This window comes from Gouania willdenowi, chromosome 9 (assembly GCF_900634775.1).
Source record: "Gouania willdenowi chromosome 9, fGouWil2.1, whole genome shotgun sequence".
In the NCBI taxonomy this organism is placed as follows: Eukaryota; Metazoa; Chordata; class Actinopteri; order Blenniiformes; family Gobiesocidae; genus Gouania; species Gouania willdenowi.
In genome coordinates, this window is record NC_041052.1 from 466173 (window position 1) to 527120 (window position 60948).

The window sequence follows — 60948 nt, forward strand, 5'->3', positions numbered from 1 at the left end:
CGGATATAAGGCTATAAGGCATAAAAACGGGTAAAAAAATTTTAAACGCCAAAAAAGGGAGGTAAGGCTATAGAAAGGCATAAAAACAGGTGAAATTTTTTCAAACAACAAAAACCGCAGGTAAGGCTATAGTAAGGCATAAAAACAGGTGAAAAAATATCAAATACTTGAAAATGGAGATAAGGCTATTGTGAGGAATAAAGACAGATGAAAAACTTTCAAATACCAAAAAATGGAGGTAAGGCTATAATAAGGCATAAAAACAGGCGAAAAAAATTGCAAACACTTCGAAATGGAGGTAAGGCAATAGTAAGGCATAAAAACGGGCAACAAAATTTCAATTGCCAAAAAAGGGAGGTAAGGCTATAGTAAGGCATTAAAACAGGCGAAATTTTTTCAAACACCAAAAAACGCAGGTAAGGCTATAGTAAGGCATAAAACCACGTGAAAAAAATTCAAACACTTAGAAATGGAGATAAGGCTATAGTAAGGCATAAAAATACGCGAAAAAATTTCAAACACCAAAAATCGGAGATAATGCTATAGTAAGGCATAAAAACGGGCAAAGAAATTTCATACGCCAAAAAAACATAAAGGCATAAAAACACGTGAAAAAAATTCAAACACTTCGAAATGGAGGTAAGGCTATAGTAAGGCATAAAAACGGGTGAAAAATTTTTAAACGCCAAAAAATGGAGGTAAGGCTATAGTAAGGCATAAAAACGGGTGAAAAAATTGCAAAAAATGGAGGAAAGGCTATAGTGAGGCAAAAAAACGGAAGAAAAAATTTCAAACACAAAAAAACAGATATCGGGCTATAGAAAGGCATAAAAACGGGTGAAAAATTTTTAAACGCCAAAAAATGGAGGTAAGGCATAAAAACGGGCAAAAAAATTTCAAACGCCAAAAAAGGGAGGTAAGGCTATAGTAAGGCATAAAACCACGTGAAAAAAATTCAAACACTTAGAAATGGAGATAAGGCTATAGTAAGGCATAAAAATACGCGAAAAAATTTCAAACACCAAAAATCGGAGATAATGCTATAGTAAGGCATAAAAACGGGTGAAAAATTTTTAGATGCCAAAAAATGGAGGTAAGGCTATAATAAAGCATAAAAACGGGCAAAAAAATTTCATACGCCAAAAAAGGGAGGTAAGGCTATAGTAAGGCATAAAAACACGTGAAAAAATTTCAAACGCCAAAAATCGGAGATAAGGCATAAAAACGGGTGAAAAATTTTTAAACGCCAAAAAATGGAGGTAAGGCTATAATAAGGCATAAAAACAGGCGAAAAAATTGCAAACACTTCGAAATGGAGGTAAGGCCATAGAAAGGCATAAAAACGGGTGAAAAAATTGCAAAAAATGGAGGAAAGGCTATAGTGAGGCAAAAAAACGGAAGAAAAAATTTCAAACACAAAAAAACGGATATCGGGCTATAGAAAGGCATAAAAACGGGTGAAAAATTTTTAAACGCCAAAAAATGGAGGTAAGGCTATAATAAGGCATAAAAACGGGCAAAAAAATTTCAAACGCCAAAAAAGGGAGGTAAGGCTATAGTAAGGCATTAAAACAGGCGAAATTTTTTCAAACACCAAAAAACGCAGGTAAGGCTATAGTAAGGCATAAAACCACGTGAAAAAATTTCAAATACTTCGAAATGGAGGTAAGGCTATAGTAAGGCATAAAAACGGGTGAAAAATTTTTAAACGCCAAAAAATGGAGGTAAGGCTATAGTAAGGCATAAAACCACGTGAAAAAAATTCAAACACTTCGAAATGGAGGTAAGGCTATAGTAAGGCATCAAAACGGGTGAAAAAATTGCAAAAAATGAAGGAAAGGCTATAGTGAGGCAAAAAAACGGAAGAAAAAATTTCAAACACAAAAAAACGGATATCGGGCTATAGAAAGGCATAAAAACGGGTGAAAAATTTTTAAACGCCAAAAAATGGAGGTAAGGCTATAATAAGGCATAAAAACGGGCAAAAAAATTTCAAACGCCAAAAAAGGGAGGTAAGGCTATAGTAAGGCATAAAAATACGTGAAAAAATTTCAAACACCAAAAATCGGAGATAATGCTATAGTAAGGCATAAAAACGGGTGAAAAATTTTTAGACGCCAAAAAATGGAGGTAAGGCTATAATAAAGCATAAAAACGGGCAAAAAAATTTCATACGCCAAAAAAGGGAGGTAAGGCTATAGTAAGGCATAAAAACACGTGAAAAAATTTCAAACGCCAAAAATCGGAGATAAGGCATAAAAACGGGTGAAAAATTTTTAAACGCCAAAAATGGAGGGTAAGGCTATAATAAGGCATAAAAACAGGCGAAAAAATTGCAAACACTTCGAAATGGAGGTAAGGCCATAGAAAGGCATAAAAACGGGTGAAAAAATTGCAAAAAATGGAGGAAAGGCTATAGTGAGGCAAAAAAAACGGAAGAAAAAATTTCAAACACAAAAAAAACGGATATCGGGCTATAGAAAGGCATAAAAACGGGTGAAAATTTTTAAACGCCAAAAAATGGAGGTAAGGCTATAATAAGGCATAAAAACGGGCAAAAAAATTTCAAACGCCAAAAAAGGGAGGTAAGGCTATAGTAAGGCATTAAAACAGGCGAAATTTTTTCAAACACCAAAAAAACCCAGGTAAGGCTATAGTAAGGCATAAAAACACGTGAAAAAATTTCAAACACTTCAAAATGGAGGTAAGGCTATAGTAAGGCATAAAAACGTGCAAAAATTTTTCAAACACCAAAAAACGCAGGTAAGGCTATAGTAAGGCATAAAAACGGGTGAAAAATTTTTAAACGCCAAAAAATAGAGGTAAGGCTATAGTAAGGCATACGAACACGTGAAAAAATTTCAAACGCCAAAAAAAAAGCCTGCAGTGTGGAAAAGCCTGCATGAAGTTACCAACTACAGGAAACCCTCCCCCCACCCTACTGGTAACAAAAGACTAGCTAGAGACCTGAACAGCTTCTACTGCAGGTTTTCACACCCCCCCCCCCAGCTCATTAGCATCAGCCCATCACCTGGACTCTGCCCTTCCTGCTCCCCCTACTCCCCCCCCACCTCACCCTCTGACCCCCCACCTGCCCTGAAGATCAATGACAGAGATGTGTGCCAGCTATTCAAAAAACAAAAGATCAAAAAGGCTCCAGGACCAGACGGAGTGTCTCCCTCCTGCCTGAAAGCCTGTGCTGAGCAGCTGGCCCCCATCTTCACACGGATCTTCAATACATCACTGGAGCTGTGTGAAGTACCTTCCTGCTTCAAAAGTTCCAGCATCATCCCAGTCCCCAAGAAACCTGCCATCACAGGACTCAATGACTATCGACCCATTGCTCTGACGTCTGTAGTCATGAAGTCCTTTGAGAGGCTGGTTCTGAGCCACCTGAAAAAGATCACAGGACCCCTGCTGGACCCCCTGCAGTTTGCCTATCGGGCAAACAGGTCTGTCGAGGATGCAGTCAACATTGGACTGAACTACATCCTGCACCACCTCGACTCCCCAGGGACCTACGCTAGGATCCTGTTTGTGGATTTCAGCTCTGCGTTCAACATCATCATCCCGGACATCCTTCACCAGAAACTCACCCAGCTCACAGTGCCGGCCTCCACCTGTCAGTGGATCACCAACTTCCTGACTGACAGGAAGCAGCAAGTAAGGCTGGGAAGCATCACATCCAGCACCCGGTCACTCAGCACTGGCGCCCCCCAGGGCTGTGTTCTCTCCCCACTTCTATTCTCCCTCTACACCAATGACTGCACCTCAGGGGACCCCTCTGTGAAACTCCTGAAGTTTGCAGATGACACCACCGTCATCGGTCTCATCAGGGACGGGGACGAGTCTGTCTTCAGACGGAGGTGGAACAGCTGGATCTCTGGTGCAGTCAGAACCATCTGGAACTGAACCCGTTCAAGACTGTGGAGATGACAGTGGACTTCAGGAGAAATCCCCCCCACTCCCCCCCCCTTACCATTTTAAATAGCAAAGTGGCTACCGTGGACTCCTTCAGGTTCTTGGGATCCACAATCTCACAGGACCTGAAGTGGACCTCCCACATAGACTCAACCAGGAAAAAGGCACAGCAGAGGATGTACTTCCTGCGTCATCTGAGGAAGTTCAACCTGCTCCAGGAGCTGCTGATCATGTTCTACACCTCCATCATTCAGTCTGTTCTGTGCACCTCCATCACTGTCTGGTTTAGATCTACAACCAAACTAGACAAACACAGACTACAAAGGATAGTCAGGACTGTAGAAAAGATCATTGGTGTTGATCTGCCCTCCATCCAAGACTTATACCTGTCCAGGGTCAGGAAACGGGCAGGTAACATCACTGCAGACTCCTCTCACCCTGCACACAATCTGTTTAAACTCCTCCCCTCTGGCAGACGCTACAGATCACTGTACGCCATAAAAACAGTTTCTTCCCCCAGGCTGTCACTGTGATCAACACTAAACAGTCATAGAGAGTCAGACCTGGTTCTGTGAAAAAACCCTGGAGCCAAACATAACAACCCTGGATCAATCTGACACTGAGAATGTTCATGTACATACCTTTAATTTAAATGTTCTCCTGCACTACTTATCAATGCTCTACTGCACCATTTTCCTTTTATTATTATTATATTTTATAATTATCTTTCTTTTCTATTATTTTCCTTCTTTTTATCTTATTTTTTTATTTTTATTTTTTATTTTTTTATTTTTTTATTTATTTATCTTTTTTTTATACTATTATTATTATTAGTAGTAGTATTATTATCTTGTTATTTTATCGAGTTTGCACATTCTAGTCTAACTACTGTTTATATTTCTACTTATTATCATCTTTTCTAGTTGACTGTTTATTATTGAATGTTTTCACTATTGGAGAGAACACAATTGACCGAGTCAAATTCCTCGTGTGTACAACATACACTTGGTGAATAAAGATGATTCTGATTCTGATTCTGATTCTGATTCTGATTCTGAAATCGGAGATAAGGCTATTGTAAGGCATAAAAAAGGTTGAAAAATTTTTAAACGCCAAAAAATGGAGGTAAGGCTATAATAAGGCATAAAAACAGGCGAAATTTTTTCAAACACCAAAAAACGCATGTAAGTCTATAGTAAGGCATAAAAACGGGTGAAAAATTTTTAAATGCCAAAAAATGGAGGCAAGGCTATAGTAAGGCATAAGAACACGTGACAAAATTTTAAACACTTCGAAATGGAGGTAAGGCTATAGTAAGGCATAAAAACACGTGAAAAAATTTCAAACGCCAAAAATCGGAGATAAGCCTATAGTAAGGCTTAAAAACGGGTGAAAAATTTTTAAACGCCAAAAAATGGAGGTAAGGCTATAAGGCATAAAAACGGGCAAAAAAATTTCAAATGCCAAAAAAGGGAGGTAAGGCTATAGTAAGGCATTAAAACAGGCGAAATTTTTTCAAACACCAAAAAACGCAGGTAAGGCTATAGTAAGGCATAAAACCACGTGAAAAAATTTCAAACACTTCGAAATGGAGGTAAGGCTATAGTAAGGCATAAAAAAAAGTGAAAAAATTTCAAACACCAAAAATCGGAGATAAGGCTATCGTAAGGCATTAAAACAGGCGAAAAAATTTTAAACGCCAAAAAATGGAGGTAAGGCTATAGTAAGGCATAAAAACAGGTGTAAAAATATCAAATGCTTGAAAATGGAGATAAGGCTATAGTAAGGAATAAAAACAGGTGAAAAACTTTCAAATACCAAAAAATGGAGGTAAGGCAATAGTGAGGCAAAAAATACGAAGAAAAAATTTCAAACACAAAAAAACGGATATAAGGCTATAGTAAGGCATAAAAACGGGTGAAAAATTTTTAAACGCCAAAAAATGGAGGTAAGGCTATAGTAAGGCATAAAAACAGCCGAAAAAATTGCAAACACTTCGAAACGGAGGTAAGGCTATAGTAAGGCATAAAAACGGGTGAAAACATTGCAAACATTTCAAAATGGAGGTAAGGCTATAGTAAGGCATAAAAACACGTGAAAAAATTTCAAACACTTCGAAATGGAGTTAAGGCTATAGTAAGGCATTAAAAATGGGCAAAAAAATTTCAAATGCCAAAAAAGGCAGGTAAGGCTATAGTAAGGCATTAAAACAGGCGAAATTTTTTCAAACACCAAAAAACGCAGGTAAGGCTATAGTAAGGCATAAAACCACGTGAAAAAATTTCAAACACTTCGAAATGGAGGTAAGGCTATAGTAAGGCATAAAAAAAAGTGAAAAAATTTCAAACACCAAAAATCGGAGATAAGGCTATCGTAAGGCATTAAAACAGGCGAAATTTTTTCAAACACCAAAAAATGCAGGTAAGTCTATAGTAAGGCATAAAAAAACAGGTGAAAAACTTTCAAATACCAAAAAATGGAGGTAAGGCTATAGTGAGGCAAAAAAAACGGAAGAAAAAATTTCAAACACAAAAAAACGGATATAGGGCTATAGTAAGGCATAAAAACGGGTGAAAAATTTTTAAATGCCAAAAAATGGAGGTAAGGCTATAGTAAGGCATAAGAACACGTGACAAAATTTTAAAAAACTTCGAAATGGATGTAAGGCTATAGTAAGGCATAAAAACACGTGAAAAAATTTCAAACGCCAAAAATCGGAGATAAGGCTATAGTAAGGCATAAAAACGGGTGAAAAATTTTTAAACGCCAAAAAATGGAGGTAAGGCTATAATAAGGCATAAAAACAGGCGAAAAAAGTGCAAACACTTCGAAATGGAGGTAAGGCTATAGTAAGGCATTAAAACAGGCGAAATTTTTTCAAACACCAAAAAACGCAGGTAAGGCTATAGTAAGGCATAAAACCACGTGAAAAAATTTCAAACACTTCGAAATGGAGGTAAAGCTATAGTAAGGCATAAAAACAGGCGAAATTTTTTCAAACACCAAAAAAACGCAGGTAAGTCTATAGTAAGGCATAAAAACGGGTGAAAAATTTTTAAATGCCAAAAAACGCAGGTAAGGCTATAGTAAGGCATAAGAACACGTGACAAAATTTTAAACACTTCGAAATGGAGGTAAGGCTATAGTAAGGCATAAAAACACGTGAAAAAATTTCAAACGCCAAAAATCGGAGATAAGCCTATAGTAAGGCATAAAAACGGGTGAAAAATTTTTAAACGCCAAAAAATGGAGGTAAGGCTATAAGGCATAAAAACGGGCAAAAAAATTTCAAATGCCAAAAAAGGGAGGTAAGGCTATAGTAAGGCATTAAAACAGGCGAAATTTTTTCAAACACCAAAAAACGCGGGTAAGGCTATAGTAAGGCATAAAACCACGTGAAAAAATTTCAAACACTTCGAAATGGAGGTAAGGCTATAGTAAGGCATAAAAAAAAGTGAAAAAATTTCAAACACCAAAAATCGGAGATAAGGCTATCGTAAGGCATTAAAACATGTGAAAAAATTTCAAACACTTCGAAATGGAGGTAAGGCTATAGTAAGGCATAAAAACGCGCAAAATTTTTTCAAACACCAAAAAACGCAGGTAAGGCTATAGTAAGGCATAAAAACAGGTGAAAAACTTTCAAATACCAAAAAATGGAGGTAAGGTAATAGTGAGGCAAACAATCAGAAGAAAAAATTTCAAACACAAAAAACAGAGATAAGGCTATAGTAAGGCATAAAAACGGGTGAAAAAATTTTAAACGCCAAAAAATGGAGGTAAGGCTATAGTAAGGCATAAAAACAGGTGTAAAAATATCAAATGCTTGAAAATGGAGATAAGGCTATAGTAAGGAATAAAAACAGGTGAAAACTTTCAAATACCAAAAAATGGAGGTAAGGCAATAGTGAGGCAAAAAATCAGAAGAAAAAATTTCAAACACAAAAAAAACGGATATAAGGCTATTGTAAGGCATAAAAACGGGTGAAAAATTTTTAAACGCCAAAAAATGGAGGTAAGGCTATAGTAAGGCATAAAAACAGCCGAAAAAATTGCAAACACTTCGAAACGGAGGTAAGGCTATAGTAAGGCATAAAAACAGGTGAAAACATTGCAAACATTTCAAAATGGAGGTAAGGCTATAGTAAGGCATAAAAACACGTGAAAAAATTTCAAACACCTCGAAATGGAGGGAAGGCTATAGTAAGGCATTAAAACAGGCGAAATTTTTTCAAACACCAAAAAACGCAGGTACGGCTATAGTAAGGCATAAAACCACGTGAAAAAATTTCAAACACTTCGAAATGGAGGTAAAGCTATAGTAAGGCATAAAAACAGGCGAAATTTTTTCAAACACCAAAAAACGCATGTAAGTCTATAGTAAGGCATAAAAACGGGTGAAAAATTTTTAAATGCCAAAAAATGGAGGCAAGGCTATAGTAAGGCATAAGAACACGTGACAAAATTTTAAACACTTCGAAATGGAGGTAAGGCTATAGTAAGGCATAAAAACACGTGAAAAAATTTCAAACGCCAAAAATCGGAGATAAGCCTATAGTAAGGCTTAAAAACGGGTGAAAAATTTTTAAACGCCAAAAAATGGAGGTAAGGCTATAAGGCATAAAAACGGGCAAAAAAATTTCAAATGCCAAAAAAGGGAGGTAAGGCTATAGTAAGGCATTAAAACAGGCGAAATTTTTTCAAACACCAAAAAACGCAGGTAAGGCTATAGTAAGGCATAAAACCACGTGAAAAAATTTCAAACACTTCGAAATGGAGGTAAGGCTATAGTAAGGCATAAAAAAAAGTGAAAAAATTTCAAACACCAAAAATCGGAGATAAGGCTATCGTAAGGCATTAAAACAGGCGAAAAAATTTTAAACGCCAAAAAATGGAGGTAAGGCTATAGTAAGGCATAAAAACAGGTGTAAAAATATCAAATGCTTGAAAATGGAGATAAGGCTATAGTAAGGAATAAAAACAGGTGAAAAACTTTCAAATACCAAAAAATGGAGGTAAGGCAATAGTGAGGCAAAAAATACGAAGAAAAAATTTCAAACACAAAAAAAACGGATATAAGGCTATAGTAAGGCATAAAAACGGGTGAAAAATTTTTAAACGCCAAAAAATGGAGGTAAGGCTATAGTAAGGCATAAAAACAGCCGAAAAAATTGCAAACACTTCGAAACGGAGGTAAGGCTATAGTAAGGCATAAAAACGGGTGAAAACATTGCAAACATTTCAAAATGGAGGTAAGGCTATAGTAAGGCATAAAAACACGTGAAAAAATTTCAAACACCTCGAAATGGAGGGAAGGCCATAGTAAGGCATTAAAAACGGGCAAAAAAATTTCAAATGCCAAAAAAGGGAGGTAAGGTTATAATAAGACATTAAAACAGGCGAAATTTTTTCAAACACCAAAAAACGCAGGTAAGGCCATAGTAAGGCATAAAAACAGGTGAAAAACTTTCAAATACCGAAAAATGGAGGAAAGGCTATAGTGAGGCAAAAAAAGGGAAGAAAAAATTTCAAACACAAAAAAAACGGATATCGGGCTATAGAAAGGCATAAAAACGGGTGAAAAATTTTTAAACGCCAAAAAATGGAGGTAAGGTTATAATAGGGCATAAAAACAGGCGAAAAAGTTGGAAACACTTCGAAATGAAGGTAAGGCTATAGTAAGGCATTAAAAACGGGCAAAAAATTTTCAAATGCCAAGAAAGGGAGGTAAGGATATAGTAAGGCATTAAAACAGGCGAAATTTTTTCAAACACCAAAAAACGCAGGTAAGGCTATAGTAAGGTATAAAACCACGTGAAAAAATTTCAAACACTTCGAAATGGAGGTAAGGCTATAGTAAGAAATAAAAACACGTGAAAAAATTTCAAACGCCAAAAATCGGAGATAAGGCAATCGTAAGGCATAAAAACGGGTGAAAAATTTTTAAACACCAAAAAATGGAGGTAAGGCTATAATAAGGCATAAAAACGGGCAAAAAAATTTCAAACGCCAAAAAAGGGAGGTAAGGCTATAGTAAGGCATTAAAACAGGCGAAATTTTTTCAAACACCAAAAAACGCAAGTAAGGCTATAGTAAGGCATAAAAACAGGTGAAAAACATTCAAATACCAAAAAATGGAGGTAAGGCAATAGTGAGGCTGAAAAATTTTTATACGCCAAAAAATGGAGGTAAGGCTATAGTAAGACAAAAAAACGGGCGAAAAAAATGCAAACACTTCGAAATGGAGGTAAGGCTATAGTAAGGCATAAAAAAAGGCGAAATTTTTTTAAACACCAAAAAACGCAGGTGAGGCTACAGTAAGGCATAAAAACAGGTGAAAAAATTTCAAATGCTTGAAAATGGAGATAAGGCTATAGTGAGGCAAAAAAACGGAAGAAAAAATTTCAAACACAAAAAAACGGATATCGGGCTATAGTAAGGCATTAAAAACGGCCAAAATATTTTCAAATGCCAAAAAAGGGAGGTAAGGCTATAGTAAGGCATTAAAACAGGCGAAATTTTTTCAAACACCAAAAAACGCAGGTAAGGCTATAGTAAGGTATAAAACCACGTGAAAAAATTTCAAACACTTCGAAATGGAGGTAAGGCTATAGTAAGGCATAAAAACACGTGAAAAAATTTCAAACACCAAAAATCGGAGATAAAGCTATCGTAAGGCATAAAAACGGGTAAAAAAATTTCAAACACCAAAAAATGGAAGTATGGCTATAATAAGGCATAAAAACGGGCAAAAAAATTTAAAACGCCAAAAAAGGGAGGTAAGGCTACAGTAAGGCATAAAAACAGGTGAAATACTTTCAAATACCAAAAAATGGAGGTAAGGCAATAATGAGGCAAAAAAACGGAAGAAAAAATTTCAAACACAAAAAAACAGATATAAGCCTATAGTAAGGCATTAAAACTGGTGAAAAAATTTCAAACGCCAAAAATCGGAGATAAGGCTATAGTAAGGCATAAAAACGGGTGAAAAAATTTCAAACGCCAAAAATCGGAGATAAGGCTATAGTAAGGCATAAAAACGGGTGAAAAATTTTTAAAAACCAAAAAACGCAGGTAAGGCTATAGTAAGGCATAAAACCACGTGAAAAAATTTCAAACACTTCGAAATGGAGGTAAAGCTATAGTAAGGCATAAAAACAGGCGAAATTTTTTCAAACACCAAAAAACGCAGGTAAGTCTATAGTAAGGCATAAAAAAAAAGGGGAAAAACTTTTAAATACCAAAAAACGCAGGTAAGTCTATAGTAAGGCATAAAAACGGGTGAAAAATTTTTAAATGCCAAAAAATGGAGGTAAGGCTATAGTAAGGCATAAGAACACGTGACAAAATTTTAAACACTTCGAAATGGAGGTAAGGCTATAGTAAGGCATAAAAACACGTGAAAAAATTTCAAACGCCAAAAATCGGAGATAAGCCTATAGTAAGGCATAAAAACGGGTGAAAAATTTTTAAACGCCAAAAAATGGAGGTAAGGCTATAAGGCATAAAAACGGGCAAAAAAATTTCAAATGCCAAAAAAGGGAGGTAAGGCTATAGTAAGGCATTAAAACAGGCGAAATTTTTTCAAACACCAAAAAACGCAGGTAAGGCTATAGTAAGGCATAAAACCACGTGAAAAAATTTCAAACACTTCGAAATGGAGGTAAGGCTATAGTAAGGCATAAAAACGCGCAAAATTTTTTCAAACACCAAAAAACGCAGGTAAGGCTATAGTAAGGCATAAAAATAGGTGAAAAACTTTCAAATACCAAAAAATGGAGGTAAGGTAATAGTGAGGCAAAAAATCAGAAGAAAAAATTTCAAACACAAAAAACGGATATAAGGCTATAGTAAGGCATAAAAACGGGTGAAAAAATTTTAAACGGCAAAAAATGGAGGTAAGGCTATAGTAAGGCATAAAAACAGGTGTAAAAATATCAAATGCTTGAAAATGGAGATAAGGCTATAGTAAGGAATAAAAACAGGTGAAAAACTTTCAAATACCAAAAAATGGAGGTAAGGCAATAGTGAGGCAAAAAATCAGAAGAAAAAATTTCAAACACAAAAAAACGGATATAAGGCTATAGTAAGGCATGAAAACGGGTGAAAAATTTTTAAACGCCAAAAAATGGAGGTAAGGCTATAGTAAGGCATAAAAACAGCCGAAAAAATTGCAAACACTTCGAAACGGAGGTAAGGCTATAGTAAGGCATAAAAACGGGTGAAAACATTGCAAACATTTCAAAATGGAGGTAAGGCTATAGTAAGGCATAAAAACACGTGAAAAAATTTCAAACACCTCGAAATGGAGGGAAGGCCATAGTAAGGCATTAAAAACGGGCAAAAAAATTTCAAATGCCAAAAAAGGGAGGTAAGGTTATAATAAGACATTAAAACAGGTGAAATTTTTTCAAACACCAAAAAACGCAGGTAAGGCTATAGTAAGGTATAAAACCACGTGAAAAAATTTCAAACACCAAAAATCGGAGATAAAGCTATCGTAAGGCATAAAAACGGGTAAAAAAATTTCAAACACCAAAAAATGGAAGTATGGCTATAGTCAGGCATAAAAACAGGTGAAAAACTTTCAAATACCAAAAAATGGAGGTAAGGCAATAGTGAGGAAAAAAATCAGAAGAAAAAATTTCAAACACAAAAAAACGGATATAAGGCTATAGTAAGGCATAAAAACGGGTGAAATAAAATCAAATGCTTGAAAATGGAGATAAGGCTATAGTACGGCATAAAAACAGGTGAAAAACTTTCAAATACCAAAAAATGGAGGTAAGGCTATAGTGAGGCAAAAAAACGGAAGAAAAAATTTCAAACACAAAAAAACGGATATCGGGCTATAGTAAGGCATTAAAAACGGGCAAAATATTTTCAAATGCCAAAAAAGGGAGGTAAGGCTATAGTAAGGCATTAAAACAGGCGAAATTTTTTCAAACACCAAAAAACGCAGGTAAAGCTATAGTAAGGTATAAAACCAAGTGAAAAAAATTCAAACACTTCGAAATGGAGGTAAGGCTATAGTAAGGCATAAAAACACGTGAAAAAATTTCAAACACCAAAAATCGGAGATAAAGCTATCGTAAGGCATAAAAACGGGTGAAAAATTTTTAAACGCCAAAAAATGGAGGTAAGGCTATAATAAGGCATAAAAACGGGCAAAAAAATTTAAAACGCCAAAAAAGGGAGGTAAGGCTACAGTAAGGCATAAAAACAGGTGAAATACTTTCAAATACCAAAAAATGGAGGTAAGGCAATAATGAGGCAAAAAAACGGAAGAAAAAATTTCAAACACAAAAAAACAGATATAAGCCTATAGTAAGGCATAAAAACTGGTGAAAAATTTTCAAACGCCAAAAAATGGAGGTAAGGCTATAGTAAGGCAAAAAAACACGTGAAAAAAATTCAAACGCCAAAAAACGGAGATAAGGCTATAGTAAGACAAAAAAACGGGCGAAAAAATTGCTAACACTTCGAAATGGAGGTAAGGGTATAGTAAGGCATAAAAAAAGGCGAAATTTTTTTAAACACCAAAAAACGCAGGTGAGGCTACAGTAAGGCATAAAAACAGGTGAAAAAATTTCAAATGCTTGAAAATGGAGATAAGGCTATAGTAAGGCATAAAAACATGTGAAAAAATTTCAAACGCCAAAAAATGGAGGTAAGGCTATAATAGGGCATAAAAACAGGCGAAAAAATTGCAAACACTTCGAAATGAAGGTAAGGCTATATAGTAAGGCATTAAAAACGGGCAAGAAATTTTCAAATGCCAAAAAAGGGAGGTAAGGCTATAGTAAGGCATTAAAACAGGCGAAATTTTTTCAAACACCAAAAAACGCAGGTAAGGCTATAATAAGGCATAAAAACGGGCAAAAAAATTTCAAACGCCAAAAAAGGGAGGTAAGGCTACAGTAAGGCATTAAAACAGGCGAAATTTTTTCAAACACCAAAAAACGCAGGTAAGGCTATAGTAAGGCATAAAAACAGGTGAAATACTTTCAAATACCAAAAAATGGAGGTAAGGCAATAATGAGGCAAAAAAACGGAAGAAAAAATTTCAAACACAAAAAAACAGATATAAGCCTATAGTAAGGCATAAAAACTGGTGAAAAATTTTTAAACGCCAAAAAATGGAGGTATGGCTATAGTAAGACAAAAAAACGGGTGAAAAAATTGCTAACACTTCGAAATGGAGGTAAGGGTATAGTAAGGCATAAAAAAAGGCGAAATTTTTTTAAACACCAAAAAACGCAGGTGAGGCTACAGTAAGGCATAAAAACAGGTGAAAAAATTTCAAATGCTTGAAAATGGAGGTAAGGCAATAGTGAGGAAAAAAATCAGAAGAAAAAATTTCAAATACAAAAAAACAGATATAAGGCTATAGTAAGGCCTAAAAACGGGTGAAAAATTTTTAAACGCCAAAAAATGGAGGTAAGGCTACAATAAGGCATAAAAACAGGTGTAAAAATGTCAAATGCTTGAAAATGGAGATCAGGCTATAGTAAGGAATAAAAACAGGTGAAAAACTTTCAAATACCAAAAAATGGAGGTAAGGCTATAGTGAGGCAAAAAAACGGAAGAAAAAATTTCAAACACAAAAAAACGAAAATAGGGCTATATTGAGGCATAAAAACGGGTGAAAAATTTTCAAACGCAAAAAATCGGAGATAAGGCTATAGTAAAGCATAAAAACGGGTGAAAAATTTTCAAACGCAAAAAAACGGAGATAAGGCTCTCGTAAGGCATAAAAACAGATGAAAAAATTTAAAACTCCTGATATAAGAGGTAAGGCTATAGTAAGGCTTAAAATCAGGCAAATTTTTTTCAAACACCAAGAAATGGAGATAAGGCTATAGAAAGGCACAAAAACGGGTGAAAAAATTTCAAACACCAAAAAACGGAGGTAAGGCTTTATTAAGGCATAAAATAGGGTGAAAGAATGTAAAACGTCCAAAAATGGAGGTAAGGCATAAAAACGGCATAAAAGGCATAAAAACGGGCAAAAAATTTACAAACGCCTTGAAACGGAGTAAAGCATGAAAACGGGCGAAAATTTTTAAAACACCAAAAAACGGTAGTAATAAATGCATCAATTTTATATAGCGCTTTATCATAGACACTCAAAGTCACTTTACAGAATTAAGGCATTATTCTTTCACTCCACACTTAGTGGTGGTAAACTACTATTGTAGCCACAGCTGCAACCTGGGGCAGACTGACAGAAGCGAGGCTGCCATAGTGCGCCATCGGCCAATCCGACCACCACCAACACTCACTCACACACTACATTTATACTAGGTAATGTAGGTGAAGTGCCTTGCCCTAGGACACAATGACTGCCAACCCACTGTGGCACCTGGAATTCTTAGTGGTCTCCCATCCAACTACTAACCAGGCCCAGACCTGCTTAGCTTCCGAGATCTAACGGGATCGGGCAATGACAGGCTGGTGTGGCCACACAGTAAGTAAGACTATTGTAAGGTATAAAAAAGGGCATAAAAAATTTAAACATCTTGAAACGGAGATAAGGCATAAAAACATAAGGTAAGACATAAAAAACGGCAAAAAAAAATGTAAACACTTTGAAACAGAGGTTAGGCTTTTGTTTGGCAAAAAACAGGCCCAACGCCCAAAGACGGAGGTAAGGCATAAAAACGGGCAAAAAATTTTTAAATGTCCAAAAACTGTGGTCAGGCTTTAGTAAGGCATAAAAAAGATTGAAAGTTTTTCAAACGCCTCAAAATGGAAGTAAGGCATAAAATATGACGAAAAAATTTCAACTTCCCAAAATGAACGCAGGCGAGATTTTTACATTTTAATATTAATAATTCTATTGTGATAAACCTTCAGAATACTACACTTGTGTTTCTAAGAGTTCATGTGTTGCAGTGACATCTGTACTGACTCAGCATAAATTAATTAAAACAGTTTTCTGCAGAATAATATTATTACACAATAATAAAACAGCAGAAAGAAGTAAAAGCAATAAAATCACAACACAGACCTCTTTGTACGGACACTTGAGCTAAATATAACTTAACAAGAACTAGCTTATGTTTGACGTTTGATTAATTTCCCAGAATCAGAAGTAATAATACTGATGGAGCTTTGAGTTCAGATATATTAACTTGGTGTGAAAGGAACACATGACCGGATCATCTGCTAGTTACTGAGAATCAGTGTTTGTTCTCACTGTTGCTTCATTCAATAATAAAGATTATTGATCACTGAAAACATTGGTATCAGGTTACTGTGATATGTTGCTGCTGCTCTTACATTAAAGTAAATTGTGAATTCTTTGTTTTCTACTGCTTTGTTTGTTTTTTAAAAAATTAAACAAAGCTTGACCTTATTTTAAAGCTCAATGAAAACTTTGTCTCCCTCTCGTGGTCACATTACTGCAGTTTGTGTTGCCATGGTGATTGTGTGCAAACAACTAAATTGATTGATTGATTGATTGATTGATTGATTGATTGATTGATTGATTGATTCAGTTTCAGTTACGTCCCAACCAAGAAACATGAAAAGACGTTCACATATAACATGGGGGGACAGGAAATGTGGAGCAGGCACAGCAGGGCGTTGCTCAGTTTCTTAGATGAGAAATATGAAACAATGGGAAAGAAGAAGAGACAAAACCAAACTAGGCCCTTGTAAAAAAAACTCCTCAGCAAACATTGTGACAAAAACCAACAAACACAATTTTGTGAATTTTGTATTCAACTCGATACAACAGCATGTTAGCACCAGAGGGAGGGGTCTTTAGGATGATTAGTTCACAGGTCAGCCACAGGGTGGCGCTGCACTTACGGAATCGTCTCCTGCTGCCATCTTCAGGGAAGGAGGAGGGGTTGAAGCCAGATGGGACAGTGAAAAAAAACAGGATGTGTGTGAAAAAGGGGGAGTGGTTGTGTGAGCGTGAGCCTGTTTCCTGAGACTCTGCTGCAGTCTCTCACAATTCGTCTCCAATGCCAATGACGTGGGACGGCGTTGCCGTAGAGATGACCTCAAGAGTTTGTTAGCTGAGAAGTAGATCCCTAACCTTGCCTGCAAGATGGATTATCCTGGTGTTCATAAACACCAGAATCCATCTTGTGCTGTTCCCGCCTTTGCATTTCGAATCCGAACCGAAACAGTCCGAACCAATCATCAGGCAGTGTTGTGGTTTAGGACGGGATAGCTGGGTGTGAGATTTGGAGCTATGCTAATAGCTAAGACGTTGACGCAGGAGGATGAACGCGTGCAGACGTTGACGCAGCAGGATGAACGTGTGGAAGCTGCTATAAACTCAGTCTTAGAAGAATCCAGCATTTCATTTTTGAAAAAGCAACAGCAAGAGGCGTTTTGTGCATTCTTTAACGTTAAAGACGGCAAAGCGGAGCCTTGTTGTTATAGCAGCGTCTCTGCGGTGCATACTGATGACGACATCATCATTTGTTACCGTGTGATTGGCTAAAACAAATCATGCTGGTCAGGCACTTTGCCCAATCAACTTCAAGCATTCTGTTCAAGCCCCTCCCTGGTTCCGAAAGGATTTGCCAGACACAGACCCAGATCGATGTGAATAACTCAAGATAGAGAGGGCTACACATCAATCTGGTTCTCGCCAGGTTAGAAGATTCCAGGTGTTCATGAGAAAGTGAGGAAAAGGTCATAGCGTCTAATCAACATACCATCCATGAAAGAGTGCGGAGAAAAAAAACAGACCTTGACAACAGGCTGTTCATCTCAGGGGGCCGAATGAAGATAAGTTGTTTTCAGACGGGCTAGTCACAACATTGACAACCAGCCCTATTGTTCCTGGTCATTTGTATTGAACAATTCAATAATGTGGTCATTTCCCTTGACACAAACTCTCCATTCCTTAAAGTTCACCAAGGTTGATTCCATCTGAGAGTTCTGAGAGTTCGGCCCCTTCGGTCGATGACTCGTGGCTTTTCATTAATGCTGCCAACGTAATCCAAATTTTGCAATAAATCAGGAAAAGGCCAGTTCCAATCAGCAGAAGGCCTGTCATCATAATTCCAATTCCAATGTAGCCTAGTGGAAGTCTTCCCTATCCTCAGGACATACAGGTTCTGCCTTTGCCCGACATCCTTGTTGAGAAAATTGACCAATAGCGTTGAGAGACCAGCTGATCAATTCCATGATTTCGATCTAGGATCAGGAAGCAGAGAGAGGCTCCTATGAGATTAAGACAAGACAAAAACAAGACAAAGAGCAGTAAGCAGGAGAAAAAGGAGGGAGCAAAGGAAAAAGCGTCCGTCTCCTCTGAGAGCAAGGAAGAAAAAAAAAGGAAACTGAAAAAAATACTTTAACATGAAGTAAGATGGTGTCTATTATTTATTAGATTATCTAAGATTACAATCAGTTTGTATTGAGTCATGACTTGGTTTACGGTGTTAAACTTGTTCCTGTTAGTTGTTGTTATGGTAACAGCTGATCATCATAGTTACAGCTGGTTGAGGGTTAGTTACAGTTGGTTAAGGGTTGGTTACAGTTGGTTAAGGGCTAGCTACAGCTGGTTAAGGGTTAGTACAGGTGGTTAGGGGTTAGTTACAGTTGGATAAGGGTTAGTTACAGTTGGTTAAGGGTTAGTTACAGTTGGTTAAGGGTTAGTTACAGTTGGGTAAGGGTTAGTTACAGTTGGTTAAGGGTTAATTACAGCTGGTTAAGGGTTAGTTACAGTTGGTTAAGGGTTAGTTACAGTTGGGTAAGGATTAGTTACAGCTGGTTCCGGGTTAGTTACAGCTGGTTAAGGGTTAGTTACAGTTGGTTAAGGGTTAGTTACAGTTGGTTAAGGGCTAGCTACAGTTGGTTAAGGGTTAGTTACAGCTGGTTAAGGGTTAGTACAGATGGTTAGGGGTTAGTTACAGTTGGATAAGGGTTAGTTACAGCTGGTTAGGGGTTAGTTAAAGCTGGTTAAGGGTTAGTTACAGCTGGTTAGGGGTTAGTTAAAGCTGGTTAAGGGTTAGTTACAGTTGGTTAAGGGTTAGTTACAGTTGGTTAAAGGTTAGTTACAGCTGGTTAAGGGTTAGTACAGATGGTTAGGGGTTAGTTACAGTTGGTTAAGGGCTAGCTACAGTTGGTTAAGGGTTAGTTACAGCTGGTTAAGGGTTAGTAAAGATGGTTAGGGGTTAGTTACAGTTGGTTAAGGGTTAGTTATAGCTGGTTAAGGGTTAATTACAGCTGGTTAAAGACCTGTCTCGGTGGTAGTGAGTTAGTTTAATGTCAGTGAGCAGCATAAGGCTTGTTCTCATGATGTAACACTTGTTCTACTCCCTGAACAAACAACTACAGCTGATAACTGAGTAGTAGGACCTGCAGCATGTTGTTAATAAAGTCTGTGTTTAAAGACTTCACCATCTGCTTTCTGTTCACAAACACTTTACATATACAGTATATCTGCAGGTAAATAATCAATGTGTTTATCTTATCTGCTACAAAAAACAAGAAATATCTATTGATTTTAAATAATGTATCTGTTCATTCTCTCCTTAGTGTTTTTGGATCAGATCAATGAGTTTATAAGATTTGATCTTTAGTGAACACTCACCCTGTCAACAGGGTTGGAGTCAATTATAATTGAAATCACGAAATTGATAATTAATTTAAATTATGGCGTTATTATAATTGCAATTGGAAAAAATCAGTTGCCTTTGTAATCGTAATTGAATTGTAATTAGTATGAAAATTCTGTAAAAAAGTGTCAATTACAATTGAATTCTGCAATGTTTGTACAAAGTCTCTTGTCCCTCATTGAGCTTTTGCATAAGAATATATTATTATTATGTATTATTATATATGCACTAAAATGTATATTCTAAAACGACATCAATAAAAAAGAGTAAAGTTATAGTTAGTAATTGAGAACATAATATAAATACATTTCAGGAAGAAAAAAACAATAGTAATTGAGTTGTAATTGAACATGGATAATTTGAAATGTAGATGTAATTGAAAAATCTAATTGATTACAACCCTTCACATGTGTATATCAAACTGATTTCTCCATCATCCAAACCATGTGTGTGTGCTGAAAGCTTTACTGTAACATCTAAAAGCTCAGGATGTTAAATGTCACATTTATATTTTAATTGATCAGTTCACAACCAGTGTGATGCATTGTGGGTATTTTAGTTCTCATCCATGTGTTAGTGCATCACAGTGAGCAGCAGTGAGTGATGATGTTTGTAACGATTTCAGCAGAAACATGAGAACCAACAACTCTGCATAACATCACACTCATCCTTTCATAGTTTTTCACTGAAATAAAACCTTTTACTTTCTCACGTGGACTGAGAAGTAATGTGGTTTCCCTTTAGAGCTCAGATAGTTTCAACTTCATGTTCTTCTCACAGTTCCCCAGCTATTATGTCTCCATCATCTTCACAGATAATCCACTGGATTTGACATTTACAGCAAAACCAGAAGATCTTCAAAGAACCACAGACCCCAAAGACTTGCAAAGTTCCACAGTTTTATTACTTTTTATGAATTTAGTTTAAAATAGTTTTTCTACATAACAGTTCATTATTTGAGTCAGACGATGCTATCTGTAGCAGCACTTCTAGCCCCGCCCACATCCTCTACCACAGAGTGGTCGACTGTCACTACAATCATTTATCACTGACTTTGTTCATTTGTCACTCATGGATTTATTATTGGTTCTGAACCCTGTCTGAGTGTCAGTGTGGATTGGAGACACTGTCTGCTCCACTAGGACCATTGTTCCTGCTAGCTGCTACATGTTAGCATTGAGGTGCTAGCTGCTACATGTTAGCATTGAAGTGCTAGCTGCTACATGTTAGTATTGAGGTGCTAGCTGCTACATGTTAGCATTGAAGTGCTAGCTGCTACATGTTAGCATTGAAATACTGGCTGCTACATGTTAGCATTGAAGTGCTAGCTGCTATATGTTAGCATTGAGGTGTTAGCTGCTATATGTTAGCATTGAGGTGTTCCACAAACTCTTTCTCTAACAGTTTTCACACAATGTGGCTTTATTCTTCCATCCACTGTTTTTATTTAAACTACAATTAACGTCCACGAAGCAAAGCAACGACTTCTCTAGTTCTCCTGTTTCTTGTGTTGTGGTCGGTGCATCCGTATTATGGGTCTGATATAACAGAAACTAGTGAAATCAGAAAGGTTCCATGCTGTTTGTAGTGCAAGAAAAAGAAAATAAAAATGATTAACTGTGTTAATTTTTTCAGTGCATTTTTCTGTAATTAATGAATCGTAATTAACGCTATAAAGTCCCAGCCCTAGTTTAAACATTGTTTAGGCTCAGCTCTTCTAAATCTGACAGCTGATCCATTAAAGGGGACATATCATGTTAAATCCACTTTTTTAGCCTTTAAATGCATTTTGTTGTATATTTAGAGTGTTTAGAAGTACAGAAAAGTTCAAATTAATCTCTTCAGATGCTCCGTAGATATCTTTATATTCTGTTTTGGTCATATTTTTCAATCTGTTTAGATTTTTCTATTCTCTATTACGTTTTTTGAACAATAACGTCACAGTATTTGCAGCAGAACTGCCAAATTAGTTCATCAACTCCAGGCCCAACACTTCGAGCAATCCACCATTTTTATTTCTCACATTTTGTAGTCCAAGCTCCAGGATGCAGAAGTTACGAGAGGATAAGTCAAAATGTTGGGTTGTTGGATGTAGTAACCCACACGCTTCATTACACCGTCTCCCAGCATCAGAACCTTTTCAAAGTGTTATTTTTTTATAGAAATGTACCACATCTGTGGGTAAGGTCATTTTTGTGTGCGCGAAGCACTTCAAGGATGATGCTAGCGCCAAGCTAACGTCACAAAATGCATTTTAATACAGTCTTTTCGAAGACAAAAACGGCAAAATGAAATGACTAATGAAAACTTTAGACTTAAATTAAATCACGTAGGCCATATCATCAAGGATCTAAAACGAGCACACAGCGCTAACATATGAAGACGGTGCAACTGCTAATGCTAACAAAACAATGACAGGGACGTCTTATCATCACACTTTTTAGCGTTATTTACAGCTTACCGAAGTGCTCTGTTCGCCTTTCTGTAAATCCTTCTTTATACTGGTGGAGGTTGATGAAGCAGCATTAGCTTGGTGCTTGTGTTAGCTCACTTGTTAACATCCATATGAAGACGTTGTTCTGCAGGTTCATCATCTTCATTTTCATCTCACTCCACTGGGTCAGACTCTGGCTGGAACATGTAAGGCTGGATGGACAAGTCTAACGTTGTTGACATTGTGTAAATAACGTGTGAATAAACTTTTTATGCGCCGCTACATAATCATATCTCTTCTATCAAACTACAAAAATGGCCGAACAGGGTGGAGTTGAGCCGAGTGTCACCTCTGTAACCTGGAGAGGGGGCGGGGTATGAAGTGTCTCATTTGCATTTAAAGAGACAGCACCAAAACGAGTTGCTCTTAGAAGCACATCAGAAAAGGGGTAGAAAAGGGGTGGAGCTATAATAATGAGGAATTCAGACCCAAGCATTGCAGTTCTGCTTTATATAGACCATAACTGTATGATTTATATGTAAAAAGGAAGGATTTAAAAGCATGATATGTCCCCTTTAAGGCCTGTGATGATATATTATTGATCAGGTTTAAAAGTAACATACAAGTCAGAGGAGCTTATTCATTCCCTTACGTTCTCCTTGTTGGAGCTCCATTCAAAACCTGCCAGTGTTCTTCTTCTGCTGCTGCTGGCGGTGCTGACAGTGATTACTCAACCATTCACTGAGAACTATTTATGTTCACATTAGACACAGAGTAGGTTTGAAAACAGATCTGTGTGTGAGAGATACAGTATATCTAAAACCCTTTCCTTCCCTCGTCCTCCTGCAGGCTTTTCTGTACCGTTAATGTTAATTTGTAACGCTACAGATGTGAGAGCTGTTTGTTAGGATCATATAGAGAGGACGTAAACACATAAACCAATGTTCACACCGAGGAGTGAGATCATTTCATTCCTGGATTGCTGAACATGGAGGAGAGAGTTTTGACTTTTCTCCAGCTGGATTCAAACCATTGCTGATTTTACACTAAAATATTGTCACTTTTACAATATTGAATACTGCTATTCATTTGGACAATTCAACTTTAATTTTCCTGTTTTTGAAGAACATATATCGCCACTGAACATTTTTCCAAAACAGGAAATTATTTCTTTTTGTTTTCATATTTTTTTCTGTTGGAAACTTTGATTCTTTCTATAGTAAACTGTGATTATATAATCACTGAGCCATGGCTTCATCCCAGGACGACCAGGACCAGCTGCGTGCTCTGTTCCATGCCTATGATGTGGACCACTCTGGGAGCATAGAGAAACAGGAGTTCTCCATCATCTGCAAAGAGCTGCGTGTCTCGCCTCAGGAAGCAGAGAAAATATTCAACCGACTGGACGTAGATAGAGACGGAACAGTTACCTTAGAGGAGTTCATCAAAGGGTTCAGAGGTCAGAACTCTGAGGAGATAGAGGACCAGGACCAGGACCAGCTGAGAGCTCTGTTTCACGCCTACGACATGGATCATTCTGGAACCATAGAGAGGAACGAGTTCTTCATCATCTGCAAAGAGCTGCGAGTTCCATCCAGAGAGGCCGAGAAAATATTCAACCAACTGGACGTAGACAACGATGGAACGGTTACCTTAGAGGAGTTCATCAGAGGGTTCAGAGCTCAGAACTCTGAGAAGAAAGATGAAGATGATGGAGATAGAGCCATCTGCAGGTGAGGAAGGAATCATCAAAAAATGAATTAATAAGAAACAAACAAAACATTCAAAGAGGATCGTTTAACAAACTCAAATAAACTTAATGAATGCAAACATGTACCTAATAAATTAATAAATACATGATATGTTATAGAATTATGGTATTATTATATCATTAAGTAATTAATACCAAGTTATGTGTTTTTTTTTAAAAGAAATGTGCAGGACATTCAAAGAGGATCGTTTCACAAACTAAACATAACTTAATGAACACAAACATTTATCTATTAATAAATTAAATTAATAGATTAAATGAATTAATAATTCAGTAATTAATTAATTAATGAACGTGGTCCTTGTGTGTTAAATTGTAATGAAGGGTTATTCTGATGTGTGTTGGTTTGAATTAATCACTGACAGAGACTTTAGCCTTAAATCAGTGTTTTTCAATCTTGGGGTTGTGACCTCATGTGGGGTCACCTGAAATGTCTAGTAATTGACGATAAAAAATATTAACATTATACTATACTTAAAATATTTGTTATTATTATTCTTTCTCAAATTATGACACAACACACAATCTTAAACAACTAACTTCTATAATTTCATTTTCTCAAATATTAAATCTAGTCAAATAAAATGCAGTGTAAAAATATCAGAGCTGACACATCTCGTCACTTTGTCACTACAGCAAATGATCAAATGCTAATCATAGATAAAAAATATCTGGGGTCGGCAAAAATGTGTGATTCAAAATGGGTCACGACCCAAAAAAGGTTGTGAACCACTGGAAAAAAATGTTCCACTCAACCACACAGAAGAATATGAACCTAAACCAGAGCAAAAAGAATGTGAAGTTTTCCTTTACAAGCATTTGTTAAAAAACGAATTTAATTTAATGGATTATTGTTACTGAACAATCACACACTGCCTTTCACTGACATGAACTGATTTTAACTTCCACAGAGAACACACACACATATATATACATATATATACATATATATACATATATATATATATATATGTATGTATAATGTATGTGTAATTAGTTCATTTACAGGAAACTTTGAGCTGCTTGTTCAACCTCTAAAACATCTCCTTTTTCTTCCACATTTCTTCCTAAATCATCTTGTGGATGTTAAAACCTACTGAAGGTTCTAATGGAGCTCATCTGAAACTGTATTTATAACCATGCTTTCATGGACCACCCTAGTGAATATGATGTATAATACTGTATCAGTAAAGCATTGATAAAGACTGGTTTGATTCTAAAGCCTGAGCATTTGCAATCAGAGAGAATTATATTCAAAATGTTTCAATAAATTGCTTGTTTTGAGGAAGAAAAAAAAAAAAACAGCAGGAAGTAATGAGTTCATGCTGAATAAGAATAATCTATAGTAAACAAAGGTTACGCATGAAGCTCTGTGGCTCCCCCTGGTGGTATATAGACTCATCTATCTAAAAAATCAAGGACTGTCTGTGAGTGTGTGTGTGCGTGCGTGTGCGTGTGTATGCGTGCGTGTGCGTGTGTGTGTGTGTGTGTGTCTGCGGAGACGCAGTGTCTGTTCGACCTGAAACATGCAGAGTGTGTGCATTTCAAAATGTTTATTTAGTTTTATTTTGCTGGACGGAAACATTCATGTTTATCCAAGAAGTGAAACCTATTCAGCTTTTGACCTGAGTGTGAGGGGGCGCTAGCGCACCATCTATATCTATTTCACTGCACAGCTCCGCTCCGCTCCGGTGCATGTCAAAGCCAATCACAGTGGCGAGCTATAGTCACATGTACACCCAGAGCCAATCACTGAAGACCTACGCGCAGACAAAGGAGTGAGAGAGAGGAAGATAGTTTAGTTTGAGCTCCTGCACAGTTCTACATGGAGCTGTCAATCAATGCTCCTCCCATCTGTTACTGGAGGGGGCGGTGCCAACAGTGACTGATCTAATCTCAGCCAATAGAAATGTTCTATTGTAATAGCAGCGTTCAACCCATAGAGGGCAGTCACTCTGATATTTATAACTAAATATGCTACATTTAAATACTTAGAGTGGGACTATGATCAATAAAATAGATTAGTTCAGAACTGATCAGATATGGATTCAGTAGAAATAACTATCACAGCCACAAACATGTGATTGTATCTGATCTAAGGGTCACATGACTAAGGGTCACATGATTAACGCAAAAAAATAAAATAATAATTAGACTGAGGGCCACATATGGCCCCCGGACCGCCAGTTGACCATCTTTGATTTAAATGAACCAAACTGTTCATAAACTCCAAAAAAGTCTAAAAATAATAAGAATCCTGCGAATTACACACACACACACACACACACACACACACACACACACACACACACACACACACACACACACACACACACACACACTGTATCTAATAGTGAATAATGTCTATGCTGTGTAGTCCGTCCCATCCCAACATCCGGGGTATGAGCTCAGAGGAGCAGGACCGTCTACGGAGCCTCTTTCTCACCTATGACGTGGACGGTTCCGGTGTGGTGGAGCGAACCGAGTTCCTGATCATCTGTACCGAGCTGCAGGTGTCTGAGGTCGAGGCCCAGCGCATCTTTGACCGTCTGGACGTGGACCGGGACGGAACCGTCACCCTGCAGGAGTTCATCAGCGGGTTCCACCTCCGCTACGGAGAGGACGTGATGGAGGACGGGAACGTTTCTGTGGCCTGGGAACAGTTCAAGGAGAGGATGGGAGAACAGGCCCGGTTCATACCCCGGTAAGAACAACATATTTATTCTATATAACTATAGGAACAGAAGATCTACTAATATATCATATGTAACTTATAATATATAACTATAGGAACAGGAGAACAGATCAGGTTCATACCCAGGTAAGAGAATAAAGAGCCTGTATACTAATCTATAATCAATAATCTATAGGAACAGGAGAGGTTTGTTTTAAGAATAACAGGTAGAGCAGCGATTCGCAACTAATGGGTCGCTACCCAAAAGTGGGTCGCGGACAGCTGGTCTCTCAAATTGAACTTGTCTTTTATTTTGAAAGGCATGTTGTGAAATGCATGTTGCACAGGAATATATATGTATTTGTGTTTAAAAAGATAATATTGGTGTGTTTTCAATTGATATTTATGAAAAACTAAATTTGGTTGAATTCTAAAAAAAAAGTGGGTTGTGAATCAATGACCGTGTGGCCTAATGCGGGTCCCAGACCCCAGGGTGAGATCACGAGAACCCCTGGGGTAGAGCGTGGGTTCATATCCCCTCACTGACAACACAGTGCACTTTACTTGATGTTTCTTTGTCTAACTTTACATTCTACTTTGTTACTTTTTATTACTTATGTTACTTTCTATTATTTTTGTTACAAACTTCCCAGTGAAACTAATGAATTGATCTGATCTCAGATTAACAGTTTCTAATTTGTCTGTTTATTAAAACAAACCCACAGTAATCTGATGATTTCACAATAAATATTTATTTATTTATTTTATCACATTTAACAGTTTCACTCAAATAAATACCTGCTTTATTATTGAATTTTAATGAATATAACTTAACTAATATATAAAGTAATAATAATAATAATAATGACGTAAAATTCACTTTTAAAAGAACCTTTAGCCTCTGACTGCTGTGTGTGTTTATTATTTTTTTTTTGAACATATTGACTGATTTTGATCATTTTTTAGTTTGTTCCATAGTCACTGAACCCTTAAATACACTTTTAGCTTTTTTCTGTTCTTAATTTGGGTTTTTCTAATAGTTCTGTTCCTCTCTTTCTGATTTTTTTTTTTTTTTTTTTTTTTTTTGCAAAGAGCAAGAGTTTTAAATTTGCTTTTTGCATTGTTTTTAAAATATTGTTTTCTATGAAATTATTATTAATGTTTGCTGTATTAACGTAAGGTGTCTATCATAGAATCAGTTTAAACACAAATTATTACACATTGTGGTGCTTATTACCAAATTTAGGATTTGCTTTTGTGTTTCTGTAAATGTTTGTGTGTTTTACAAAATGTAAAAGTATTAAGAATATCTATAATACATAAACCAACAGTGTGGATGAAATGAAATGATTAAAGGACTGAAGAACTGCCTAGATAATGTTATCATGTTAAAATGGTTTTTATGTATATAATATATACACATTCTCCACAATGGGTAGAAACGTATGTTATAATTACACTATGAAAAGAACATTTCTTACATTTTGTTGATCTTAAACCATCTGTTTGATTAATCTGAATGATTCTGTGGTGAAACTCAACGTTTACTGAAGGAATAAAATGTCAGACACTTCTTTAAGTGTCATGTTGTGTTCAGGGCCTCGTTTAACTCAAACACTGGAGGATTCATTGATTATTAAACCCTGATCACTGCTAATTTGTCACTAAACTGTAGTTTTACAGAGGTCTGTGTTTTAATACAATCTGTTCCTTGTTGTTAACTTTGATCCATTTGTGATGCTTTTTCTTTCTGCCTTAAATATCAACATGAAGAAGAACTGAATGTTCCTGCACTTCATTCCATTCATTGTTGGTCCAAAAACAAGAAGATGTTTTTATTTAATGTAGAAATGTGAAGGATTGTCTTCACCTGAAGAATCTACACAAACTCTCATTTTAAATCATAAAAATAAAGAGATTCATTTAAAGGAAACATCAAAATCCAATGAGAGGATGTAGGAAATGCCGATCAATATAGACACTTTAAAGTTAATCAGGAAGTGCTTCATTCATTGGCTGAAACTTCTGAAATGGCCACGCCTACAACTGAAGGGATAGTACATGTTCTATTTAATCCCTACTGACGCCAGAGGGCGGTACTGAAGCACTAAATGTTCCCTTCGCGCATGCGAAGATTGAGTAGTAATGCAAACAAAGTCACACCTGTGACCCGGGATGACGCCCCGGAAGTAATATATCCCCACGTCACCCGTGACTATGTTCCTCATTTCTTCTCGCGTGTGGTTTGTATTGCATGGCGGATAAGCTATGCTAACTTGGGCTGTGTTTTTTCGTCGCTGGATGCCCTTTCACCGTATCAGTTGGAGCAGCGGACTTCGCCCTCCAAGGGCTGCAACGGGACAGTCTCTGAGGATTTTCTGACGCAGGTATTGAACCAGACTTAGTGATTGCAGCATACACGCCCCCTCTCCGGACGCTTGGCTTTTAGCTGAATCTGTGCGTTTATTGTTACAGCTGCTTTCTTTGTTTTGCTAAACTTGTTGGTGAGGCGGCATACGCGCCCCCACTCCCATCTATTTTGTTGTCTCTCCAGTATTGCTACCATCACGAGAAGTTTGCTAAGTCTTGTGCTAACGGTGTTAGCTCAGCTCATGTTTTTTTAGTGAGAGCTGTGTTCGCGCTCCCTCTTCCAGGGTTTTGAGTTTGGGGTTTTCATATTTGTTGCAATTGATTTTTTTGTTTTCAATATACAAATATATATATATATATGTATATATATATATATACATATGTAATAGTTAAAAAAAAAAAATAAATAATATGTATTTTTTTTTAAACGCACCAACAGATCATACCTAACAGTACTTTTGCTAACAGCGTTAGCTTCTCTCAGTTAATGTTTGGTGAAGGTTGCGTTCGCGCCCCCTCTCACAGTATTAGATTTTTACATTTGCTACACTGGTGTAGTTCCTTTTTGATTCTTTTTCTTTTTCCCGGCTGACAAATCGAAGCCAGCTAGTGTTGTCACTGGTGAAGGCAGCGTCTGTGCTCCTTCTCCCAGGGACTACTGTTTTTTTGGTGGTCTGTTTTGTGTGGCTTTTTTTGGTGAAGGCAGCATCCATGCCCCCACTCCCAATTTTTAGCTTCATACTGGATATATTCGTCCATATAACCAACACCCCCTTTCTTTTCGTTCATTTCGGTCCTAGCCGGTGGGGGGCGTTTGCACCGCTCCCAGCTTAGGCCTAAGACTTGCCACTGGACTACTGTGGCATACAGCCAGCAGTGTGTCTGCTATTGTCAGTGGTTCCAATTGGGGGAGTGCTATGGACGGCTCCCACTGTTGTGCGGCTTGTGGGGCTGCACTTCAAGCCGACAATGGACACGACCTCTGTCCCGCTTGCCTCGGACCTGACCACCTGAGGGAGACATTGTCATTGTCAGACAACCCGTGCATGAACTGCAGTAATATGCCACGGGCGGTCAGGGTGGCTTTACAAGTCTACTACAGCGTTGGCTCTTCCTAAGCCAAAGATAACCAAAAATCTGTCTTCTAAGGTCGAGCAGCTGTCTGCGGAGTTGAATGTGATGAAGTCCTTTTTTCAGGCTCATCACATGGAGGCACCCGTCTGGAGCAGGAGGAAGATGTTCTCTCTCTGGTAGCGTCGGCTTCTCATTTTCATTATGGTTTGACACAGTCTTCTTGTGCTTCTGTATCTGGTTCGCTCTCATCCAGTCAGAGTCAGGTTGATGAGACAGATGGTTCCATGCAGGATGTACTACGTCAGGCTCTGGGCTGCCTGAAGCAGGATATTCCCCAGCCAGATCAGGCTGGTCCTGGCAGTGCCTTTTTTAGATGTGGACGGCCTCCCACATCTTTTGCTGTTCCTCCCTCTGAGGAATACCTGAGGGAGTTACATGCCTGTTGGAGGGACCCAAGCTCCTTAGCACACCTCTCGTCAGATGGCCGTGTGTTGGTGGCAATGCATAATGCGGTGGCGGCCGGCTTGGATCGCATGCCTCATGTGGAACCTGCTGTTGCATCCCTCATTGTGTCACCCGAGGTGGCCTTGCGCAGGGAAGTTTGGTGCCCTCGGCCCCAATACAGCATTACTGATGACCTTCTCAGCAGAGCGTATAACTCTGGTGCTCACGCTGGTCGCCTAGGCAACTCACTGGCACGCCTTATGTTTGCAACATCTGCCTCCTTGAAAGATGCCACTGCTGTGGCCGCTGCTAGTGGGTTCAATGATGTAGCCCTGCAGGCTTTTGCTCTGTTGACGAGGGAGCTTGGACGGGTTATGTCTTACCTTTTCAGGCTCACAGGCAGGTTTGGCTCGCTCAGTCAGCCCTGCCTGAGGCGTACCGTAGAACCCTCTGCAGTATACTCGTGGAGCCAGGGCAGTTGTTTGGGTCAGCAGTCCTGGAGGAGCTGGAACAAACTGTCCAAGCCCGACAAACCAGGCAGCAGCTTTCAGGCCTCAGTCACGCTGTGCCCCCTCTCCAGAGGTCGAGGTGCTCGACTGCTGGCCCAAATGTTTGACCACCACCTTCAGATTGGTCTGGTGGTGATTGTCATAATCAACAGCGATCTGGCAGGGAATTCTGTGTTCCTCGCTTAGGGGCCTTGGGGCCAGGAAGTGATGTTTGTCAAATGTTTGTCCCAGTAACAGCTCTGTTACTGGGCTGCTCATGTATCAGACCCGTGGGTGGTTGCCACTCGGACTCACGGGTACAGATTACAATTCCGACGCCGGCCACACTCTCCCTCTCTTCGAGGGTGGCCCTGGCCCCCTTGCAGTCCGGTGGGGTAAAGATTCTACCGTATCTGGACGATTGGCTAGTTTGTGCTCCGTCCAAGGTGAGTATAACCAGAGATACGCACCAGTTGCTCGCCCATGTGGCCAAGTAGGGTCTAACGGTCAATCTGGAGAAGAGCAACCTGACTTCATCTCAAGCTACATCGTTCCTTGGTGGTGTGCCGTAGGGAGATGGTCACCACGGATGCCTGCTCCACGGGATGGGGCACTGTGTAACAGCACAGGGCAGTTCAGGGGGACTGGTCTCTGAGAGAAAGCTCCGACCACATAAATGTACTGGAACTGGGTACTGTTCATGTGGCCCTGCAGCATTTTCTGCCTCAACTAAAAGTGAAACACATTCTCGTTCGGTCAGACGACACTTTGACCGTCTACCCCATCAATCACCAAGGGGGCACCCAGTCAGCACAACTTGTCTCAGGCCCTTTTGACGTGGGCTGCGCCTCGTCTATCCACCCTGCGGGCGGTGCATCTACCAGGAGACCGTAATTAGGTTGCAGACTCCTTTACCCACCGGAAGCTCCCGCCAGGGAAGTAGTCCCTCCACCCACAGGTGGTGCACAATATTTGGTGCCTGTTCGGTCAGGTGGAGGTGGATTTGTTTGCCTCAGTGGAGTCCATTCATTGCTCTCTATGGTTCTCCCTTGAGTGGGTACCAGGTCCTCTGGGCTGGGATGCATTGGCACATCCGTGACCTCAGTGCCTCTTGTATGCTTTTCCCCCTCTTCCTCTGATTTGGCCAACTCTTCAGAGGGTTCTCCATGAGGGTCACCAATTGTTGTTGGTGGCCCCGTACTGGCAGCTATGGTTCTCGTTGCTGCACAGTCTCTGCCGCGGCATGCCATGGCGGCTCCCAGCCAGGACGGATCTGCTGTCACAATTGAGAGGTCGGATTTGGCACCCCACTCCCCACCGCCTTCAGCTGTGGCTCTGGCCGCTGGAGGGCCCGCACTACGGTTGACTGATTCTGTTGGTCAGACCATCTTAAATGCCAGGGCGGTCTCTACTCGCCGCCAATATGAGAATCGGTGGAAGCTGTTTTCCCAGTGGTGCTCTACCCACAATGAGGATCCAGTCTCCTGTTGTTCTGGAGTTCCTTCAATCTCTCCTGGATGGTGGTCGGTCTTCTTCCACCCTAAAGGTGCATGTTCTCATGGTATGGTCAACAATTGTTCTGTTGGCAGTCATAGTTTGGTCTCAATTTTTTTGCGGGGCGCTTGTCAGTTGCGTCCGCAGACGGCACCACGGGCTCCAGTGTGAGACTTGTCTTTATTTCTCGAGTCCCTATGCATCCCACCTTTTGGGCCTTTGCCGCAGGTGGCGCTTAAGTGGCCACTCCTTCTCCTCTTGGCCAAGTTATTCTGCAAGTATCTCTTGGGTCGTCTCAGTGAGGTATGTACTGAGGATTCTTGGTGACATTATTGATATTAGTCATTCAGTGCTTCAGCACCACCCTCCGGTGGTCAGTAGGCATAAAATAGAACGAAAGTTACGTATGTAACTACGGTTCTATGAATCCCGGAGGACCGCCAGAGTTTCTCTGTCACTCAAAATCCTTGTGTTTCCGCGAGAAGATTCTGCAGGAACAGAGTCACGGGTGAGGCTGGGATATATTACTTCTGGGGCGTCATCCCGGGTCACTGGTGTGACTTTGTTTGCATTACTACTCGAACTGCGCATGCGCGAAGGGAACAGTCAGTGCTTCAGCGCCGCCCTCTGGTGGTCATCCGGGATTCCTAGAACCGTAGTTACATACGTAACTTTCATTTGGGGCTAAACGTTGATATAAATGGAGTTTGTTTTATTATTCAGCTTTAGAGCGCTCATTATGGGATGTAGGTGTGACTTTAAAGATCAGGGGTCATCCACATGGTGCCCGTGGGCTTCAGGTAGGCCGTGGAGGCGCCCTCAGGCTGGTTTTAAGAACAGCATTCACCAATAAAATCTGATTTATTTAGAAACGGACACAGATAAATACAGATATTAGATGTAGTCAGAGCTTTAGTAGAGGTAAATACAGCTGCACTTTATCTAGCTTTTGTTTTAAATTAAACACCTTTAAACGTTTATTAGATTGTGATGTGATGGAGAGTTTTATTACATTATTAAATTCATGCAAACATGAAACATGCAAATAAAGTGTTGCTGAACTGATCAATACACGTAGAAACAAACATGCAGATGTTAGCCCAGAGGTGGGTAACTTCTATCACAGCGGGCACCACAAAAACATGTTTGTTTGATCTAAGGACCACATTATGTACATTCATGTCAGCATTCGTAATAATGACTAATCTGAGCATCAACACAGGAAACAAGTTTTTATAGACATTTTGTGTGTTTTTCTGTTTGTTGCCTTGCTTGTTATCATTGCATTTTGTGCATTTTTGTGTCCTTTTTGTGTATTTTTCCTGTAAAATGTATGTTGTTTGGGGTCACATTGTGTATTTATGTTGTCTTTATGCATTTTTTTTGAAGTAATTTTTGTGTATTTCAGATGTCGTTATGCTTTTTTATAGTATTGTCAGTTTGCGACGTAATGTTTTGTGTTTTTCTTGTCATTTTGTTTACTTTTGTTGTCATTTCCTGTAAATTTGTATATTCTTTGAGCCGTTCTGTGTACTTCTGTTGTCATTTTGTGTTATTTGGAGTAATTTTGTGTCTTACTGTTGTCGTTTTGCTAATTTTAGGAGTATTTTCTGTGTTTTTCTGGTGTTTTTTTACTGTATTTCCCTTCATGCAATGTTGTAAATCTTTGCATTGTTTTACTGTATTCTTGCTTTTGTTTTGTGTTCTCGTTGTGCTGTGTGATGACATTGATTGTCACAGTGGTGACGTCTGCTCAAAGCTCCTTCTGTAAACATCAGTCAGCTGATCATCACTGGATCATAAGAAGACACGCAGAGCTTCAGGCAGGCGTCTTCCTCTGACCATGAACAGGATTCTGTATGAGTGACATCAGCAGTGACATCAGCAGCTAGTAATAATCTGTCATTTTTTACTGGGATTTATGCTAATGGTGTAGCTAGTGTTTGTGATGCTGTAGTTAAAGCTGTTAAAGCTGTGTGTGCGTCACCACTTGTTGACTCATCAGCCTAGTTTGACCTGTTTTAACTTTGTTTAAGTTTAACTTTAATTTTCACACGGAAACAAAAAAATGCTTCCAAAGCATTATTTTGAAAAGTGGGATTTTATGATTATTTTCCTGTTCAATGATGTTTACTAGCTGCAAGCTAAGCTCAGTGTGTGTGTGTGTGTGTGTGTGTGATATTCCTACAGTCTATATGCACAGGATTACAGTCAGAGATAAACTACTTAAACAGTGCAGTGAAGAAGACTTTCAGAGGTTGTTGTTTGGATCAGCACACACACACACACACGCACACACACACACACACACACACACACACACACACACACACACTATGACAACTGTTTGTTCAGATGAAGTAGCCATGTTGATGATGTCATCCTAACATACTACTCATAATAAGTCTGATGTCTAAATGAGTACTTAGTGTGTTCACATTAGATAGTATGAACAGTTTGAGTATGTGAGAAATACCAGGATGTATACTATATGGGGACATTTATTAGGTATGCACGATGTGCACACTAGTCATATTCAACCGTCCTATGATGCATTGGGAACTGAATGTAAAATCTAACATCCCCTTTTCAAAATAAGAGCATCTCTTCTTCCTGTCCATTATTTTTTAACTCTTTTGTAAATAGGGCTCTTATTTTGAAATCAGCAGTGTAGTCAGTAGACCAATGGAGGGTCTCTGAAATGTGTGAATGAAATATGTCTACGTGAGTTTTATGGATCAAATGAGCACATGTTGATATTCTACTTGGTCACTTTCTCACTTCAAATGTTTTCAGAACTTTCAAAATAAAGGTGGAGAATCAACAGAGATATTTAACCTCAGTGTGAACAAGGTTTTTAATGCTGGAGGTTCCAGATGCATCTTGGGAAACTTGGAAGTATACTTCAGTGGGAACGCTCATCATCATAATCTCACTATAGTCTATAGTAGACAGTATATACTATAGTATATAGTAGACAGTATACACTATAGTATATAGTAGACAGTATATACTATAGTATATAGTAGACAGTATATACTATAGTATATACTGTCTACTATATACTATAGTATATAGTAGACAGTATATACTATAGTATATACTGTCTACTATATACTATAGTATATAGTAGACAGTATATACTATAGTATATAGTAGACAGTATATACTATAGTATATAGTAGACAGTATACACTATAGTCTATAGTAGACAGTATATACTATAGTATATAGTAGACAGTATACACTATAGTATATAGTAGACAGTATATACTATAGTATATAGTAGACAGTATATACTATAGTATATAGTAGACAGTATATACTATAGTATATAGTAGACAGTATATACTATAGTATATAGTAGACAGTATATACTATAGTATATAGTAGACAGTATATACTATAGTATATAGTAGACAGTATATACTATAGTCTATAGTAGACAGTATATACTATAGTATATAGTAGACAGTATATACTATAGTATATAGTAGACAGTATATACTATAGTATATAGTAGACAGTATATACTATAGTATATAGTAGACAGTATATACTATAGTATATAGTAGACAGTATATACTATAGTATATACCTGAAACTTTGTGTGTTCTCACAGACATGAGTTGGCAGCCACCCTGTACCAGAACATCAGTCTGACGGAGCCCAGACTCATACCTCAGTTTGAGAAAGTGGTCATCACCTTCACTAAAGAGATCAAACAGCAGAACTCAGAGATGGAGAACCTGGCCCTGGCCATTAAGAGGTGACACACACACACACACACGATAAATCAGTTTCTAACGTATTCTGATTAATGGTGTTTATTCATATATTTCACGTTGTCTGTCATGTTTTGGAATTTTTAGACACGTCATGATTCAATTTGATGATGATGCACTTTTTCACAGCTTGTCTTTGTTTCTCATCGTGAGTGTTTTTAAAAACAGAGCAAATACATTCAGACACTGGATATTTTATTTAAAGTTGAGGGTGTGTCCGATAAGGTGGGCACGCTCTCTGTGTGTTTATCAGTCAGTCACACACACACGTGTCCAGGGTGTGCGTCTGTAGGAACATCAACAGCTTCACATAATGTAGGAACATCTTTAATAACAGGACGATGAGACGTGTCCGTATGTGAGAAACAGCAGTAGTCACATCTGTTATATATTTGGGTTTATTTTCTCTGCCTATAAGAAGATGTTTGCTTGAATAAAAATCAAATACGGGTAATGAAGTGAAGTTTATGTGAGCGGTGCTGGATTGTATGCATTTACTGTGGTTAGAGCAGATAAAAAGTACAATAATATCTCAGTTTTTAATAGGAAATAATAAACTGAATAAAGTTACGTAGAAATACACATAAATCTTCGTTAAACCTTACATGAGTATAGTAGCCTTTCTGTTCATCAGCCAATAGGGTGAGGCCTATGTGACGACGCAGCCTTTACGTGGATTGTTCTTGGAAAATTGCTAAATTATTTGAATACAGCCAATACGGTGCGTTCAATAGCCCAGAAAATACGGTATCTCCAAAGTATCAACATCTTTACTGTAACATAGAATAAACAAAGAGGGCTGCTCTAAATAACACATTATGTGCAGTTTATTTTAAACTAAATCAGCACCTCAAGAACCAAAGTGCTTTTAAAATATCAGTTTAATCCATTAAAACATCATTCTACAAGATTTTGTGTAATTTACTATTTGTATAAATTGTAAATGTATGCATTGATTATCGATTAGTAATGTAATTATATGACGTGTTTTTTTTCTGTAAAGATAAAGTTTTAACCCTTAGAGCTACAGATGATCTGTATGCTACATGCTATATGCTACATGCTATATGTTACATGGTATATGTTACATGCTACATGCTACATGCTATATGCTACATGCTACATGCTATATGTTACATGCTACATGTTACATGCTACATGCTATATGCTACATGCTACATGTTACATGCTACATGCTACATGCTACATGCTATATGTTACATGCTACATGTTACACGCTACATGTTACATGCTATATGTTACACGCTACATGTTACATGTTACATGCTACATGCTACATGCTATATGTTACATGCTACATGTTATTTGCTACATGCTACATGTTATATGTTACATGCTACATGTTACACGCTACATGTTACATGCTATATGTTACATGCTACATGTTACATGCTACATGCTATATGCTACATGCTACATGTTACATGCTACATGCTACATGCTATATGTTACATGCTACATGTTACACGCTACATGTTACATGCTACATGTTACACGCTACATGTTACATGCTATATGTTACACGCTACATGTTACATGTTACATGCTACATGCTACATGCTATATGTTACATGCTACATGTTATTTGCTACATGCTACATGTTATATGTTACATGCTATATGTTACACGCTACATGTTACATGTTACATGCTACATGCTACATGCTACATGCTATATGTTACATGCTACATGTTACACGCTACATGTTACATGCTATATGTTACACGCTACATGTTACATGTTACATGCTACATGCTACATGCTATATGTTACATGCTACATGTTATTTGCTACATGCTACATGTTATATGTTACATGCTATATGTTACACGCTACATGTTACATGTTACATGCTACATGCTACATGCTACATGCTATATGTTACATGCTACATGTTACACGCTACATGTTACATGCTATATGTTACATGCTACATGTTACATGCTACATGCTATATGCTACATGCTACATGTTACATGCTACATGCTACATGCTACATGCTATATGTTACATGCTACATGTTACACGCTACATGTTACATGCTACATGTTACACGCTACATGTTACATGCTATATGTTACACGCTACATGTTACATGTTACATGCTACATGCTACATGCTATATGTTACATGCTACATGTTATTTGCTACATGCTACATGTTATATGTTACATGCTATATGTTACACGCTACATGTTACATGTTACATGCTATATGCTATATGTTACATGCTACATGCTACATGTTACATATTAGATGTTACATGCTACATGATATATGTTACATGCTACATGTTATATGCTACATGCTACTTGTTATATGTTACATGTTACATGTTACACGCTACATTTTACACGCTACATGTTACGGGCTACATGCTACATGCTACATGCTACATGCTACATGTTACATGCTACATGCTACATGTTACATGTTACATGCTGCATGCTATGTGCTACATGTTCTGTGGTTTGCTGCGTCCTTGTCCTGCTGCTGTCCTCCATCATCATCATCACTAACAGTAACTATTGATTGTGTCTACAGAGCTCAGGACCAGGCGTCCATGCAGCTCAGTGAGATGGAGGAGGAGATGGACCAACGTATTCACTGTGCAGAGAGAAAAACACGAGAGCAGGTGGAATGCATCACCATCATGCTACACCTACAAAGACTGTACTTCAGTCATTTTTAAGAACGTGACGAATGTGTTTAAATAATCAGCCCAATCTTCACCTCTTTAGTCAAATATTCCCTTTGTTTTTTCTCACTATATTTTTGTAGTTTTTCTCCAATAAAATTTATTATTAAAAAGCTTCAAGACATCATCAACAACCAGGCTGACCATCTCCTTCATGTCACTCTCACTGGGGCTTCAAAACACGAGCGGGAAAACAACGTCCTGTAATCTTATCAGTCTGTGTGTGTGTGTGTGTGTGTGTGTGTGTGTGTGTGTGTGTGTGTGTGTGTGTGTGTGTGTGTGTGTGTGTGTGTGTGTGTGTGTGTGTTTTATATAACTGTTCTATGACCTGATGTTTGTTTAGTGGCTAAAGTTTCCAAATCAGGAGGAACTCAGCACCTGATCCTCTCACTGCACTATAGACATGTTCAGTAGATCCTTTATCAGCATTTATTAGTTTTGTATAAAAGTCAATGTATCTCAACGTCAACGACAAACACTGAGATAATAGATCACAAAACAACTCTGCTGTGACTGTTTCACTGTATAATTTTTAATGTCGATTTCATTATTGTATTGCATTTAATGTATTGTTTTTAGTGTATTTGCTGTTTTGTTTAAATATATATTTAATTTAATTACTGCATTTATGGTGTTGTATGTAATTGATTGTAATTATTGTATTTCATTTATTGTAATTCTATCATTGTTTTTAATTTTACTTTATTTAATATATTTATTTTATTTACTGTATACTCTCTGTGTGTTCAGGAAAAGAGACGAATGGAGGCGGCACTAAACGAGTTACGACGAGGTTTTGAAAATGAAATCTGTGAGCTGCAGTGTAAGATCCAGAAGATGCAGATGGTAAATTTATATAAAACATGTTGGGAAAAGATTGCTTACTAACAGATGATTTTTCTTTACGAGTGCATCAAAAACCTTTACCTGTAAAACACTTTTTTTCTTCACTAGTAGTACTAGTAGACCTAATGTAAATGAGGTAGGAGGGATTAAAACCAAATACAGCTCTCTGATTGGTTGGAATATTTTCTAAAGCCAATGACAAGCCTGCATTTACTTTCCCCACCCCCTTATTAGCATAAGATGCTAACTAGTGACACCTTTTACTTCACTAGTAAAGTCTATTTACTCACTGGTAAACCTAAATGTAGAGCTTATCAATGGTTAATATCACTGATAACAGATTAATGTTCAAACACATTTCCATATCTAATGGACTTGTATTGATTGATTGTGTGAAATATGTGATTTAAAGTGTGCAGAGTGAGTTTTATCTGCTCAACATGTTACCGTCTCTTTCAGATTGAGGAGAAGTATAAAAGCATTGCAGTGAAAGACGAGAGTCCGGCTTTGAGGAAGAAAATCAATGAGCTGACCCTGGTGAGGCTGTTTGAGCATCAGCCAATCAGAGCTCAGCATTGCTACATGGTCATGTGTTGATCCTTTGATCTGTGCAGGAGAACCAGAGGGTGAAACAGGAGCTGATGAGGTCTCAGACCAAAGTGGCCTGTTTACAGAGTGAGATGGACTCACTGAAGACTGAACTGACTGATCAGAGCATCAACTGGGAACAGTAAATACACTCTTTAATTAATTATTTTTTTTTTTATTTTTTTTTATTTATTCAGTTCATTTCCGACATGGTTGCTTTCACAGAAATTCATTTGACAGTCAGAGCAAAATCACATCATTGTTTTTTTTGTTTTTTTGTCCTTTTTCATGCCGGAAAGGGCGACGGAAAAAAGCATTATGCTTATCTAGATCCGTCCCCTAATTTGAACACAGATAATTTTACATCCAACCTCGTTTCTTCTTTTTTTTTTTCTTTTTTTTTTTTTTTTTTTTGTCCTTTTTTATGTTAATTAATTAATCCATTCATTTATTCACTCATTACTTGTTTGTAAAGTTAAGGTATTTTCAATTATTTATTCATCTGAATAATATCCACTGTTATCCAGGAACATTTATTATTATTATAGTCATCTTAAAGATGGAAATCATTGTTTTAATCATAAATAAAATGGTTCAAAGTGACCAAAAATGGTGGAAAAGGTGGCGAAATGGGATTTTAAAAACCACAAAAATTGGTTCAAAGTTGTAAATTAAAGTGGATAAAAACAGACAGAAAAAGTGGTAAAAATGGTTCAAAGTGTCAATATTGGAACAATTAGTTTAAACTGGCAAATAATGAGCATGAGAAATGGTGAATGTGGTTAAATTGGCAAAAATTATTGACAATAATGGGTCAATATATGTGACATTAGGTGTTAAAGTAGTAGAAATGGTTTATAAGTGATGAACATGTCTGGAAAGTAGAAAAAATGTGTAGAAAAGTCATTGAAATGTGATGTAAAAGTGTCATAAATGGGAGTAATGTAGCAAAAATACATTAAAAGGAGCAAAAATATGGCAATAAAAAGTGATGAAAATGGGTTAAAATATGGTGAGTTTAGTGTAGTTGCAGAAAAAGGATAAAAATATGCAAAAATGGCTCAAATTGTTAAAAAAATATACTGTTTCTTGAAAGCATCTGGTGACCCCTGACCCTAGTTCAGCCTTAGTTCAGCCCTTGTTTCAGCAGCTCTTACAGGAGCCAATAGAGCAGTGAGGTGGTTTTATCTCTTTAATTTCTAAACTTGATCTTTAGTCAGTTCCCCAGTTTGAATCTAAAGGTTTTTATTCATTATTGAAGGACTTAAGGGAACTGTCGTACTGACTAAGGTTATTTACCTAATGACACTGCATTTGATTGGTCAGCACTGAAACAGGATATCCTGAAGTGACTTCACACAAACAATGAGTGCTCCACACGCGTTGCCTAGCAACGGCCACAACAAGTCAAAGAGAGGACGAGGTTGACATGGTGTGGAATGTCTGCGCTCATCCATCCATCCATTTATTTATTATTTATTTATTCAGATCCTAAAGAGATGTTCTCAACAAACAACTTAAAAAGACATAAAGTAGTTAACGGTTAAACCAATGCTAATAACAAGCTAATAATTCTGATTTAAAGCTAATGATGTCAACAACATAGCTAATAATGCTAATAACAAAGCAAATCATGCTAATAATGCTAATAACAAACCCAATAATGCTAATAACAAACCCAATAATGCTAATAACAAAACTCATAATGTAAATAACAATGCTAATGACAAGCTAAAAATAAACACAGAAAGACATTTTGCTACGAAACACTAATAAAGAAATTACCAAACTACGGGAGGAGATTTGTCGCCTTTCTAACGAGCTAAAAAAGAAAGATTAATTACACATCAAATATACTGACACGGTTGTACAGCAGTCAGTGACGCTGTCATCCTTCCTGCATAATTCCATGTGATAATGACACAGTTCCAGGACTGTCCTGTTCCACACCACGCCTGCCATCGTGGGCTGAGGTTGTTGTCCGCGGACATAGACGACAGAATAACATGGAAAATGGCGTCCCTCCTCCCCTTACGCTCCACAATTGTTTTGAAGCTCTCACATATGAAAACGGGGACAAACTCATTAAGCCGACCGAAACAACCACCGAAACAACCACCAGGGAAACCACCAGGAAAACGCCTACACGACCGCCTGAATTAAATTCCCACTGTCCAAAAACTTCCTCTGTAGCCCATTGAAACCTCCTTAAAGCTGCAGTCCAGAGACATGCTACTGCTGCACCACTTCAATGCCAGCTGATGATGGAGGATCACCCACAGACATCAGCGACCCTCGTGCCATTAGAAGCAGATCCGCTTCAGCGCCAACCGGAGCCGATAACAGAGACTTTCCCGCTGCTTTCTGCAACGCAAGCACCACCAGACGTTCCCACACAGACGCCCCAACGCCAGTCAACTCCGAGGATGGAAACTCCACCACAGCCTGCTGTGATCCACCTGCTGGACGTTCCCGGTCAGTATAACAGGCGCAATCTCACTCCTACACTCTCTTTCCGCAAACTACACTCATTATCGGTGATAAAATAACAAGGAATATTAGATTCTTTAATGTCATCACACACTGTATTCCAGATGTTACAGTTCAAACTATCTTAAACAAACTTAATCAAATGTTTCCCACGCTTCCAACAACTGTCACTAAAATAGTGTTACATGTAGGGATGAACGATACCACCTGACGTGAATTGATACGGACCATGAAAGAGTTTGACCTTCTCTTTAATGTTTTAAAGGCAAGTGGGAAATTAATATTAATTTCTGGTCCTCTTCCTATGGAAAGCCGATTGATCATATATTAGATATCTTTGAAAGATCAGTTTCCGGTACTAGTGAGGTCTTTAACTGCACTAGTTTACTAGTAGAACATTGAAACATGTAGTAGTAAACTAGTAGAGAGGAAAAATCCCAACATGTTTACTAGTTAACTAGTTAGAGAAAAGATGTCCACTAGTTAAACTAGTTTGACTATTTCTAACCTTACTAGTTAACTAGTTAGGATAAACAGTTCCTACAAGTTAACTAGTAAAAGCAAAAATGTTGACTAGTTATACTAGAGATGGCTTTATGAATCATACTAGTGAACTAGTGAGGCTCTAAATGTTCACTAGTTAACTATTTGGTTTAAAGTATTTAAACAAGTAAACTAGTTAGCATATCTGTCTTCATCTTACTAGTTAACGAGTTGCTTATTGCTTAAACTTATTGCTCTTAATGAAGCCAGTCCTCCCAATTATGATAATCACCATATTCCCCATGAGAGTGGTTGGGAAGGAGGAGTGGCAGCAGTTTTTCACGCAGGAGTTTTTCACGCAGTTTTTGGGGTAACTTACTGTATCAGTTACCCCAAAAACCAAACAACCAAAATTCATTTGAAAGCCTCTCCCTTGAAATCCCAAAAACAAGATAGAAAAACCCACTTTACTGGTTATAGTTTACCGTCCTCCTGGTCCATATTCAGAGTTTCTCTCTGAATTATCTGACTTTCTCACTGATCTGGTGCTGAGCACTGATAAAGTTATCATAGTAAGTGACTTTAACATTCATGTTGATGATGAAAACAACAGCCTAAATAAATTATTTACCTCACTATTAGATTCAATCTGATTTACACAAAATGTAAACAAACCAATCTTAATCATGCCCTGGACCTTGTTCTAACATTTGGTTTAGATATTGATCACCTGACAATACATCCTCAAAACCCTATTCTTTCAGATCACTTCCTGTTATCATTTGAATTCAGAATATCAGCCTGCCTAAACTCTGAGAGTAGAGTACACTATAGTAGATCACAGTAGCTAGATTTAAAGATTTAGCTCCATTATTGCTTACCTCTGATCCATATGATATCTCAACAGAGAACAGCTATCAATGTCCTACGACAGTGCAATGTTGTCACTGCACACAGCTCTGGATGCTGTTGCCCCACTTAAAAAGAAGACAATATGACATAAAAAGGTCGCCCCTGGTATAATTCTGAATTGCATCTTCTAAAACAGGCATCGCAAAATTAGAAAGGAAGTGGCTCTCAAATATGGTAGAAGTTCATACTGCCTGGAGAGAAAGTTTGTTAGCTTATAAAAAAATTCTCGACAAAGCTAGAACCTCCTATTATTCAACTCTAATAGAGGAAAACAAAAATAATCCTGGGTTTCTATTCAACACTGTAGCCAAAAGCCACAGTTCTGTTGAACCCTCTATTCCTGTCAACCTGAGCATTGATGACTTCATCAACATCTTTACTGATAAAATTCTAACAATTAGAAACATGGGATAACTGGCTTGTGGCGGCCAAGCGTTCATAGCGACGTCGCTTTTTGATCCTTCGATGTCGGATCTTCCTATCATTGTGAAGCAGAATTCACCAAGCGTTGGATTGTTCACCCACTAATAGGGAACGTGAACTGGGATTAGACCGCCGTGAGACAGGTTAGTTTTACCCTACTGATGATGTGTTGTTGCAATAGTAATCCTGCTCAGTATTTTTATTGCAACAACACATCATCAGTAGGGTAACACTAACCTGTCCCCCCTACATCAGTGCTCAATAATTTCTTAAACAAAGCAGTTCCTGAAATATCCTCAACATGCAGCTTTTATTTACATAGTTTCACTCCAACTGGTCTATCTGAACTGACCTCAATAGTTAGTGCTTCTAAACCAACAACCTGTCTTTTAGATCCAATCCCAACTCCACTATTTAAAGATGTTCTTCCACTAATCAGCACTAATATGATGAACTGTATTAACACATCTCTAGTAACAGGTTATGAACCACAGGCCTTTAAAACCACTGTAATCAAACCTCTCCTTAAAAAACAACCATTGATCCAGTTATAGACCAATATCTAATCTCCCTTTAGTTTCCAAAATTATTGAAAAAGTCATTGAAGGTCAACTATGTGATCACCTACATAGGAACAATTTATAGAGAGCTTTCAGTCTGGCTTTAGAGCCAATCACAGCACAGAGACTGTCTTAGTAACAGTAACCAATGATCTCCTCTTAGCCTCAGACAGAGGGTTGGTCTCAGTTCTGGTGATCTTAGATCTCAGTGCAGCCTTTGATACAGTGGATCATCATCTACTGCTGCAGAGACTGGGATTAAAGAAACAGCGCTGGGTTGGTTTAAATCCTACCTATCAGACAGAACCACTTTGTTCATGTTAATAATCTGTCCTCAGCCAGAGTTAATCATGGAGTTCCACAAGGTTCAGTTTTAGGACCAATATATTATCTATGCTTCCACTAGGTAACATTATCAGAGAACATTATATACATTTCCATTGCTATGCAGATGATACACAGCTTTATCTCTCAATGAAATCAGATGAAACTCATCAGTTATTAAAACTCCAGGCTTGTCTTAATGACATCACATCCTGGATGAGTCGTAACTTTCTCCTTCTTAACCAGGATAAAACCAAAGTGATTTTATTTGGTCCAAAACACCTCAGAGATAAATTATCAGAGTAAATAGTGTCTCTAGATGACATCACTCTGTCACCCAGCACCACAGTAAAAAACATAGACATTATCTTTGATACTGACTTATCCTTTAATTCTCATATTAAACAAATCACAAGGACAGCCTTCTTCTACCTCCATAATATCTATAAAATCAGGAATATCTTGACCCAGAGTGATGCTGAAAAACTAATCCATGCATGTGTTACATCTAGATTAGATTATTATAACTCTATACTGTCAGGATGTCCTAGTAACTCACTAAAAAGTCTCCAGTTAATTCAGAATGCTGCAGCTAGAATACTAACAGGTACTAACAGGAGAGAACATATTTCTACAGTATTGGCTTCCCTAGAGTAGAACAGGAGGCAGAGCGTTCAGCTACCAGGCTCCTCCCCTTTTGGAACCAGCTCCCAGTCTTAGTACAGGAGGCTGCTACTCTCTACACCTTTAAAAGTAAACTCAAAACATACTTATATGCTAAAGCGTATACCGTATAGTAGCGTTAACCTAACCACTAGGAACAAAACCCTAAAGCTAAAAAAGAACTAAGATAATATAGTAGAACACCAACATTATATTCAAACATGATCCACCATCTACACACATAGCTCTAATGGGCTGTAATGGGACGATGTCCAGTCAGACACAGTTGTGCCAGGTTGTAGACAACCCCACACTTCTGAACCCATTGTATAACCATCATACTGCTCACACTGCTTCACAACATTAACCCTGATGTCCACCCCATATATATATATATATATATGTATATATATCCTGCAGTCTGTGCCTTCTCCTCACCTTCTGCTCTCTTTTCTGTTTCAGGTGTCTTGATGTTGGAGCTGGTGGTTCCTGATCAATGGTTCACAGCTCAACTAGTCTAGAACATTCTGATGGTCAATCTTTCTATTCTGTTTGACCTTCTGTTCACTAACCCCAACCAGTGGAACCAGATGTTCTCCACCTCTGAACCTGAACGGAGTTTGTGGATCTGGGTTGTTTCTTTCTTACTATGGACTTTATATTTTATTCAACGATTTGAGATGACTTAGTTGTATTTTACGCTATATAAATAAAGTTGAATTGAATTGAATTAATGCTATTAACAAACTAATAATGCTAATAACAACCTAACAATGCTAATAACAAAGTTAATGCTACTAACAAAGCAATTAATGCTAACAACATAGCTAATAATGCTACTATAATGCTAATAACAAGCTAATAATGCTAATAACAAAGCTCATAATGCTAACAATAATGCAAATAATAAAAAAATCTAATAATGCTAATAACAAAGTGACTAATGCTAATACTAAAGCTTCATGCCCTGATGGCTTTCCTGCTGAACTCAATGAAAACCAGTATATGGTGCACATAGAAGCTCCGCCCAGAGGATGACATCAGAACGTAAACAAAGCTGTCACTGGTTTGTTTGTCTTTATACAGGTTTTTCTTTGTCAACATTTCTCCACTTATTGAGAGAATGGAAGTGTAACTAAAAAGGAAGAATAAATATTTCCTCATATTGAACTGTGTCATATTTTATCTTTAAATGAATAAATGTGTTTGTGTTTCAGTGATGAGGAGCTGATCAAACAGTTCACTGATGAACGAGACGCTCTGGAGAATCAGATCGAGATCCTGCAGTGAGTGAACATTGGCCACGCCCTCACACTGAGGTCATGTGATAATAATCAACGTGTGTGTGTGTGTGTGTGTGTGTGTGTGTGTGTGTGTGTGTGTGTGTGTGTGTGTGTGTGCGCAGAACAGCCAACAGAAAACTGCACGACACCAATGACAGCCTGAGGGCCACCATGGAGCGCCTCACCAGGGTACGCGACCACTCAATACTCAGTACTCAGTACTCAGTACTCAATACTCAGTACTCAGTACTCAGTACACAGTACTCACTACTCAGTACTCAGTACACAGTACTACAGTCAAAGTGTAACACAAGGAGACGTGTTAGTTAGATCCATCTTTAAACTCTCACTATTTGCCTTAAGAACAAAACAAACATCTTTAAATCCTTCTTTGTTCAGTTCTTTCCATGTGCGCCCCCTAGAGGTGAAGTACCCCAACCACAGCTCCAATCATCACAGAGCACTGTGGGCAGGGTTGGAGCCAATTATAATTGTAATCACGTAATTGGTAATTAATTAAAATTATGACAAAATCATAACTGAATTGTAATTGAGTTCAAATAATTGACGTTGTATATGTATTTAACATGGAAGTTAAATTACCATTTAATTAAACACAAACCTGGTGAAACATGTTACAGTTCCATGTCTGACACATACAGTACATAGTTAATAATTATTAAAATATATTTCAGATCAACTTTTCCCACAACCTGTCACTTCTCTACAGGATCATTTTAATATTTAAATAAATATTTAAATCTCAGGGTATAGTGACAGAAAAAAGGCTCAGACACCCACACCATAAATATTAAAATCAATATATTAATTGATTATGAATCCTAACAAGGTAACCAATAGATGAGAAACTGATTAGATGATAGATAATATTTATTAGTGTATTTTACAGCTGATTATAGACAAACTGAGCCGTTAGCATTAGAGATGCTAACAGAAAGCTAACACAAGAGGAAGGTTACATTTTATGGGCTTTGATGAATTATTAGATAAGATTAGTAGTTGAAGACGTATTTGTCATTTTAAAATGTAATTGACTGTAGGTAGTTTAAATATTGCTGGTCACAGGTGGAGAAGGTGATGGAGTAATGTGTCTGTGAACCAGTCAATAAAACAAAGTTCATAATGTTCTGAAATATTCTCATGCTACAAATACATTGTATCATTGACATTTTATCTCTAGGTTGTTCAGAAGGTTCATTATATGAAAATATGATTTTATTCATTAATAAATGTGAAATAGTGAATAAATGTAATGTGCACGTGGAGGCTAAATGCTAATCTATGTGTTGTGTGTGTCAGTCTGGAACCAGTGGATCTTCTGGAGAAATGAGGGACAGAAGTAAAAGCATCTGTTATTCTTCAACCTTTTCTCTGCTGGACAAGTGAGAAACAATCCTTAATTCTACTGTACATTAGTGTGTTTAATGTTCAATGTTTTTTCAGTTTAAAGCTAATTAGCATGTTGTAAATGTTCAGGCTTTTCAGGTTCCATCTTTACTTAAACACACAGTCAGAACCTGAGGGTTGTTGGTTCACTGTAACATGTTTAAAGCCCACCATGGTAGATATTAGGGGTTATAGATAAATGAAATGAATTAATACTGTACGATCGTATCTATGGGGTGCCCATTGTAAAGGTGCACATGCTAAAATAAACAGCAACTGTTCACAACATTTAGCAACAAACCATATTTAAAAAACAAGTGACATTTTTTATGTTACATTTGACAAGATTTATAGTTAACATTTAGATTTAACATTTGGCATTTAGATTCAATATAGATTTAATATTTAACATTTAGATTTAAATTTTAATTAAAATTTAGATTTAATATTTCAATTTCAATTTAGATTTAATATTTAAATTTCAATTTAGATTTAATATTTAGATTCAGCATTTAATTTTAATATTTAGATTTAACATTTATATTGAAATGTAACGATCACATATGAGGTAACTTGAGTGTTGAGAGGCTAAAACTCAAAATAAACCTCAAATATTATGTTGTTGGGGTTCTTAGAACAAATGGATTTGGCTAAAAAGTTGCATAAAATGACCCTCTTAATATTTAGATTTAACATTTAGATTTAGATTTGGTGGTTTGTTGGTAAGTGTTGCTAAAAGTTGCTGTAGCTTTAAATAGGCGCCCCATAGATATAGTGATACATTCTGTGTGTTTTGCTCAGGTTTCGTCAGCGTGCTGATGAGTTCCCAGCCTATGGTCGGCGGCCCAGCTGTGACACGCTAGCGTTGGCCATGTGTGACCCAGGCTTGAGGCGTAGGGACAGCAGTGAGTGTGAGGAGGACAGCATGCCTGAGCTCTACATGGACAGTGGTCTGTCCACCCTCAGAGGGTCACATGGAGGGTACGACTCAGAGCCAGAGGTCAAAGGTCACGAAGAGGACGACACAGAGGAGGAGGAGGAAAAAGTGGGTGAAGACGTCACTGACAGGAGGATGAGAGAAAGCTCAGACACAGAGGTGAGATGTCTATTATAACATGTTTCGACCAATCAGATTAAACATAATGTATCACATCATAGTCGACCAATCAGATTAAACGTAATGTATCACATCATAGCAGACCAATCAGATTAAACGTAATGTATCACATCATAGCTGTGTACTCTGTAGTGTTATAAAGGGTGTAAAATAAAATAGTGTGTGTGATTTATCTGGTTTAATTCTATGAGACATGAACATGATAAATGATAAATAAAGTTTGTACACACACATCTTGATTTATAGATAGATAATGTCTGAATGTTTACAGGCAGTTGAAAGTGAAACTCAGGATAAAGAATCAGCGTTTGGTTCTGACAGCAGCTCCATGTTGGACTGGAGAGGATCAGAACCCACGAGTATCAGCAGAACTCCAGCACCGAGGATCAGGAAAGCTCTCAGTGCCATTAATGTTCAGGTAAATAAAGTCAGACAAATGTCTCTGTGTTAAATACATCAACTTTAGTGTTGTCAAAAAACTCGATACTGAATAAAGTATCGATACCAAAAATGAGTGCAGGATATGATACTCACTTTCAAAAGTATCGATACTAACAGAGCCGTGTTCATCTCTTAATATATCTATAGTTCATCTCCAGTTTTTTTCCCCCGCCTGTTTCAATTGACAACTTTATTCAGACAGACACATGTGTAGCTCCTCCCCTCAGCTGCAGCTGAACACACTACTAGAACAGAATCACGGAATCGACCAATGAAAACGGTTAAACACACAAATGGACAGAATGAACATGAAACGCCATCACCGTGACACTAGGAACTGACTCCTAAACCAGAGCCATCAGTGCCTGTTTAACTTTAACGTGTCTGTAAAACTCCGTCTGTTTCTCATGTTGCGCTGCATCATTCCATGTAAACATGAGTCAGCATTAATCATCTTCACCTGCTCAGAGTGTTTAAACATCTCATCAGAGCTACAGAAGATCTGTGGATAAAGTTGTTCTGTTGTTGAGGACGAGACCATCAATAGAGTCTGAAACATTATTTTTGTTTAATCGTGGTCTGGAATGATGTCATCAGGATCATTTAAATTAGGTTAATTTAAATTAGGTTGATCAAAACTTAATCAATAAACCTGATCAGTAAATCATTGATCCCTGAGGGGGAATATGGTGACATTAATGCTGTTCTCATACATCTTTATATGACATAAATAATTAAAAAGGAGCAGTCAGAATAATCCATGTCACTACAACTTATATTTTCCTTTTAATCTTACTTTATTTTTGACACACATTTTTGTTTAATTATGTTTTTTTTTATTAGTATTTATTTTGTTTCTTCACAGGAGTTAAAAACTAATATTTTCTGAAAAAAATGATTAATATTTTTTAAAAAACAGAATTAAAAACACAGAATTTGGAACAAAATAAAACTGATTATATGGGGCGCTACACCCCTATAGCCTACAAACAATAAACTGTTACTTTTACTATGATCAGAACAGTTGTTTTTAAATTTGGCACACTGTTCTTAAAAATGTTTAATAGTTAATATTTGTTCTGCACTATGTTCTTAAAAAACATTATTTAAGTTTTAATTGTTTACAGGTGCTGCTAAATTTTGCTATACTTTCTCAAAAAAGTGCAATAGTTTTTGTTGTTTACAAGTGTTGTTAAATGTTGCCCTACATTTCACTTCATTTAAAAATACTTTGTATACTGTTCATAGTTTGTATTCTCAACTTTCTCAAATTATGCTTCTAAATTTTTGTCTTTTGTTTGCCTCGTGGTATCGAAATGGTATTGAGTTTTTGTTCCCTTCCGAGTATCGGTATCAAGTTTGAAATTCTAGTATCGTGACAACCCTAATCAACTTATGTCTTTATTTAAAAGCTGTTGTGCTGCTATTTTAACTTTTAAAAATACATTTATTTTTTATGATTATTTGTTTAAAAATCCCTTTCTTGTCTTTTTTTTTAACCATATATGAAAAACTTTTGAAGTATTTAAAATTAGGGATGTCAATCGATAAAACAATTACCCAATTTTCTGTAATCGCAATTAATTACATTTTTCTACTTAAGACTGAAGAATTAACACAGAAAATTATGATTAGTAATATTATTATTATTAAAGTATATTTATGTTCAAAGACGTTTTAATAACTTTTTTTCAGCGTTCAAAACTTCTTTCACTTTTTAATGTGAAACTTTCCGTCTAATATTCCATCTCCCATCATGGCTCGGTTTTCAGCTGCTCTATGTCTGTGTCTCTATGTTTCTATGTCTATGGCTGCACACTCCACCAAAGGTTTTAACGAATTAAACATTTTAAATTAGTAGACTAAATTAACACGCTATTTAAAATGAGCTAAAACTGATTAGTTTGGTTAGTTTCAACATTAGCTGCTGTTTAAACTCAATGCTTTTAACTTGTTTAATTTGTGTTTTTATCACATAATCAGAGAAATAATCCTTAGCGAGCTCAGAGCTAAATGCTAAGCGCTAAATGCTAAGAGCTAAATGCTAAGCGCTAAATGCTAAGAGCTAAATGCAAAGAGCTAAACGCTAAGCACTAAATGCTAAAAGCTAAATGCTAAGAGCTAAACGCTAAGCACTAAATGCTAAAAGCTAAATGCTAAGAGCTAAATGCTAACTTCTTATGATGTGTTTTGTTGTGTGTCCCTGGTAGGACGACCCAGATGCTGAGGACCTTGGCTACATGACGTCAGAGAAAGCGTACAGGATCGTGTTAGCAGGAGACGCTGCTGTGGGAAAGTCCAGCTTCCTGCTTCGTCTCTGCAAGAACGAGTTCTCACTGAACTCTAGCGCTACCCTGGGTCAGGAGGACCAACGTTTCATATGTTTTTACCACCATCGTCGTCTCGTTCTGTGATGAACAGATAAACTAACACTGTGTGATTTCAGGGGTCGACTTTCACATGAAAACATTCATCGTAGACGGAGACCCCATTTTATTACAGCTGTGGGACACAGCAGGACAGGAGAGGTACAACAACTTCCTATCATTCTTCCAATCAAAAATCAACACCCTCTACAGGAGACGTAGGCAACTGGCGGCCCGGGGGCCACATGCAGCCCTGGGTCTAATTTTATGCGGCCTTCAAAGTAAATGTACAAAATGACAGAAAAATACACAAAACAAGATCAAGAACACATTAAAATGTAAAAAACAGAAAATACTCCAAAAACACACAAAACTGTAATACACCCAGTTACTGAGAAAAATATACAAAATTACAGAAAAAGACAAAAATGACTTTGCAAACCTACAGCACTAATAAACAAGCAAAATGACAACAAAAATACACAAAAATTACTAAAATAACATAACAAAATTATAGCACAAATACACAATATGGCTCCAAAAACCTCATATTTTACAACAAAAATACACAAAAGCACTACAGAAATGTACAAAATGTTTCACAACGAGCAAGACAACAACAAACATACGCAGAATAAGAGACAAACACACAAAATTACTATAAAAAGGTATTTCCAATATTAATGCTCAGATCACTCATTATTCTAAATGCTGACATGAATGTTGATCATGTGACCCTCTGATCAAACAAACACATTTTTATGGCCCCGCTGTGATAAAAGTTGCCTACCTCTGCTCTCAGCCCCGCCCACTCGTCACCTGGCTCCGCCCCTCTTACCACTCATTCACACCTGTCCAGCCAGCTGAAGAGTTAAAAATCCTCCACCTGCCTACTGGACCCTGTCACCACTGACCTCCTCCTGTTTACTCTGCTATAGAACAAACATGGAGGTGCTGAGGGTGAACCCTCTTATCATCCAGTCTGTTTGGAGGCTAAAGACGAGGAAAACTAAATACTTAGACTTAGCTTGGTTGCTAGCCCCGCTCGGCATTCTGCTTCCTATCACACCGTTTACGTCTCCTCCGCTGGTGGACACCGTGGGTAAGAGGCTCCGCTGCTCCACAGGCCACTGGGTGTAGCCGGCGTAGCAATCTGAAGCTACGTAGTAGGTCCAGAGTTAATGCATCTACCGGATTATAACGGTTAGATTTACCTAAATCTAAGATTACCTGGCAGTGGAATACTATTTTAGAGTAATTACACTGTAGGTTCACTGAGACATTATTAGAACTGACTGAGTTATCTCCTGTTTTATAACCGTTGCTAACACTAGCCTCTGCAGCCGACAGGCGCGCTACCAAAAACACATGAATATGGTAATATACCAAGGCTAGCAAACTTACTGAGTTCATTTTATTTACCGTCCAGTTAATTGATTTATCGACTATTGGCCCAGGCCTAACCTCCTCCCCCTCGTCAAATCATTCATTGTCATGGTCTCCATTTCTACCAAGTCTATCCCCTCTGAACCCCCCCCCGCACGCACGCACGCACGCACACACACACACACACACACACACACACACACACACACACACACACACACACACACACACACACACACACACACACACACACACACACACACACACACACACACACACACACACACACACACACACACTGTCAAACTGTCTCTGATATCAAAGCATGACAAATCTGATATACTCCTCAATGGTCCAAACCCTCTCACTCTCTGTGTTCCTCTGTGTTCCTTAGGTTCCGTAGCATTGCTAAGTCTTATTTTCGGCGAGCAGATGGAGTTCTGCTGCTGTACGATGTCACGTGTGAGCAGAGCTTCCTGAATGTCAGAGACTGGGTGGATACGATCGAGGTGAGAACGACTAACGTTACACACACACACACACACACACACACACAGAGATTTAAAGCTGAATTCTCTTTTCTCTACACGCAGCAGAGGACATGACGTAGGTACAGACGTGGTGTGATGATGCATGATATATGTCAACAGTTGTTTTTAATAATATTTATTATTAGATCAAATTATTTCTTTTCCTGACAGGATTCTTCCCACGAGAACATTCCCATCATGCTTGTTGGTAACAAGTCAGACCTCAGGAACCAATCACAGAGCTCTGTTCCAACCAGTTATGGAGAAAAGCTGGCAATGGTAAACACATCCATCCATCATCCATCTATTCATCCATCTATTCATCCATCTAATCAAACAGTTCTACTTTCTGCAGCTAGCTCCAAATGTCTCCACGTAAATCAATAAAAAGATAAATGTTGATCAATCAGAAGAGTTTTAGAACGGTTTAAAGGAGCATAGGGCAAAAAATAAACATTACATTTATTTATTTTTTAATGCTAATGGGTGATGAAGCGTTCTAAACCAAAGATAATGAGTCCACACATATTTCTACTCATTGCATTGAACAGATTGTGATACATTTTCCCGTCCTGTTCTGTAAACCTGGAGTCAAATGACGCTGATTGTTACGTCAAATGATGTTGGTGCGCGTTAACGTTAGCTTGAAACGGCGCCCTAATAACCCGGAAATAATAAAGAATGAGAGAAAAACGGCTTGGAGACAAGCACAGTGGACTGTTTGGTTCCACAGACGTACGCAGAGGCATGTGCACAGGTATAGCAGTAAATAGTCACATAAACAGAGAGTAAATAAATAACCGTGTCACAGTTGGAGTGCTGATGGGGTCGTATTATCTCCTCCTAGTCCGACCCAACAGTGAAAACCTCGTTTTTTTTCTCAAAGAAATGCCATATGTACGTTTGTTTTAGTGGTAAGCACTGATTTTTATTAACAAACAACTGTTAATGTCAACATCAGATCAGTGCACAGGTAACAAGAGAACGTGAAACCCAAACAGAACCACAGTACACACAAGAGACCCATGGGATCAATTTATATAATCCATGTTATTGTGCAGTAAAAGGAATGTTTCAACGGTTTATTCCTTTATAATTGTCCTCTGATCCATTCTACATCCACCACGGATCAGCTGTAGCAGCAGGAAAGGAAGAACACTGTCGCACAAACCACATCATGTGACCCAACACCACCACCATTTCTAAACATCTGTCTGAACCCGACCCGTCCGGAGCCGTCGGGTCCCGTCAGGGTTGGGTGAGGTGTCCATCCTCTATCCACAGTATCTAATAAACAGTTGATGTGCGCTCCCGCGGTGGCTGGGTTGATGGCTGCAGTTACCCTAACGACCGTGGTGTCACTATGGAGACTGATTTATACATCCTGCTCTATAATCTTTTAATAATGACCATCATGTAATTCATTATTTTCCCAACAGACGTACAACACTCTGTTCTGTGAAACCAGCGCTAAAGACGGCTCCAACATCGTGGAGGCTGTGCTGCATCTGGCCAGGTGAGAACAACCTTTAAATCAAGTGTCAAACTCAAGGCCTGGGGGCCAAATCTGGTCCTTTAAAGCTCCCAATTCGGCCCGAAGGAGAAAAATCACAGTCAAAAAACACGACTGTAAATCACCACCTAAATCATTTGGTGATTCCTCAGTTCCTCCAAATACACAAATTGAATAAAGTTGCACTTTTTCCCCAGGGCTGAGTTTTCCCCACGTTTAAATCACATGATGGCAGTAATTTTTTACTAAATCTTTCCAAAATCCTACAATTGTCCTCCAATTATTGCCCAAAATGTCCTCAAATTAAATACAAATTAGTCACAAAATCAACTACATTTGATCTCCTGCAGGGACTGAAATCTGTCACTTATTGTTGATATTGTCAGTGCCTTAAATAATTAAAATACTATTATACATAGAAGTAGAAACTATGGCACATGAATAATAAAACTGCATGTTTTACCTCCTATAATCTGTGGTCTACTTGAGATTAAACTGGTCTGTATTTGGCCCCAGAATAAAATGAGTTTAACGTCCCTGTTTGAAATGATTTATGCAGAAAGATTTTATCAGATCATGGCAAGTGTAAATTAATGGGATAAAATATTTGTGTGCATTGTTTTAAAACTAAAACAAGGTGAATGAAATTTAAATGAGTATCTGTGTGACGTAAACTAAAGATACACTGACAGCACAGAATAGTTGAAACAGAACTAAGTAACTTGAGCTTATAGCGCCCCCTAAAGGTCCCTTTGGTTATGTCACTGTTGTAAAAACTCTGTGTAAAGACTCCGTGTGGTCATAATCTAGCATTAGTTTGTAATAATGAGCTGATGTCTGTCAGAGGGAGGGAAAGTTGTGTTGTTTTCTGGTCAGAGACATCAGGGGATGAAAGACCCCCAATCACCCCATAAACACCTGGAGTACCCTCACAGGGACTATGAGGAGGGTTTATTAAGGTTCTGCTTTAAATAATTATACAATTGTTAAAAAAACAATGTGTTAATGCAATCTAGTAAAAACAATTGAAATATGCTTTAACTATTATTATGCTTGTTATGTTACTGCTACTCTGGCAACATTACTGTTATCATTGATTTGATAATATTTAACATATTCTGAATATTAATATTAGGTTTTAGGTTGATAAACCTTTTTTTCTGCTGATGTATAAATGTTTTAAAATGTTTTCTAGTATGATACAACACGTAACTATTTATTAGTTATTTTATTAATGTACGCTGATGTGATCAGGAGACGTCTGTGTTTTGTATGTTATAGATCTGTAATGATACTGTTAGGGGTCAAAGGTCGTTAACTGGCTGTAAATCAGGTTATTATTATTATAGTAATATTTTCTGGCTTCTACAGGCTGGTGAGGAAACAGGCCACGTATGAGGAGAAAAGCTTCCATCAGTCTCTGCCCAGTCTGAGCGCTCCCAGGAGGAAACAGAACCTGTTCTGTTGCAGCTGAACAAAGACTAGTCTGGGTTAAGGTTAGAACTAACTAAACTAGTCTGAACCATGATTATCACAAGAACAGGAAGTGGTTTGATCCCTGTTAACGTAGTGATTCACTGAAATCAGCCTGAACAGTGAGATTAAACATCGGTTTGGAACGAAGACGATGATGAGACGAGAGATGAAGGAGGAAGTGATGGAAGAGGAAGTTATGATGGTTCCTTTAAAATACCACAGCAGTGTTAATCTGATTTAGGACGAAAGGCTTCAGCAAACAGAACAACTGTTCATGTTAGCATTAGCGTTAGCGCTTCAACACTTTTATACAAAGAGCATGAGTTACTTTATTAATCCTCATTGTTTCTCCATGAATGAAATGTGAAACTATTCTTCTTTTGTTATGTTGTTTTATATAAATATATAAAGTGTATTATCAATGATTTTAACTGTGAAATAAGGTGTTGTTAGTTTAAAAACAGAGCAGTATACACTACGTTGTACCATCACGTTTAACTGATAAAGTTCTTTATTTTAGATTAAAATAAATAAACAGTGTTGATGTTAGAAATGATCAGAATTACTGCTTCACATTCATAACAGAGGAAGTGCTAATCGTTAGCATGTATGCTACGTGTTCTAACGTGAGTAGAAAGTACGTCCATCACTGCTGTCCACCAAAACCAAAATCAAATGAAAACTGGCCAAAAAGCAAAATAAATTATTGTACTGTATAAATTAATATTAATGATTCAAAGAATGTCAGTTATATATATGAACATATTTATTTTGCAGTAGCATTCCAACAATGCAGAATATAAAATATTTAACACATATATTAAATGATATTGTACAGGCCTATAAGTGACTGAGAGTCACATTAAATCTGTTCTTATTAAAACACAAAGTATATTAAAGTTATTGATGAAGATCAGTTTCTCTGATTCATTGCATCATTTCCTGTGTGCGCTGCTTTAACTCATCGTAGTAATAATGTTTATAACGTGGACCAACAAACACACACAGAGGTTTATTTACGTCTTGTTCCATTAAATAAAAGTCTTATGGTTTTTAGTGGTTGAATGTTCGGTGCATCATTAATGCTGACACTAGACTTTGTGTTTCCTCCACTGTATGTTTAAGTGTTATTCTTCTATTTGTTTATTCACTAACAAATGTAACTCCACTGTTTAACTGTGTGTTTTAATTCTCAAATGACATCATAATAAAAGCTTGTATTTTAAACTTCCTGCTGATGTTTGTACTGTCAACCACTTCCTGTGTGTACATAGTTATTATTATTAAACTGTTGATCACTGATCAATAATATAATCAAACCATTGCTCAGTTTCCTCCTCACACTCATTAACGTCACCAATTAGAAACCATTTCAAAACTCCTCCCCCTTTCTGTCAGCCAATCAACCTCTGCCTGAGATAGTGCAGTGTGTGTGTGTGTCTCCATTTCCTGTTTACATTGTTGTGTGTTTAATGAGGCGTGACCACTCATTTGTCAAACATCGTGTGAGGCAGAGGGTGTGTGTGTGTGTGTGTGTGTGTGTGTAGCAGAGGTTAATGACACTAATGAACACATTAACAGAAAGAGGAGGAGTTTTATGCTCAGTTTCCTCCAAACGTTGATGATTTAAAGCAGAAGTTTGGCCTAAAGGAAGATTTTGTTGAAAGTAGAAATGACGGCAAAAACAGGACTTGTAGTAAATGACTATATAAGGTGCAGATAAAATAAAACGTGTTGCAATAATACATTATTTACAGTGATAGTAAAACAACTTATTGCAAATTATCCCACAGAATTACATTGCAAATTTTTAAAAAATTAGCTCCAAGGTCAAAGATTTTTCACCAATTGTTGAATATTCTGGATTTTGTTTGAATTTGTGCTTTTTTCCTTCACAAAAACCTGTATTTTCTGGCCCCGCCCATTTCAGATCAGACTGAATTGTATGTGAACCTTGAACTAAAATGAGTAACACCTGATTTAAAGTATTTTGTGTCTTTTACAAATTCATCACACACAAAAACATGTGTGTGTGTGTATTATTATTATTATTATTGTGTATGAAGGTTTTTTATTTGGGCCTTGAAATTCAAATAGGACATCTATTTTTAGCTCTGTATCTAATCTAATTCATATATTTCTCTCTCTATATCTATAGATCTATATCAGAGATATAAACCAGAGGGTGTTTGATCAAACCCAGCTCAGGGTTTAGTCTGGGTTCTAACTGGAACAGTGGTTTCATCAACTAATTGGAGGCAGGGCAAGAGAGCAGCGGGGAGAGAGGGATCTGAGAGTTGCGGACTGCACCTTTAATACAGTATTTTAAAAGGAAATATGATGGTAAATATTTTAATATGATTTTAAATCCATACAAATGATGATATAATCATTATTACATGTTTAATGTGTAGCGTATTATTAATGATATCACAGTCTCCATGTGTTTAAACCATCAGTAATAATAATATATACGTGTGTATCATCACCTCTGTTTACCACACGGTATAAATGTGTTAATTTATTGATCAGAGATTAATAATGAGAAAGCTGTGGATATACAGAGAGGGAGGGGCTTCAGGGACAGGGCGGAGCACTAAGGCTCCCAATGACAAAGATACACTATCACTTTAAGAGACGTGCACACAGTGCACGTACCTCCGTGCTGACCTACAGTGTTTGACGTGACGTCACACAGCACCGTTGTGCTGCTCCCTCTGTTTATTGGAATTTAATGTTTATCAAACACTCACTAGTCTCATTATTTACATATTATTTAATTGTGAGTTACATCATCATCTTTTATTAAATGTTGACAGGCGTTAAAACACTTATTAAACAGTTGTTCTCTATGGTACATTCATTAAATAACACCATGTTTAACTCTATTATTTTTAAAATGTTCAAACCACAGAAACTTTTTTTTTACGTGTCCGTCCTTTATTCTCATGATGTCACGTCCTGTTAGTCTCAGCAGAGGTTTCTATTGGCTGTTTATTCATCGTAAAAGCTGCAGCGCAGAGTTAACGTCTCTAATCATTAAATCTGTGATCGATCTCGTGGGTCTTATGAAGACGTGCACTAAACCAAAATACTGTCAGCTGATTGGTTGAGCTGGAGCGCGCCAAGCTGAGAAGAGTTTGATTGAATGGTAAAAGGGGGTGTGGTCACAGACGACTTTAAACCAGGTTTAAACTGTAGGCCTGACTCTACAAAGAACACTTTGATGAAATATATGATAATCTATCTATAAAGCAAGGAATCTGTGTGTGTGTGTGTGTTCCTCAAATATCTCTGCAAATCAGGATCAGGCTGAGCTGAGACTTTCAACATGGCTGCTGATTGGTTCGAGAGTGCAACGTCAGATTTGTTTGG

At 37.6% G+C, this 60948-nt stretch overlaps 2 protein-coding genes and 1 pseudogene across 5 annotated transcripts; 2 read left to right on the forward strand and 1 right to left on the reverse strand.

Annotated features, from left to right (window-relative positions):
• Window positions 1-15274: 15274 nt before the first annotated feature.
• Window positions 15275-15392, reverse strand: LOC114470472 (uncharacterized; annotated as a pseudogene).
• A 7801-nt stretch (window positions 15393-23193) lies between these two features.
• Window positions 23194-23682, forward strand: LOC114469381 (calmodulin-like protein 1). The gene has a single exon (XM_028456879.1). The coding sequence runs from the start codon at window positions 23194-23196 to the stop codon at window positions 23680-23682; it is 489 nt and encodes a 162-aa protein (XP_028312680.1).
• A 2402-nt stretch (window positions 23683-26084) lies between these two features.
• rasef (RAS and EF-hand domain containing) lies at window positions 26085-58800 on the forward strand. 4 transcript variants are annotated; one of them, XM_028458002.1, is made up of 17 exons: window positions 26085-26420; window positions 35883-36029; window positions 38612-38702; window positions 39516-39611; window positions 40071-40148; window positions 40226-40341; window positions 47272-47340; window positions 47460-47526; window positions 48658-48740; window positions 49546-49840; window positions 50133-50279; window positions 52513-52660; window positions 52749-52830; window positions 54449-54563; window positions 54756-54863; window positions 56024-56100; window positions 57469-58800. In XM_028458002.1, the coding sequence occupies exons 1-17, from the start codon at window positions 26119-26121 to the stop codon at window positions 57569-57571; spliced, it is 2124 nt and encodes a 707-aa protein (XP_028313803.1). In that variant the 5' UTR covers window positions 26085-26118; the 3' UTR covers window positions 57572-58800. The 4 variants fall into 4 exon arrangements, 3 of the variants coding, with proteins under 3 accessions (XP_028313803.1, XP_028313804.1, XP_028313805.1); XR_003674821.1 differs by lacking the exon at window positions 57469-58800 and adding an exon at window positions 54648-54660 and having other exon boundaries at window positions 26094-26420; window positions 56024-56038; XM_028458004.1 differs by lacking the exon at window positions 26085-26420 and adding an exon at window positions 34014-34151.
• Window positions 58801-60948: the final 2148 nt, after the last annotated feature.

What these genes read in the sequence shown, in the direction of transcription:
- LOC114469381 (XM_028456879.1), top strand. Translation starts at nt 23,194, where the DNA reads ATGGCTTCATCCCAGGACGACCAGGACCAGCTGCGTGCTCTGTTCCAT.
- rasef (XM_028458002.1), top strand. Translation starts at nt 26,119, where the DNA reads ATGAGCTCAGAGGAGCAGGACCGTCTACGGAGCCTCTTTCTCACCTAT. An exon ending in CTGGCCCTGGCCATTAAGAG is followed by an intron (nt 36,030 to 38,611) that starts GTGACACACACA and finishes TTGTGTCTACAG; the next exon opens with AGCTCAGGACCAGGCGTCCA. An exon ending in ATGGAGAAAAGCTGGCAATG is followed by an intron (nt 54,864 to 56,023) that starts GTAAACACATCC and finishes TTTTCCCAACAG; the next exon opens with ACGTACAACACTCTGTTCTG.